General features: G+C 36.8%; 5 protein-coding genes and 1 long non-coding RNA gene across 9 annotated transcripts in view; 4 read left to right on the top strand and 2 right to left on the bottom strand.

The window, feature by feature from the left end:
- LOC128233824 (uncharacterized) overlaps positions 1-3,184 on the top strand; it is a 9,651-nt gene extending 6,467 nt beyond the window's left edge. The window contains exons 8-11 of the mRNA XM_052947682.1: positions 207-488; positions 1,121-1,255; positions 2,033-2,139; positions 2,631-3,184. Of these exons, the coding sequence (XP_052803642.1) occupies positions 207-488; positions 1,121-1,255; positions 2,033-2,139; positions 2,631-2,807 (701 nt within the window). The 3' untranslated portion in view covers positions 2,808-3,184. The remainder of the gene's footprint in view (positions 1-206; positions 489-1,120; positions 1,256-2,032; positions 2,140-2,630) is intronic.
- A 3,438-nt stretch (positions 3,185-6,622) lies between these two features.
- Positions 6,623-7,582, top strand: LOC128233823 (uncharacterized). Its single transcript, XR_008260787.1, has 3 exons — positions 6,623-6,748; positions 6,985-7,277; positions 7,481-7,582. It is a non-coding gene; the product is annotated as an uncharacterized LOC128233823 (long non-coding RNA).
- Positions 7,583-7,584: 2 nt separating this feature from the next.
- LOC128233822 (uncharacterized) lies at positions 7,585-12,022 on the top strand. 2 transcript variants are annotated; one of them, XR_008260786.1, is made up of 6 exons: positions 7,585-7,786; positions 7,896-8,198; positions 8,417-8,730; positions 9,333-9,611; positions 11,059-11,165; positions 11,663-12,022. XR_008260786.1 is itself a non-coding variant. In XM_052947681.1 (4 exons), the coding sequence occupies exons 1-4, from the start codon at positions 7,693-7,695 to the stop codon at positions 9,351-9,353; spliced, it is 732 nt and encodes a 243-aa protein (XP_052803641.1). In that variant the 5' UTR covers positions 7,585-7,692; the 3' UTR covers positions 9,354-9,683. The 2 variants fall into 2 exon arrangements, 1 of the variants encoding a protein (XP_052803641.1); XM_052947681.1 differs by lacking the exons at positions 11,059-11,165; positions 11,663-12,022 and having other exon boundaries at positions 9,333-9,683.
- A 15,665-nt stretch (positions 12,023-27,687) lies between these two features.
- Positions 27,688-40,169, top strand: LOC128233821 (uncharacterized). The gene is made up of 9 exons (XM_052947680.1): positions 27,688-27,773; positions 28,650-28,923; positions 29,155-29,349; positions 29,623-29,663; positions 31,233-31,251; positions 31,525-31,680; positions 32,178-32,300; positions 32,910-33,097; positions 33,666-40,169. Exons 2-9 carry the CDS (start codon positions 28,665-28,667, stop codon positions 38,550-38,552), a joined length of 5,868 nt encoding a protein of 1,955 aa, XP_052803640.1. The 5' UTR covers positions 27,688-27,773; positions 28,650-28,664; the 3' UTR covers positions 38,553-40,169.
- A 2,099-nt stretch (positions 40,170-42,268) lies between these two features.
- Positions 42,269-53,767, bottom strand: LOC128233820 (acyl-CoA dehydrogenase family member 11-like). Of its 2 annotated transcripts, none has more exons than XM_052947678.1 (15): positions 53,663-53,767; positions 53,267-53,540; positions 51,908-52,140; positions 51,393-51,492; positions 50,982-51,105; positions 50,323-50,465; positions 49,863-50,012; positions 49,166-49,260; positions 48,182-48,281; positions 47,519-47,659; positions 47,086-47,178; positions 46,188-46,346; positions 45,708-45,822; positions 44,254-44,320; positions 42,269-43,702 (listed from the first exon to the last, which is right to left on the bottom strand). In XM_052947678.1, exons 2-15 carry the CDS (start codon positions 53,531-53,533, stop codon positions 43,576-43,578), a joined length of 1,914 nt encoding a protein of 637 aa, XP_052803638.1. In that variant the 5' UTR covers positions 53,534-53,540; positions 53,663-53,767; the 3' UTR covers positions 42,269-43,575. The 2 variants fall into 2 exon arrangements, with proteins under 2 accessions (XP_052803638.1, XP_052803639.1); XM_052947679.1 differs by having other exon boundaries at positions 53,677-53,743.
- Positions 53,768-60,199: 6,432 nt separating this feature from the next.
- Positions 60,200-65,743, bottom strand: LOC128233819 (uncharacterized). 2 transcript variants are annotated; one of them, XM_052947675.1, is made up of 4 exons: positions 65,590-65,743; positions 62,925-63,008; positions 61,338-61,487; positions 60,200-60,473 (listed from the first exon to the last, which is right to left on the bottom strand). In XM_052947675.1, exons 2-4 carry the CDS (start codon positions 62,989-62,991, stop codon positions 60,217-60,219), a joined length of 474 nt encoding a protein of 157 aa, XP_052803635.1. In that variant the 5' UTR covers positions 62,992-63,008; positions 65,590-65,743; the 3' UTR covers positions 60,200-60,216. The 2 variants fall into 2 exon arrangements, with proteins under 2 accessions (XP_052803635.1, XP_052803637.1); XM_052947677.1 differs by lacking the exon at positions 65,590-65,743 and adding an exon at positions 65,200-65,360.
- Positions 65,744-72,089: the final 6,346 nt, after the last annotated feature.

The raw sequence follows: 72,089 nt of genomic DNA, 5'->3' as shown, positions 1-72,089 counted from the left end.
ACAGCAAATGTTATATTTCTGCAGAAGCACTAGTTATAATCCTAGAGTGGTATACGCCGGTCCTATACCCAGTATCGGAAACAATTGTAGTTTAATGACTAATATAATTTACTGTTCGTCTTTATAGAATGTTAAGATTTGTTTTCTCCAAACTCGGTATTTATTCTTCTTTGTTACTTTCTAACAATTTCTACACTACATTTCAGGTTGTCCGACTCTGTATTTGAACGCGACATCACCTGTTGATTTACATCCAAAAATGAAATTGATCGTCAAATGTTTTGTTGATGACTGCCATGTAACAGGGCAATGGACGTTTCGATGGGAAGATGAAAATAAGACTGAAATAACGTCTTGTAAACAAACAAAGGAATGCCTGTTTACACTGAATTATACGGGAGATGAAGAGATGATATACATTTGTATCGCATGGAAATCAGACGAGCTTCTGAGCCTTTCATTGACAGTTTTAAACACAATAACAGAAGGTTCGTATATAATTATTGATATATACATTTTAAATGGCACCACACCAAAGCATCGCATCAATAGTTCTATAGCAAATGGCACTTCAATTAAAATCTGAGCTGTACAATTTATCCTTTACTTTCTGTTACTTTTTCTATTTTTTATTAAATTTTAACATTCTTTCTGATTGTTAGAGAAAGACAATTCTTTGATATTAGTGGTAAAATCTACACAGTAGACTACTGAAACATCGGTTATTGTAATTGTTTATATCCAAATACGAGACAGTTGGAAACTAAATGTATCTTTTATGTATCGAATGCCAAGACAGTGAGATGTTTTACAGTCTTCTTCCCTCCGCAGATAACATCAAGGTCCAAGAAATAAATATGACAACTGCAATAACTGTGTTAAGTAAGATTGTCTTTAGTAAACACTGCATATGCAAATTTGAATGAAGTTTACCTAATTTGATCGTTGATATTTTCTTGATGGTGTATTATAAACATACACAATGTATTGTACCTTTTCAAGGTACGGTAGTTGGTATTACTTTTAATCCATGAAATTGCAATAAATACAATTATTCATGAACAAAACAATACAAATACAAAATCGTTCTTGCCAAGATGGAGTACTTGTCTAATTGCAGATGTAACAACCAACCCTGCACAAGATGTTACCCAACAATGGTATACGCCGGTCATTTACGCCGTGTCGGGAACAATTGTAGGTTTAACACTAGCAACGCTTACCGGACTTCTATGTTGGCGATGCAAACATCATGGTAATTGTGCAGGTTCTTTAATTGAACATTAGACTTTGAAAACAATATTAAATCGATGCATATTTTTTCCTCGGTCATTGGTCACAATAATTTATTAAGAAATACCATCTAATTAATTCATCAAAACAAAAGGTAAGGCATTTGTGATCGTCTGTTTCCCGATGACAATGTTTCACTCAGTAAATCTTAAGTGAACTCGTTTTCACTTATCTGTGACAGATAGGCATGCCAATTCAAGTCACCTCAAGTGTCCTCTTACAAATTTATATATAATTTGATTATATAAGTCTATCTAGGGACATATATGTATACTACCTCACTGCTGAAATGAGCACAACTTGTCTCTGCATTCGAACAACCTTAAATGAAGGGAAGAAAAAACTGTTTAAACGATATTGCAAAATAGATTTTCACTTTATTGATAATACAAAGCTACGGAAACTTGTTCAGCACACAATACTTTTTCTGTAATCTCTTAATGGCATGAGGATCGAGGTGCAAAAATGCACAAACGTACACACACCTAACATGAATATAACGTTGATGTTGTTCAGTGAATCTTGGACCGATCATTAATGTATTTAGAAAAAAATGAGCTCCACATATTTGGTAAAAAATGGTAACATCGCTTAATTAAGCTTATCGTGTCCACTAAAAAGGAAATGCATGAATTATTGACGTTCACCAAAATTGAATTAACATTATGATGAGTGACAAAATGACGTCAAGTCTCTCGGAGTTTACAAACTTCTTTTTCTTTTCAATTCTTTGACACAGTTTATGAAACGCTTCTACGTCGAAGAAGAACTGCAGGCAAAGAGCGAAGTGCACATGTGTACGATGATGTTCAGTCTAATGTAGAGACAACTGCGCTTCACAATCTAGTAAGAGTTCTGTAAAGTATAACCATCAGAACAGCCTGTCTTCTTGACTAAGAACACTATATCGTTCTACCTCAGGGTTTTCGATTCAATTTCATATCGATGTTGCTATTCGTGTAATATTACGTTATTAAAAACGCTTAAATGATTGAACTTGCAATTGATTCTTGTATATAGCATGTATTGAAATCAATTTGACCTTGACCATGAATGACGTTTTACCATTGGTGTGGAGCGTTCACATGATCAGGGTGAGGTACACTCTATACACTTTTCTTAGGTGAAACCTTTACTGGCTTCATACAACACTTATATCATGATATCGTGTGGTTAGAAGCCACTGAAGCATGCATGCGATTGTGAGAGGTATTGTACATCCTCAGTAACCATCAGCGTAACTATTATATATATGGCAATTTTCTAAGATAAGACGATTTTGATTGTGCCATGTAATGATTTTTATTTATTAAAAACAGCTTTATTTATATTTAAAGAGAGGAGTGTCTGCACGAGCCATCGAGAACAAAGACGCACCACCACAATTGGATATGGAAGGTGACCAAGCCCGTTCAAACGAGACTGTCAGTCACTACGACTATGTGGATACCCCATCCGCTGACAGAGACCGTCGAACAGACGCACCAAATGAAAATTATATCCATGCTATATAACCGATTAAGCAACTTATCAAAATAATATTTATGGATACGGATTTGTGTGATTTGAAAATAATATAACCTTTATAATTTCGCTGATCGTTTCAAAGCCGTAATTTGATAATTTATTGTTAGTAAATGTATTGATATTGTTTTACGTTGGTATTCTGTTATGCACTTTTTGCTTGTTATACATTTAACACGTGTGCATTTATTTTTAGATAGCAATAAAAGGTGCAAATTATTTATAAATCATTCTCAATTTCTGATTTGCTGCGTATTATTCAAACTATCTCCTTTATCTATCATCCCAATCATATGTTAACGTCAATTGTATTTATAGTATTTACCGAATCGCGTTTTAGCTTTTTACTCCAGGCGCTCAAATTTGAGCAAATTTCCCCAGTCATTTTGATAACTTGTGTTCCATAGAGTGGATTAGTGTCTAGTATGATTGAATCGTAACTTGGAGGAGTAACAACTGTTACTCCGTCTGTATTCATTCAATGAGATTGTTTGTATCTTGTCGTTGAGAACTTAAAGTTTGCTTTAAGTTTATATTTTGTTTAATTGCTTTATTGTTTTTAAGTTGGTGTAAGCTTTAACGGCATGACGGTTAAGGGTGAAATGTTTTGACAAGTTTAATGTTAAAATCTTGTAAACCGGTTTATCCCCATTCCAAAAATTACTCATCTGCTATTCATTGAATTTTTTTTTATAACAAAGATGGGTAGTTGTAAATCCCTGTAACTATGAAATATGTGTTTATGCAAGTTGTGCACATTGTTGATTATTTCGTCAGACGTTGATCCTTTTACCTTTGACTGCTTTTGTCCATGTTGTTCACGTTTGTATTCAAATGGTGTAAATGATTAGCTTGATTACTAGATTCGATATCGCAACTACCGACCTGAAGCAAATTGACCACTATGAATATTATAACAAACATGTTATGAGTGTTTGTTTCCTTTTTGTATAACTATTAACAAGTATAACTATTAACTTTGTAAATTTTTTTTGTTTTTTCTTTGATGATCATTAGATAAGAACCAAATGTAATATAATATCGTGTTAAGACTATTCGTTGTTTTATTGTGTATAAAATAACACTGTTTTTGTTGGTGTTTGCAATTATCTTACGAAAAGTATGAGTTATAAAAAAAATTAATACATGATTTTTTGTCAAACTGATCATTATAGCATAACTATTTTCTGAAAATCGAAGGAAGGTCATATGTTGTGGGTACATTTTATTGAGTTCTTTACTGTTAGTAATGCAATTAAAAACATTCAAACATATTTATTGTCCGACATTATTGACTCAACTTGATCATTATGCTTTATGCATGAATATATAAACGCTGATTACGGCGCGCATATCAGTTTCCGGAGCGAGTCGTGGATTCTGTCACTTTCATTTGGCGATGGTTGAGTCAATCCAATCAATGCGTTTTTAAATGCAATCATTATTGTATGATTACATGTGGCTAAACGAATTCGTTCGATCGCCGGTATACTAAGCATACACACGCACGCACACACGAACAAACACACGCACGCACATACAAACGGCGGAACTAACTAAGTATGTTCACAATTAACTGGAAATGTTATGTTGGTTTGGAAGTACATTTACATATCAGCCATATCATTAATAATAAGAACACCTTTATACAATTTAGTTGACTATGATAAAATTACTCGTAAGAAAACATGATAAACGTGTATTAGAAGTAGGTCAATACAATAAAATACTCAGCTTGTTACCAAATGCAATTAGCTGTTGTTGTTTTTAGCACGTGTTTAATCATAATGACAGGTACGAAATGGTCTGAAAATGCATTCAGCTAAACACACAACTGTGACGTTATGCTAAAATAGGTCGGGTGGATCAGAACAATGTGATCAAGTAATATACAGCTTAGTTATATGTATATGTTTAAACTAAACTAACTAAGGTAATGTGGCAAGCCTTATAGATCCAAGCAAGGGCACAACTATTACTTTTAAGTTCATTGTCAGAGGGTCTGGTTTTAGTTTTTTTTTCCAGTTGCAAAAAATATTCATATCGACTGTCTGTCAATGGGAACTTGTATTATTAATATGAAAGTAACGTGAAACGTATTGTTGAACAGAAAATATGAATAGACAGAGAGTCCAGCACTTCAGCTGAACAATTGTGAATCGAATAGAGAAACAATACTTATCTTCCTCCATGAAGAAATGAAGGACTGTCGGTCTCTTTTTTCTGTAATGTTAATTATCCGTTGTAAAGAAATGTTAAACATGTTCAAACAAACTACAGCAGTCATATTCATCAGGATAAATAATATTTGATGCTCGAGCAATGCTACCAACATGGATAATAAAGGGTGTTCGATTTGCCGTGCGATTAACTGGTACGTAAGTTACATGACAATTGTTCGTTTTTGGTTTAAACTTCAGTAAGTGTTATTACTACAACAATTTGTTTTACTGCTACTTCTTCTGCTACTGAGGTCTGTTCTGCTGGAGCAGGTGCTGCTACTACTATTGCTACTACTGCTACTTCTACAACAATATCTGCTACTACTACAAACAAAATGCCAAAACACGAAAGTGCAAATTTTTTATTGTTCACATTGTATGCTTGAGCAGACTTTTTATGTCACATTCACCATTGACCAATTTCCTGCTAAATACCATCAGTATTTTATTGTACATTTTCTTTTCAATAACTATACCAAAACAACATATCTGGCGTTAATTGATAATACTGAGATCATCCTTGGTGTTTCATGACTTAAAAAGATGATTGACGTGATTTCCATAAAATTATCATATCGCTTTCTATTTGATCAATTAAATAAGATATTAATCTTGATCACTCTGCTATTCATTGATGCACAATATCTTTCATATTTAGCAATTATAATAACAGTCCAGCTTTCTTATTTGACCATTGTATTTTAGCTGCTCATAAAAATTTCCTTTTAATAGCTGAAAACAATCAACTATAGTCCGGTAACGAATCTTTGACATGCATAATATGCTGTTTGTACAATAGTTATGGAATATTAGTGAAATTCTAACCACCTTTGAAGATGATGCGAACCTGTCAATGTTCTAAACCAAGTGTACTACAAAATAAGGCAGACATTTTTCAACTATTGAACACAATATTTTAGTCATCGACGTTAGCAATCGTTAATAAAGTAGCAACGTGATATTCTATTTTAAATATGAGTCAAAATATTCTTTACACTACGACGGTTTAAGGAGTAAACATTTTAATAATACAGACAATGACAACGCGTTATACCTATTAGATTATAACACTCATTGCAAGAAGTGGAATAGCCTATCGGCGTCCAGTAAGTACCACAATTAATTGCTAAGGTTTTTAAATGTAATTCATAATTGAATACAATGCCATATCGTCTGATAGATACTAAATGCAGCAACATCAGAATGAATGACAATTATCTTAGAGTTTTTCGGCAAAGCTCTTATGGATTAAGTTGCAACTAAAACTGATCGCTACTCAAATTGATCCATAAGAATACTTGATTTCAGTTGTACGAGTCAGATACTTTTATCAAGAATGATATGTGTACTCGCAATCTTTTTGCACTTTTTTCATTTGCTACATTTTTTTCAGCTTTGTTCGGGCTGATCTGTGTAGCAAGGAACCACTACGGAACCATATCAGTGGTAGGGCCAGCGTTTTTGAACAGGGAGGTTACTCTGAAAGCAACACCCTTTACCATGGGGATGCGAGGTTGAATGGAATTACTTAATGGAAGGCAGCACATATTTTCAAACAATGAACGGGACAAACGTTAAAAGATATTCGGAGGATGGGTCCTTCTTTTTGAAATGGAAAGCTTCTATTGAATACAACAGATCTGACTTTTACGCCGGATGTTCAACAAACACAACAATAGTATCAAGCTTAATAGCTTTAAATGTGAAAGGTTAATATCGGCGTCCACTCAAACATGTAAACCAATAGTATTGATACACACTAACTGATATGGGTATAAAGAATGTGATTGGTCTTCTCTGTTTGGTATTTGGATTTTATTCTTTAAAGCCTCCTAACATAAATGAGCGTGTTTTTTTTTCAATTTACTATAAGGCTTGTCCATGTTTTTTTAATGAATACAAAGCAAAAACATGGTTTTAATGTGATAATCCCGCTTATTTACAGAAATTGTTGGACAGTGTGGAGCCCTCGTGATTCTAAGCCCGGTTTTCGCGGCGGGGACGTTAAACTAGGATATTTTCCATCTGACTATTCTATACAGCAAATAAACACTACACGAACATGGAAGACAAATATCCAGGACATAGAGCTACGAGAAGGTTCTTACGATGAGGAAATTGTTTCTGAATATTTGTACATATTGACTATATTTAACTTTGAAGACAGAGATGAAGGAACGTATACTTTATATTGTTATTCAGGTGGCCACACGGATTCTGTGCAGCTTCATATTCCAGGTACCTTGCTTTTAATTCACCGAGCATTCTGACTTTTAAATATTGGTTTTGTTTTGATATGTTAGCTCGGAATAAAAAGGAATCGTATAAGTACAAAAAGGATAATGATGTCTCCAGATAATAAATACATGAGCAGCAACGTGATTAACCTTCAGTTTTCATGGGTAATTGTTATTTCAAGTAATATAAATGATTTGTTTCAGAGCCACCGAGTTACCCAATCCTCGGTCCAAAAATCGCTGACTTTAATACAACAAAATGTATTTATGTTTATGAAGATTCCGACATATATTGCCAGACTGAAAATGGAACAGAACCTGTACAAGTGGCGCTTTTACTGGGACAGGATTTATTTGTTCTTGCTGAAAGCGAACAGAACAAAGGGTTTTACCTATTCAGTAACGTTCATCAACACATGGCAGGACTGTCGAAACGGAATGTGACATGTCAGGTTTCTAATGCAGCCATTGAAACACCTTACGAAGTGCAAGACATTCTATGTAACGTAGGTAAGCAAGTAGAATAAACATAATGTATATGATTCGTAATTTTGTGGAGATAAATATTGTTGGATCGTGTATAATATAGGATGTTATAAAATCATTGTTTTAATTCCAGAGAAAGGTAGCCAACCCGATCTAACAGTTCCTGAATATCTTGATGGTGCAAACTCTTCAACAACATGTGAGGTGCGGAATGCTTTCCCAGCTCCGGTAATAGATATACATATTGGCAATGTTTTGCTATCTGATGTTCAACAAACTGATTTATTTAATGGATCTTCTCATACTTATACAAGCACAGCTAAGGTGACAAAGACTCACAAACTGTGGAATGGAAAAGAAATGTGTTGCACAAGGAAAAGTATTGACGACTTTGGAATAGCAGATCATTCCATATGCAAAAACATCAGTATCAAATGTAAGTTTCACTAGCGTATTTATTGTATAAAATGTGCGTACTTGATGACGTTAAAACTGGAAATTGAGATAAGGCCTAACACACTTGATATACCTATCCTTCTCGTGGTAAATGTTTGTAGCATGGGAAGATACATAATTTATTATTTGTTATTTTCTTAGCGTTTCTGAAGTGTAAACAAAAAAGTTATATAAAGGTTTTTCGTGTTCTGCTTTCAGATCCGCCTTCGGACATTTCGATGTCGGTGAGCAAAAAACCCGAATATAGCGACAGTGTTTCTGCCTATTTCATGAACCTTTCTTGTGAAACGAATGAATCAAATCCGCCTTGCGTCATTGAATGGGCAAGCAACAGAGATGATTTAAGATATATAAGTGGCAATTGGACTTATGGTGAACATGGGAGTTACAGTTTTGTTTCCAATGTAATTTACAAAGTGACTAAAGACATGGTTGGGGGAATCATTACATGTTCCACTAGATGCAATCATTTTTCATCTCATTTAACTGAAATTATGTTGTATCCGTTTCAGGTACGTACTCGATCTTATTTATGTTGTCGACGTTCGGCCACACTATCGATTAAACCGAGACTCCTATCTCCGTACTAATGATGCATTTGTTTTTGAAAACTCTGTCTTCGAATGTATTTTTATATTACACTAATTGGTATACATAGCATTTTACCCATTTACCTAACAGGAAGTAGTAGATATCTTATTAAGTGTAATTATTGGTTATTTAACATTGTTCTGTACAATACGGATATATATATATATAAATTTGGACAGTACACAGCTTGGAAAGTCATATTGGACGAGCCGCTAGGCGAGTCTTATATGATTTCCAAGCTGTATTCGAGTCCAAGTATATTCCGTTTTGTACAAAACAATGTTAAATGATCTATAATTTCATTTAACCATGACTGCTAGTTTCATGATATTTCTTCTTACAAAGATATACTTCTTTCGGAATGTACTTATATATTGTTGTATCTTTCATTAGAGGTACATGTGTACTCACTTCTTATATGAATTTAATTAAATACATCTTAAATGAATGATTACTTTTTTTTCCACACTAGGTATTTATGTTACGTTTTTACTTTCTTAACAATTTCCACAATACATTTCAGGTGATCCAACTCTGTATTTGAACATGACATCACCTGTTGAATTATATCCGAAGATTACATGACCGTTAAATGTCGTGTTTATGACTAATGCTAAAGGGAAATGGACGCTTCGCTGGGAAGCAGAAAATAACACTGAAATAAAGACTTGTAAAAACACAGAGGAATGCCTGTTAACACTGAATTATACGGGAGATGGCGAAAATACATACGTTTGCAGGGCATGGAATTTAGAGGAGTTTATGAGAAATTCATTGACAGTTTTTAACTCAGTGACACAGGGTTTGTATAAAACAATTTAAATATCCATTTTAAATGATACTTAAACCAGCAATCAATCAATCAGTCACCAATGTAAACTGACCGGTTTCTTTCCTTATTTTGTATTTTATTCTTTGATATTTTTAGCATTCGGTTTGATTGAGAGAGACAGTTGTACGGTATTAGTGGTAAGATCCATACAGTTAACGTATGTAGCCTCGGATTTATCGATTTATTTTTCCTAATACGAGACATTTGATAATAAAATGTCTCTTACGAATGAAAAGATATTGAGATGTTTAACGTTGCCACTGCAATGATAACGTGAAGGTTCATGAGAGGATCACTGATTTTATTGCGTTAATAAAATTGTCTGAAGCAAACTGCAACACTGCATATGCTAATTTGAATGAAGTTAACCTTATCTGAATGTTGGTATTTCTCTCATTGTGTGCATGAAACAGGCAAATATTATTTAATTGCAGAAGCAACAACCAACCCTGCACTAGTTGTGTCCAAAATGTTGCATATATCGGTCCTTTACGCCGTATCGGGAACAGTTACATTTTTACTTGTAGCAACGTTTACCGTGCTTCTATGTAGGCGATGCAAAACTCATGGTAATTGTGCAAATACTTTAAATTGAAAATGAGAACTAAGTATGTTCTATCTATGCATAACTTGATTACTGATCACAATTTAAATTATCTGTTGACACATCCAAATATTCTGCTTCAAACTCAAGGTACGTTTATTACACTGTTGACAATGTTTACTCAGTTAACCAAAGGTATATTCATGTAAACGTATCTGTGACAGAAGACGTGCCTTTGGTAATCAAGTGCCACTTTGAAAAACTAAAATTTTGATCATGTTAGTATATCAGGGACGTTAATCGTGTGGACCTCACTGATAAAATCAGCACAACTTATCTATGCATACGAAAAATCATATTTGAAGCTTGAGACAGTACAACGAGAATATATATTTCGGGTTCATCAGAATTCACAAGAACGAATGGAATCGAAACATTGCAAAACCAGTGTCAGTAAATCGATAATTTAATGGAAGCAGCAGAAACATGTTCAGCACCTAAAACATATACTGTTAAATTTTGAAGTGCATAAGGATCGAAAGTAAATATATCACTGCACATACATATACCTTACATAAATATAACGTTAATGTATATCGATGAATCTTGGATCGATTATGAATGAAATAAGAAATGAGATAGAATTTACATATGTTTTAATATCAAACTTGAATATTGGTGGCATCGGTTAATTTCGTATATCTTGTCCACCAAAGAAATACATGAATAGTTGACGTTCAAATGAGTGCAATTGCATCGCAATAATTAAAAAACGTCATCGTGTCTTTCCGAATTTTACATTTTTTTTTTGTTTTTAATCCGAAGAAGTCTGTTACATCATGATTAATGACAATATTGATATATTTGACACAGCTTATGAAACGCTTATACGCCTAAGGAGACCTGCAGTAAGAAAGCGAAGTACACATGTGTACGATGATGTTCATTCTAATATTGAGACAACTGCGCTTCACAATCTGGTAAGTTTTCTATTATTATCATCAATTTTAAAATATGCCATACCAAACAATCATATATTGTTTCACCTCATTTTTTTCGAACGTGTTAGATTACGTTCGAAAAAACAACAGTTAAATTCTTGAAATTTCAATTAATTGATGAAGAGCGGTGAGGAACACTCCATACTCTGTTTGTAGATGGAACCTTCAGAGGTTTCATATGACTCGAGATCAAGGCAGTTTTATACAACCCTTGTGGCATCGTGTTGTAAGAAGCCTCTGAGAGTAGCATGTGCTTGTGCACGGTATTCTATATCCTCAGCTACAATCAGCGTATTACTCGTATATATGGCAAATTGATAAGGAGTTTATGTTTTATACTAATATATTAAACACCTAAAATACTTGATAATCGGATTTCTAAAATTACTAAACAAGAATAACTTAATTTGAAAGTAATGTTTGTTTTGTTTAATGAATATAATATTTATTAAATTAAGCACTATTTACCTTTGAAGACAAGAGTCTCTGCAAGTGCAATCGAGAACAAAGACGCACCACCACTATGTGATATGGAAGGAAACCCAGTCCGTTCAAACGAGTGTGTAAACTCTTACGACTATGTGGATACCCCTACCGCCCAAAGTAACCGTCGGACAAACGTACCGGAAGCGAATTATATACATCCTATATAACCGAATTAGTTACTGATCAAAATATTTACGATGAAGATGGATTTGTGTGATTTTTTAAATCATATAATCATCATAGTTTCGCTAACCGTTTCAATGCAGTACATTCAACGTTTTTTGATTAGACAATGTATTGGTATTGGTATTAAGTGAGTGTTTTTAATATGTACTTCTTGTTTGTAATATATTGACCTATTATATATTTGATAACAACTAAAAAGTGCGTTGAAATCATTTGTTAATTATTCGCTATTTTCGAATCGTTGCGTATCATTTATTCTATACTATAGACGAGGGCATTGGTGTCTAGTCTGGTTGAATCGTACCTATGAGCAGTAAGCAGATTGCCGATCCCATTATAGGGCATTTTGTGTATCTTCGGAACCAAGAGTGATAGGAGCTTGGTTCTGGTATTGAAATTTACGTCTCACCATACAATACGTCACGCGCACGTCGGTGCATCGCTGGCGTTATTACGTCACAGTTTTCATTCGCCTATAACGTTATTTTATACACTAAAATGCAGCACAAAATGCCCTAAAATGGGGTCGGCAATCTCGAAGATATCTCAGCATCCCTACACGTGATCAGGCTGGGACCAATTTTACCTTGTAGGGGACGCTAAACCCTTCAAGATGCACCCCTTGGGGTGTGCGGGATGATAGTTTTTGACTGGTTTCAACAGCGTCAAAGTTGCGCAAATTCGCGACATTTCGTACACAAAACGCGCTCCCATATAGCTACTAAGGGGGAGCTAATCTCGAAGGTATCTTCGGAACCAAGAGTGATAGGAGCTTGGTTCTGGTATTGAAATTTACGTCTCACCATACCCTACGTCACGCGCACGTCGGTGCATCGCTGGCGTTATTACGTCACAGTTTTCATTCGCCTATAACGTTATTTTATACACTAAAATGCAGCACAAAATGCCCTAAAATGGGGTCGGCAATCTCGAAGATATCTCAGCATCCCTACACGTGATCAGGCTGGGACCTAATTTTTACCATTGTAGGGGACGCTAAACCCTTCAAGATGCACCCCTTGGGGTGTGCGGGATGATAGTTTTTGACTGGTTTCAACAGCGTCAAAGTTTGCGCAAATTCGCGACATTTCGTACACAAAACGCGCTCCCATATAGCTACTAAGGGGGAGCTAATCTCGAAGGTATCTTCGGAACCAAGAGTGATAGGAGCTTGGTTCTGGTATTGAAATTTACTGTCTCACCATACCCTACGTCACGCGCACGTCGGTGCATCGCTGGCGTTATTACGTCACAGTTTCATTCGCCTATAACGTTATTTTATACACTAAAATGCAGCACAAAATGCCCTAAAATGGGGTCGGCAATCTCGAAGATATCTCAGCATCCCTACATGTGATCAGGCTGGGACCAATTTTACCTTGTAGGGGACGCTAAACCCTTCAAGATGCACCACTTGGGGTGTGCGGGATGATAGTTTTTGACTGGTTTCAACAGCGTCAAAGTTTGCGCAAATTCGCGACATTTCGTACACAAAACGCGCTCCCATATAGCTACTAAGGGGGAGCTAATCTCGAAGGTATCTTCGGAACCAAGAGTGATAGGAGCTTGGTTCTGGTATTGAAATTTACGTCACACCATACCCTACGTCACGCGCACGTCGTTGCATCGCTGGCGTTATTACGTCACAGTTTTCATTCGCCTATAACGTTATTTTATACACTAAAATGCAGCACAAAATGCCCTAAAATGGGGTAATCTCGCTAAACCCTTCAAGATGCACCCCTTGGGGTGTGCGGGATGATAGTTTTTGACTGGTTTCAACAGCGTCAAAGTTTGAGCAAATTCGCGACATTTCGTACACAAAACGCGCTCCCATATAGCTACTAAGGGGGAGCTAATCTCGAAGGTATCTTCGGAACCAAAAGTGATAGGAGCTTGGTTCTGGTATTGAAATTTACGTCTCACCATACCCTACGTCACGCGCACGTCGGTGCACTGCTGGCGTTATTACGTCACAGTTTCCATTCGCCTATAACGTTATTTTATACACTAAAATGCAGCACAAAATGCCGTAAAATGGGGTCGGCAATCTCGAAGATATCTCAGCATCCCTACACGTGATCAGGCTGGGACCAATTTTTCCCATGTAGGGGACGCTAAACCCTTCAAGATGCACCCCTTGGGGTGTGCGGGATGATAGTTTTTGACTGGTTTCAACAGCGTCAAAGTACGCGCAAATTCGCGACATTTCGTACACAAAACGCGCTCCCATATAGCTACTAAGGGGGAGCTAATCTCGAAGGTATCTTCGGAACCAAGAGTGATAGGAGCTTGGTTCTGGTATTGAAATTTACGTCTCACCATACCCTACGTCACGCGCACGTCGGTGCATCGCTGGCGTTATTACGTCACGGTTTTCATTCGCCTATAACGTTATTTTATACACTAAAATGCAGCACAAAATGCCTAAAATGGGGTCGGCAATCTCGAAGATATCTCAGCATCCCTACACGTGATCAGGCTGGGACCAATTTTACCTTGTAGGGGACGCTAAACCCTTCAAGATGCACCCCTTGGGGTGTGCGGGATGATAGTTTTTGACTGGTTTCAACAGCGTCAAAGTTTGCGCAAATTCGCGACATTTCGTACACAAAACGCGCTCCCATATAGCTACTAAGGGGGAGCTAATCTCGAAGGTATCTTCGGAACCAAGAGTGATAGGAGCTTGGTTCTGGTATTGAAATTTACGTCTCACCATACCCTACGTCACGCGCACGTCGGTGCATCGCTGGCGTTATTACGTCACAGTTTTCATTCGCCTATAACGTTATTTTATACACTAAAATGCAGCACAAAATGCCCTAAAATGGGGTCGGCAATCTCGAAGATATCTCAGCATCCCTACACGTGATCAGGCTGGGACCAATTTTACCTTGTAGGGGACGCTAAACCCTTCAAGATGCACCCCTTGGGGTGTGCGGGATGATAGATTTTGACTGGTTTCAACAGCGTCAAAGTATGCGCAAATTCGCGACATTTCGTACACAAAACGCGCTCCCATATAGCTACTAAGGGGGAGCTAATCTCGAAGGTATCTTCGGAACCAAGAGTGATAGGAGCTTGGTTCTGGTATTGAAATTTACGTCTCACCATACCCTACGTCACGCGCACGTCGGTGCATCGCTGGCGTTATTACGTCACAGTTTTCATTCGCCTATAACGTTATTTTATACACTAAAATGCAGCACAAAATGCCCTAAAATGGGGTCGGCAATCTCGAAGATATCTCAGCATCCCTACACGTGATCAGGCTGGGACCAATTTTACCTTGTAGGGGACGCTAAACCCTTCAAGATGCACCCCTTGGGGTGTGCGGGATGATAGTTTTTGACTGGTTTCAACAGCGTCAAAGTTTGCGCAAATTCGCGACATTTCGTACACAAAACGCGCTCCCATATAGCTACTAAGGGGGAGCTAATCTCGAAGGTATCTTCGGAACCAAGAGTGATAGGAGCTTGGTTCTGGTATTGAAATTTACGTCTCACCATACCCTACGTCACGCGCACGTCGGTGCATCGCTGGCGTTATTACGTCACAGTTTCCATTCGCCTATAACGTTATTTTATACACTAAAATGCAGCACAAAATGCCCTAAAATGGGGTCGGCAATCTCGAAGATATCTCAGCATCCCTACACGTGATCAGGCTGGGACCAATTTTACCTTGTAGGGGACGCTAAACCCTTCAAGATGCACCCCTTGGGGTGTGCGGGATGATAGTTTTTGACTGGTTTCAACAGCGTCAAAGTTTGCGCAAATTCGCGACATTTCGTACACAAAACGCGCTCCCATATAGCTACTAAGGGGGAGCTAATCTCGAAGGTATCTTCGGAACCAAGAGTGATAGGAGCTTGGTTCTGGTATTGAAATTTACGTCTCACCATACCCTACGTCACGCGCACGTCGGTGCATCGCTGGCGTTATTACGTCACAGTTTTCATTCGCCTATTAACGTTATTTTATACACTAAAATGCAGCACAAAATGCCCTAAAATGGGGTCGGCAATCTCGAAGATATCTCAGCATCCCTACACGTGATCAGGCTGGGACTAATTTTACCTTGTAGGGGACGCTAAACCCTTCAAGATGCACCCCTTGGGGTGTGCGGGATGATAGTTTTTGACTGGTTTCAACAGCGTCAAAGTTTGCGCAAATTCGCGACATTTCGTACACAAAACGCGCTCCCATATAGCTACTAAGGGGGAGCTAATCTCGAAGGTATCTTCGGAACCAAGAGTGATAGGAGCTTGGTTCTGGTATTGAAATTTACGTCTCACCATACCCTACGTCACGCGCACGTCGGTGCATCGCTGGCGTTATTACGTCACAGTTTCATTCGCCTATAACGTTATTTTATACACTAAAATGCAGCACAAAATGCCCTAAAATGGGGTCGGCAATCTCGAAGATATCTCAGCATCCCTACACGTGATCAGGCTGGGACCAATTTTTCCATGTAGGGGACGCTAAACCCTTCAAGATGCACCCCTTGGGGTGTGCGGGATGATAGTTTTTGACTGGTTTCAACAGCGTCAAAGTTACGCGCAAATTCGCGACATTTCGTACACAAAACGCGCTCCCATATAGCTACTAAGGGGGAGCTAATCTCGAAGGTATCTTCGGAACCAAGAGTGATAGGAGCTTGGTTCTGGTATTGAAATTTACGTCTCACCATACCCTACGTCACGCGCACGTCGGTGCACTGCTGGCGTTATTACGTCACAGTTTCCATTCGCCTATAACGTTATTTTATACACTAAAATGCAGCACAAAATGCCGTAAAATGGGGTTGGCAATCTCGAAGATATCTCAGCATCCCTACACGTGATCAGGCTGGGACCAATTTTACCATTGTAGGGGACGCTAAACCCTTCAAGATGCACCCCTTGGGGTGTGCGGGATGATAGTTTTTGACTGGTTTCAACAGCGTCAAAGTTACGCGCAAATTCGCGACATTTCGTACACAAAACGCGCTCCCATATAGCTACTAAGGGGGAGCTAATCTCGAAGGTATCTTCGGAACCAAGAGTGATAGGAGCTTGGTTCTGGTATTGAAATTTACGTCTCACCATACCCTACGTCACGCGCACGTCGGTGCATCGCTGGCGTTATTACGTCACAGTTTCATTCGCCTATAACGTTATTTTATACACTAAAATGCAGCACAAAATGCCCGTAAAATGGGGTCGGCAATCTCGAAGATATCTCAGCATCCCTACACGTGATCAGGCTGGGACCAATTTTACCATTGTAGGGGACGCTAAACCCTTCAAGATGCACCCCTTGGGGTGTGCGGGATGATAGTTTTTGACTGGTTTCAACAGCGTCAAAGTATGCGCAAATTCGCGACATTTCGTACACAAAACGCGCTCCCATATAGCTACTAAGGGGGAGCTAATCTCGAAGGTATCTTCGGAACCAAGAGTGATAGGAGCTTGGTTCTGGTATTGAAATTTACGTCTCACCATACCCTACGTCACGCGCACGTCGGTGCATCGCTGGCGTTATTACGTGACAGTTTCCATTCGCCTATAACGTTATTTTATACACTAAAATGCAGCACAAAATGCCCTAAAATGGGGTTGGCAATCTCGAAGATATCTCAGCATCCCTACACGTGATCAGGCTGGGACCAATTTTCCATTGTAGGGGACGCTAAAACCCTTCAAGATGCACCCCTTGGGGTGTGCGGGATGATAGTTTTTGACTGGTTTCAACAGCGTCAAAGTACGCGCAAATTCGCGACATTTCGTACACAAAACGCGCTCCCATATAGCTACTAAGGGGGAGCTAATCTCGAAGGTATCTTCGGAACCAAGAGTGATAGGAGCTTGGTTCTGGTATTGAAATTTACGTCTCACCATACCCTACGTCACGCGCACGTCGGTGCATCGCTGGCGTTATTACGTGACAGTTTCCATTCGCCTATAACGTTATTTTATACACTAAAAATGCAGCACAAAATGCCGTAAAATGGGGTTGGCAATCTCGAAGATATCTCAGCATCCCTACACGTGATCAGGCTGGGACCAATTTTACCATTGTAGGGGACGCTAAACCCTTCAAGATGCACCCCTTGGGGTGTGCGGGATGATAGTTTTTGACTGGTTTCAACAGCGTCAAAGTATTGCGCAAATTCGCGACATTTCGTACACAAAACGCGCTCCCATATAGCTACTAAGGGGGAGCTAATCTCGAAGGTATCTTCGGAACCAAGAGTGATAGGAGCTTGGTTCTGGTATTGAAATTTACGTCTCACCATACCCTACGTCACGCGCACGTCGGTGCATCGCTGGCGTTATTACGTCACAGTTTTCATTCGCCTATAACGTTATTTTATACACTAAAATGCAGCACAAAATGCCCTAAAATGGGGTCGGCAATCTCGAAGATATCTCAGCATCCCTACACGTGATCAGGCTGGGACCAATTTTACCTTGTAGGGGACGCTAAACCCTTCAAGATGCACCCCTTGGGGTGTGCGGGATGATAGTTTTTGACTGGTTTCAACAGCGTCAAAGTTTGCGCAAATTCGCGACATTTCGTACACAAAACGCGCTCCCATATAGCTACTAAGGGGGAGCTAATCTCGAAGGTATCTTCGGAACCAAGAGTGATAGGAGCTTGGTTCTGGTATTGAAATTTACGTCTCACCATACCCTACGTCACGCGCACGTCGGTGCATCGCTGGCGTTATTACGTCACAGTTTTCCATTCGCCTATAACGTTATTTTATACACTAAAATGCAGCACAAAATGCCCTAAAATGGGGTCGGCAATCTCGAAGATATCTCAGCATCCCTACACGTGATCAGGCTGGGACCAATTTTACCTTGTAGGGGACGCTAAACCCTTCAAGATGCACCCCTTGGGGTGTGCGGGATGATAGTTTTTGACTGGTTTCAACAGCGTCAAAGTATTGCGCAAATTCGCGACATTTCGTACACAAAACGCGCTCCCATATAGCTACTAAGGGGGAGCTAATCTCGAAGGTATCTTCGGAACCAAGAGTGATAGGAGCTTGGTTCTGGTATTGAAATTTACGTCTCACCATACCCTACGTCACGCGCACGTCGGTGCATCGCTGGCGTTATTACGTCACAGTTTCATTCGCCTATAACGTTATTTTATACACTAAAATGCAGCACAAAATGCCCTAAAATGGGGTCGGCAATCTCGAAGATATCTCAGCATCCCTACACTGTGATCAGGCTGGGACCAATTTTTACCTTGTAGGGGACGCTAAACCCTTCAAGATGCACCCCTTGGGGTGTGCGGGATGATAGTTTTTGACTGGTTTCAACAGCGTCAAAGTATTGCGCAAATTCGCGACATTTCGTACACAAAACGCGCTCCCATATAGCTACTAAGGGGGAGCTAATCTCGAAGGTATCTTCGGAACCAAGAGTGATAGGAGCTTGGTTCTGGTATTGAAATTTACGTCTCACCATACCCTACGTCACGCGCACGTCGGTGCATCGCTGGCGTTATTACGTCACAGTTTTCATTCGCCTATAACGTTATTTTATACACTAAAATGCAGCACAAAATGCCCTAAAATGGGGTTCGGCAATCTCGAAGATATCTCAGCATCCCTACACGTGATCAGGCTGGGACCAATTTTTACCATTGTAGGGGACGCTAAACCCTTCAAGATGCACCCTTGGGGTGTGCGGGATGATAGTTTTTGACTGGTTTCAACAGCGTCAAAGTTGCGCAAATTCGCGACATTTCGTACACAAAACGCGCTCCCATATAGCTACTAAGGGGGAGCTAATCTCGAAGGTATCTTCGGAACCAAGAGTGATAGGAGCTTGGTTCTGGTATTGAAATTTACGTCTCACCATACCCTACGTCACGCGCACGTCGGTGCATCGCTGGCGTTATTACGTCACAGTTTTCATTCGCCTATAACGTTATTTTATACACTAAAATGCAGCACAAAATGCCCTAAAATGGGGTCGGCAATCTCGAAGATATCTCAGCATCCCTACACGTGATCAGGCTGGGACTAATTTTACCTTGTAGGGGACGCTAAACCCTTCAAGATGCACCCCTTGGGGTGTGCGGGATGATAGTTTTTGACTGGTTTCAACAGCGTCAAAGTTTGCGCAAATTCGCGACATTTCGTACACAAAACGCGCTCCCATATAGCTACTAAGGGGGAGCTAATCTCGAAGGTATCTTCGGAACCAAGAGTGATAGGAGCTTGGTTCTGGTATTGAAATTTACGTCTCACCATACCCTACGTCACGCGCACGTCGGTGCATCGCTGGCGTTATTACGTCACAGTTTTCATTCGCCTATAACGTTATTTTATACACTAAAATGCAGCACAAAATGCCCTAAAATGGGGTCGGCAATCTCGAAGATATCTCAGCATCCCTACACGTGATCAGGCTGGGACCAATTTTACCTTGTAGGGGACGCTAAACCCTTCAAGATGCACCCTTGGGGTGTGCGGGATGATAGTTTTTGACTGGTTTCAACAGCGTCAAAGTTTGCGCAAATTCGCGACATTTCGTACACAAAACGCGCTCCCATATAGCTACTAAGGGGGAGCTAATCTCGAAGGTATCTTCGGAACCAAGAGTGATAGGAGCTTGGTTCTGGTATTGAAATTTACGTCTCACCATACCCTACGTCACGCGCACGTCGGTGCATCGCTGGCGTTATTACGTCACAGTTTTCATTCGCCTATAACGTTATTTTATACACTAAAATGCAGCACAAAATGCCCTAAAATGGGGTCGGCAATCTCGAAGATATCTCAGCATCCCTACACGTGATCAGGCTGGGACCAATTTTACCTTGTAGGGGACGCTAAACCCTTCAAGATGCACCCCTTGGGGTGTGCGGGATGATAGTTTTGACTGGTTTCAACAGCGTCAAAGTTTGCGCAAATTCGCGACATTTCGTACACAAAACGCGCTCCCATATAGCTACTAAGGGGGAGCTAATCTCGAAGGTATCTTCGGAACCAAGAGTGATAGGAGCTTGGTTCTGGTATTGAAATTTACGTCTCACCATACCCTACGTCACGCGCACGTCGGTGCATCGCTGGCGTTATTACGTGACCGTTTTCCATTCGCCTATAACGTTATTTTATACACTAAAATGCAGCACAAAATGCCCGTAAAATGGGGTTCGGCAATCTCGAAGATATCTCAGCATCCCTACACGTGATCAGGCTGGGACCAATTTTTCCATGTAGGGGACGCTAAACCCTTCAAGATGCACCCCTTGGGGTGTGCGGGATGATAGTTTTTGACTGGTTTCAACAGCGTCAAAGTACGCGCAAATTCGCGACATTTCGTACACAAAACGCGCTCCCATATAGCTACTAAGGGGGAGCTAATCTCGAAGGTATCTTCGGAACCAAGAGTGATAGGAGCTTGGTTCTGGTATTGAAATTTACGTCTCACCATACCCTACGTCACGCGCACGTCGGTGCATCGCTGGCGTTATTACGTGACCGTTTCCATTCGCCTATAACGTTATTTTATACACTAAAATGCAGCACAAAATGCCGTAAAATGGGGTTGGCAATCTCGAAGATATCTCAGCATCCCTACACGTGATCAGGCTGGGACCAATTTTTCCATGTAGGGGACGCTAAACCCTTCAAGATGCACCCCTTGGGGTGTGCGGGATGATAGTTTTTGACTGGTTTCAACAGCGTCAAAGTTACGCGCAAATTCGCGACATTTCGTACACAAAACGCGCTCCCATATAGCTACTAAGGGGGAGCTAATCTCGAAGGTATCTTCGGAACCAAGAGTGATAGGAGCTTGGTTCTGGTATTGAAATTTACGTCTCACCATACCCTACGTCACGCGCACGTCGGTGCATCGCTGGCGTTATTACGTCACAGTTTCATTCGCCTATAACGTTATTTTATACACTAAAATGCAGCACAAAATGCCGTAAAATGGGGTCGGCAATCTCGAAGATATCTCAGCATCCCTACACGTGATCAGGCTGGGACCAATTTTACCATTGTAGGGGACGCTAAACCCTTCAAGATGCACCCCTTGGGTGTGCGGGATGATAGTTTTTGACTGGTTTCAACAGCGTCAAAGTTACGCGCAAATTCGCGACATTTCGTACACAAAACGCGCTCCCATATAGCTACTAAGGGGGAGCTAATCTCGAAGGTATCTTCGGAACCAAGAGTGATAGGAGCTTGGTTCTGGTATTGAAATTTACGTCTCACCATACCCTACGTCACGCGCACGTCGGTGCATCGCTGGCGTTATTACGTCACGGTTTTCATTCGCCTATAACGTTATTTTATACACTAAAATGCAGCACAAAATGCCCGTAAAATGGGGTCGGCAATCTCGAAGATATCTCAGCATCCCTACACGTGATCAGGCTGGGACCAATTTTACCATGTAGGGGACGCTAAACCCTTCAAGATGCACCCCTTGGGGTGTGCGGGATGATAGTTTTTGACTGGTTTCAACAGCGTCAAAGTTACGCGCAAATTCGCGACATTTCGTACACAAAACGCGCTCCCATATAGCTACTAAGGGGGAGCTAATCTCGAAGGTATCTTCGGAACCAAGAGTGATAGGAGCTTGGTTCTGGTATTGAAATTTACGTCTCACCATACCCTACGTCACGCGCACGTCGGTGCATCGCTGGCGTTATTACGTCACAGTTTCATTCGCCTATAACGTTATTTTATACACTAAAATGCAGCACAAAATGCCGTAAAATGGGGTTGGCAATCTCGAAGATATCTCAGCATCCCTACACGTGATCAGGCTGGGACCAATTTTTCCATGTAGGGGACGCTAAACCCTTCAAGATGCACCCCTTGGGGTGTGCGGGATGATAGTTTTTGACTGGTTTCAACAGCGTCAAAGTACGCGCAAATTCGCGACATTTCGTACACAAAACGCGCTCCCATATAGCTACTAAGGGGGAGCTAATCTCGAAGGTATCTTCGGAACCAAGAGTGATAGGAGCTTGGTTCTGGTATTGAAATTTACGTCTCACCATACCCTACGTCACGCGCACGTCGGTGCATCGCTGGCGTTATTACGTGACCGTTTCCATTCGCCTATAACGTTATTTTATACACTAAAATGCAGCACAAAATGCCGTAAAATGGGGTTGGCAATCTCGAAGATATCTCAGCATCCTACACGTGATCAGGCTGGGACCAATTTTTCCATGTAGGGGACGCTAAACCCTTCAAGATGCACCCCTTGGGGTGTGCGGGATGATAGTTTTTGACTGGTTTCAACAGCGTCAAAGTTACGCGCAAATTCGCGACATTTCGTACACAAAACGCGCTCCCATATAGCTACTAAGGGGGAGCTAATCTCGAAGGTATCTTCGGAACCAAGAGTGATAGGAGCTTGGTTCTGGTATTGAAATTTACGTCTCACCATACCCTACGTCACGCGCACGTCGGTGCATCGCTGGCGTTATTACGTCACAGTTTTCATTCGCCTATAACGTTATTTTATACACTAAAATGCAGCACAAAATGCCGTAAAATGGGGTCGGCAATCTCGAAGATATCTCAGCATCCCTACACGTGATCAGGCTGGGACCAATTTTACCTTGTAGGGGACGCTAAACCCTTCAAGATGCACCCCTTGGGGTGTGCGGGATGATAGTTTTTGACTGGTTTCAACAGCGTCAAATTACGCGCAAATTCGCGACATTTCGTACACAAAACGCGCTCCCATATAGCTACTAAGGGGGAGCTAATCTCGAAGGTATCTTCGGAACCAAGAGTGATAGGAGCTTGGTTCTGGTATTGAAATTTACGTCTCACCATACCCTACGTCACGCGCACGTCGGTGCATCGCTGGCGTTATCGGGCATTTTATACACTAAAATGCAGCACAAAATGCCGTAAAATGGGGTTGGCAATCTCGAAGATATCTCAGCATCCCTACACGTGATCAGGCTGGGACCAATTTTTCCATGTAGGGGACGCTAAACCCTTCAAGATGCACCCCTTGGGGTGTGCGGGATGATAGTTTTTGACTGGTTTCAACAGCGTCAAAGTACGCGCAAATTCGCGACATTTCGTACACAAAACGCGCTCCCATATAGCTACTAAGGGGGAGCTAATCTCGAAGGTATCTTCGGAACCAAGAGTGATAGGAGCTTGGTTCTGGTATTGAAATTTACGTCTCACCATACCCTACGTCACGCGCACGTCGGTGCATCGCTGGCGTTATTACGTGACCGTTTCCATTCGCCTATAACGTTATTTTATACACTAAAATGCAGCACAAAATGCCGTAAAATGGGGTTGGCAATCTCGAAGATATCTCAGCATCCCTACACGTGATCAGGCTGGGACCAATTTTTACCATGTAGGGGACGCTAAACCCTTCAAGATGCACCCCTTGGGGTGTGCGGGATGATAGTTTTTGACTGGTTTCAACAGCGTCAAAGTTACGCGCAAATTCGCGACATTTCGTACACAAAACGCGCTCCCATATAGCTACTAAGGGGGAGCTAATCTCGAAGGTATCTTCGGAACCAAGAGTGATAGGAGCTTGGTTCTGGTATTGAAATTTACGTCTCACCATACCCTACGTCACGCGCACGTCGGTGCATCGCTGGCGTTATTACGTGACCGTTTCATTAGCCTATAACGTTATTTTATACACTAAAATGCAGCACAAAATGCCGTAAAATGGGGTTGGCAATCTCGAAGATATCTCAGCATCCCTACACGTGATCAGGCTGGGACCAATTTTCCATGTAGGGGACGCTAAACCCTTCAAGATGCACCCCTTGGGGTGTGCGGGATGATAGTTTTTGACTGGTTTCAACAGCGTCAAAGTTTGCGCAAATTCGCGACATTTCGTACACAAAACGCGCTCCCATATAGCTACTAAGGGGGAGCTAATCTCGAAGGTATCTTCGGAACCAAGAGTGATAGGAGCTTGGTTCTGGTATTGAAATTTACGTCTCACCATACCCTACGTCACGCGCACGTCGGTGCATCGCTGGCGTTATTACGTCACAGTTTTCATTCGCCTATAACGTTATTTATACACTAAAATGCAGCACAAAATGCCCTAAAATGGGGTCGGCAATCTCGAAGATATCTCAGCATCCCTACACGTGATCAGGCTGGGACCAATTTTACCTTGTAGGGGACGCTAAACCCTTCAAGATGCACCCCTTGGGGTGTGCGGGATGATAGTTTTTGACTGGTTTCAACAGCGTCAAAGTTTGCGCAAATTCGCGACATTTCGTACACAAAACGCGCTCCCATATAGCTACTAAGGGGGAGCTAATCTCGAAGGTATCTTCGGAACCAAGAGTGATAGGAGCTTGGTTCTGGTATTGAAATTTACGTCTCACCATACCCTACGTCACGCGCACGTCGGTGCATCGCTGGCGTTATTACGTCACAGTTTCATTCGCCTATAACGTTATTTTATACACTAAAATGCAGCACAAAATGCCCTAAAATGGGGTCGGCAATCTCGAAGATATCTCAGCATCCCTACACGTGATCAGGCTGGGACCAATTTTACCTTGTAGGGGACGCTAAACCCTTCAAGATGCACCCCTTGGGGTGTGCGGGATGATAGTTTTTGACTGGTTTCAACAGCGTCAAATTTGCGCAAATTCGCGACATTTCGTACACAAAACGCGCTCCCATATAGCTACTAAGGGGGAGCTAATCTCGAAGGTATCTTCGGAACCAAGAGTGATAGGAGCTTGGTTCTGGTATTGAAATTTACGTCTCACCATACCCTACGTCACGCGCACGTCGGTGCATCGCTGGCGTTATTACGTCACAGTTTTCATTCGCCTATAACGTTATTTTATACACTAAAATGCAGCACAAAATGCCCTAAAATGGGGTCGGCAATCTCGAAGATATCTCAGCATCCCTACACGTGATCAGGCTGGGACCAATTTTACCTTGTAGGGGACGCTAAACCCTTCAAGATGCACCCCTTGGGGTGTGCGGGATGATAGTTTTTGACTGGTTTCAACAGCGTCAAAGTTGCGCAAATTCGCGACATTTCGTACACAAAACGCGCTCCCATATAGCTACTAAGGGGGAGCTAATCTCGAAGGTATCTTCGGAACCAAGAGTGATAGGAGCTTGGTTCTGGTATTGAAATTTACGTCTCACCATACCCTACGTCACGCGCACGTCGGTGCATCGCTGGCGTTATTACGTCACAGTTTTCATTCGCCTATAACGTTATTTTATACACTAAAATGCAGCACAAAATGCCCTAAAATGGGGTCGGCAATCTCGAAGATATCTCAGCATCCCTACACGTGATCAGGCTGGGACCAATTTTACCTTGTAGGGGACGCTAAACCCTTCAAGATGCACCCCTGGGGTGTGCGGGATGATAGTTTTTGACTGGTTTCAACAGCGTCAAAGTTTGCGCAAATTCGCGACATTTCGTACACAAACGCGCTCCCATATAGCTACTAAGGGGAGCTAATCTCGAAGGTATCTTCGGAACCAAAAGTGATAGGAGCTTGGTTCTGGTATTGAAATTTACGTCTCACCATACCTACGTCACGCGCACGTCGTTGCATCGCTGGCGTTATTACGTCACAGTTTTCACTCGCCTATAACGTTATTTTATACACTAAAATGCAGCACAAAATGCCCTAAAATGGGGTCGGCAATCTCGAAGACATCTCAGCATCCCTACACGTGATCAGGCTGGGACCAATTTTACCTTGTAGGGGACGCTAAACCCTTCAGATGCACCCTTGGGGTGTGCGGGATGATAGTTTTTGACTGGTTTCACAGCGTCAAAGTTTGCGCAAATTCGCGACATTTCGTACACAAAACGCGCTCCCATATAGCTACTAAGGGGAGCTAATCTCGAAGGTATCTTCGGAACCAAGAGTGATAGGAGCGATTGAATATTATTTCACGAGTAACTCGTTTATAGGATTGAGTCGTCAGTGTTTTTTTTTTATTATGACTTTCGGATACAACAAGCACACATTTATCAAGCGTTGGGTAATATTGGTAAAGTAAAAAATATAATTATGATATAGATTACGTCACAATGGCAAACACGTAACATACTATAGCGACAAACAAACATTTGACCCTTTTTAAATCTGCTTTTCAAATAACATGTGATTAAGAACCATTTATCGTATCTTGGTAACCGTGAATCGGTACAAAAAAAAACCCCGAAGCTCCCTGGCCACTCCGTATGATGCCGTCTCACCATTTATTGCAATTTAGTATCAGCTATCAGTAAAACGTTACTCTTCCTTGTAGGCACGTCTCTATGGTTCATAATTTTTGTCCGCCTTTCTACAGTTCATATAGCTAAATATGATTCAAATCAATATTTTAATTTTGCGAAACAAGCCCAGTATTCGTATTCTTGATAAGCTTTCGGTCCCGAATACATGGCAGGCATTTTAAAGAGTCTTTCATTGGTTTATTGGCACTCTGCATGTGAAGTTGTCATAACTGCTCATCGATCAAAGTTGTTATTTTAAGAAGAAGAATTATAGATGTGAAAACAAAATGCCTGCAGCTGGAAAGATTTACAAAATCCAATTGCACGGACAGGTCCTACATTTTAATAGTGTTTTGTAGCCTTAAACAGTGAAAGCGAAAGTACAAACGGCCAAAATGTACTGCGATTTGTTAAAATAATGTATCATGTTTTTAAAACATGACTTTAAAAACTAAGTTAAGATGTATAATATAATTTAATATAAATAAATATTTAGAAGTATGCAATGAAATGAATAAAAATTTAGCTCGTTTCTTTTTCTGATTTCGAAACCATCTAATTTAAATATTCACCTCTTCTACGGGTTTCTTTCGTTTATGATGGCGATTTTGTTTTCCTTACATTGCGTATGATTTTCGGCTTATACTTCAACATTTGATCAGGTAATTATATTCTATATCATGTAAAAAAATATATGGAACCTAATGGCAATGACATTTACCATATAGTTTCACAATCAAGCGTGTGTTTTCGAAATTCGAAAACGAAATAGGTCAACTTTCACATTCGCTTTTCGAAATGCGTGTGTTGCCCTGTATGTTAGTTAATTTAAGGTTAGTGAGTATTGTACAGAAGTTCTTGATACATTGAATTTTATATTAAGCGTCACGTTCGATATCTGTTCTTGTGGGTTGCATTTTTATTGTGTTATGTCATGAAACATTTTGGAAAATCAAAATGGCCTTCGGCATCATGGAGTCTTGCGCTCCGCGTCACGTGACTTCAAATTCTGAAATCGAGGCTGTGCTGTGATGTGTACTTTTCTCATATTTCCGTTATATAAAATGCCATCCATTTTAAACATTTTTTTTTCATAATATTTTTGCTTGTCAGTGCGTTTATGACATAAATAATCAGCAAAAAAAATAAAAATTATTATATTTAATGTGTGTAGGTTTTGAGAAAATAAAACTGAAAGTGAAAGTAGGTGGAACTTGAAAGTGAAACTGAAACAATTTTCATTAAGGATGATATTATATACAACTATGTCCTTTCATTAACTTAAGGTGTTATTTATATTAAAAGGACCTTGATGGTATTATCTAGAAGTAAATAATGTAGATTTGATTGATTCAGTAAATAAAAGTGATAAAACCTTTCAGTATTTAATCATTTATGCTGGCATATTGTAGCTGTGTATATTTTTATATTAATGACTGAATTTTGTGTTTATTTTCAGAAATTTAATAATTTTATTTCATTTCATCAGTCATGATTCCATCAAATGAGATATTGATGCTTATTTGTTTTATGTTTAGAATCCAAAGTCAACAATGTCGATTGAAGAAGGCCGAATTACGAGTCGTGCCACCCCAACGAGCAAGGGGGAAAAGACTCGCTACATTCGGCCTGTAGAAAGACAGAGAATGCGCCCATGGTTGATTGAGGCCTTGGAGAAGGATGATGTTCCCGGACTTACTTGGCAAACTAGAAACCAGGGCATCTTCAGAATCTCTTGGAAACATGCTGCCAACCAATGTTTCCATATGCAAAATGACACAAACCTGTTTGAAAGATGGGCAATACATACAGGTGTGAAATACTTAATGAAGAATATGTTAACTTTTACTAGATCCACAAGATTGTAATATATTCATTAACTTAAAAGAAATCATAATTCTGTCTGAATTGAATCTTAACTTTTCCAGTCAGTAGTCAGTTTTATTTGGTCAACCAAGTGTAAATACTGTTTATGTTACAAAGAAAAATGATTAAAGGGCTTGTAGGGTAATAAAATTTATTTATAGATTTAATATGTTACAGGTCGTCATGATGACAGTGATCATAAACGCTGGAAGGCAAACTTCAGATGTGCACTCAACAGTTTACCTGATGTGATGGAGCTAAAAGATCATGGGGTGAAGAAAGGGAGTAATGCCTTCAAAGTGTATAAGTTTCTTGATGAGAAAGAAACAAAGGCCAACCGTGAAAACAAGGCTCTGGCTAAGATTAAGAAAGGTACATGTACTAGTAAATGTTAGAATGTGACCTTATTATAGCTTTGAAGAAAAGACTAAATATCTTTCTGCAATTATTTTGAAAGAATGACTTAGTCATATTTAAGTGTGGCATGTTTTATTGCATTTAATATTAAATAATGGAGGAGTTCTATGAAAATAGTAAATGTGCTTAATTTTCCCAGTATTATTAAATATCTTGAAAGTTTATTTTAATACAATTTTGTTTGTATTTTTACTTAAAAGTTGAATATGATCATTTTCTTAATTCCAGAAACAACGTTCACTTCTGTGCCGGACAGACACACATATTTGGTAAATATTGTATATGATTAATTTATTTATGATACTCAAAGATATTTTTATTGCTCCTCTTGGAAAGTAAAAATGTCTACTGATATCATCCTGCATTGGAAATATCAATTTTGTACAAAGCATACATTTTAAAGTATTTTTAGATGCAAGTACGAAAAAATGTATTCACATATAGTTTGCTTTGAAAACCTCTTAACTTTTTCATTACACATTATTTTATGTCATGATTTATCACATTCTTATGATACACTGTCAGGTCATACTGTAATGCACTTGCAGAACAAAATATGTCATTGGAAAAATATGTTTTCGAGACAATTAAAAAATGTGCTTAATTCTATCAGCTTGATGACTTCCAGAAAATAAGAGAATAGAATAAATAATTAATTTCTTCCTTCCAAAATAGTAATATTTCTTTGCCTTTGATAATTACTACAAATTAATTGATCACTTGTTGTAAGTTTCCTTTTGGCATTTCACCCTCATGGAGTTGCTTCTTTGCATTCAGTTTCACTCACATACTGTGGTTTCACTTACTTTGTCATTATTGCCTGATGTAAAATTTCTAAAAAAAAAAAAAAAATTTTTTTTTCTTATAAATTCTGGGGGATTTTTATCTCCCGCCGGGATACCGGGGGATGGATCGAAATTCTGGGGGATTTTTTCCCCAGCCAGGGGATATGGCATGTATGACAAAGTATTCATCATATAAATTACCCTTGGCCATGAATACAGTTTCAAGTGTTTCATTGTAATTATTTTCTAGTTAAGTTTTGATGATGGAATTTCCTGAATTTTATAACTATATTCAAAATAGTATCATTATTCACATTTTTTTTTGTTTTTAAACAAATGAAATGAAGATGTTTCTTTGTACTTTAATAAAAGTGCTTTTCTGACTTGAGACTGTTAGTATACATGGCTCCTGGTAATTGCATAAAATACTTTTTCCAACCTCAACATCATTCAATCACATATAGTTTTTACTCTACCTGAATGAAAAAATAATACTTATCCCCAAATGTTCAGTTATCTCTGGAATTTTCATTCTACTATTAGGATTTCAGGTGCTTGACCGTTCATTTAATTAATTATTTTTGAGTTATTAACTAAAGTACATTTTTTAGTTAAACATATTTATTTGGGTAAATTCACATATGAACAACAAGTACAATAAAGAATAAGGGATAGGAAAACAAGTTTGGCAAACATTTTTTTCTTCTTGTATAACTTTCTTAAAAATATTAAGCAATGGTGTGTTTCAAGTTCAACGTATACATATGATAAGAGAGCACATATTGATAAATTGTAATCAGTATATAATTTTAAAACAAGCCATGCCTGTATTTGCCGAAAAAAGTGGAGAAAGGAGTCAAATATTTGCTATATTTGGAGCTAGGGTGTCTTTCCCAAAGTGAAAGGAACCCCCCCCCCTCCCCTGACATAATTAGGCTAACATTGTTCAGCAATACAGTTTATATGTAAAATTTAAACCTATATTACAAATATGTGGTATTGCAATTGTAATATTTATTAACATTATGTAATTTTAATTATTTTCTATTTCAGAAGTCCAGTGAGTCAGGAGGTAAGTAAAGTGTTCAAGGTGTTCAAACATCTCACAAGTTCTGCTTTAAATTCTGCTATAATCTTGGATTATGATGATATAACTATGAATTATAAATACATGTGTGACTAGTTTTTGAAATGTTTGTATTCTTTTAAAATCAAATTAACAATAAGTACATTCTACCTTTAAACAAAAAACTCTCTAAGCAGGTAAGGATCTGAAGTCAGCTAAATAACATCTTTCTCAGCATACAGCTTGTTTGTGTGTAAATGAAAATTACCATGTTTTTAGACGAAGCATCCAGTGCTGTGGGTGGTATCCCGAACCTTTCCTGCCTTGTGCCAGCCTCGTCTGATGAGATGTTGGTTGATGCAGGCGGAGACGATGATGCGGGAAGTCTTGATCACCTTCAGGAAATACTTACTGCTGCAACAGCATCGCTTGCTGGTGAGTTAAGCTCAATTGTGAAGACACCAATAGTATGATATGAATCAGTCTTGAAACCGTTTTCAGAGTAGAAACTAGAAACCAGAAAAGAGTATGTTTCCTTGTTGGGCTTGAACCAAAGACCTCTTGGGTGAGAGGGGAACACTTTAACCATAAGACCACTCTCACCCTAAGAGCTGGTGAATTCAATAGTTCTCCACTTATGTTAATCTTACTACTGTGAATTAGTTGATTTTTGTGGTGATCTTAGCGCTAAAATTGAAATGCTAAATTTGCAATCAGTAATAGTATTTTTAATACAAAGCTTACAATGGTGCAAATAGAATGCCTTAGTCTTTAAATAATTTATAGGATATATTCTAATGCAGTTTTTTAAGTCTTAATTTGACAATTAAACACATACCACTATGTATTCTAGAACCAATAAATGTAATCATACTAAAAAACAACAAATATAATCCACACATTTATTTATCTATATTTTCACTATATTACAGAGGGCATAGATGCCTCTGCCCTGGAGCAAATCTCCATCGAACAGCTGAGCCGCATGGGCGAGGTTTCGAAGATGAAGCTTGACATTCGAGACTCCGAACAGAGTGAACCATCTGAGCCAATGTGTAAGTGTGATGTCATATAGCTCTAGAATTTGAGATACAGTTCAATAACTTTCTTTTGAAACATTTTACAATTTAACAAAGAAAAAGTCCAGTCAAATTAACTTTAGTTAATAATCTCTAGATGCCTTAAAAGAATAACAGCTTATGAAATATCATCTTTTATCAATAGTATGTATGATATCTGTCTTCAATTTATAGCCATAGTGTCTTTGATATGTCTGTCCCATCTAAGATCCACACATTATCAATTATCCTAACCTATCATATACATTTCCTGCCGACATGTTACTGTGCAGCAGGTGTCAATAGGTGTTTACCTCCTGTGTTCAGCTATTCCAGGACTAAACATATATGGCGTTAATCCACTCTTATTCCTTCAGATGTGTACCTGCGCAGCTGGTGTCAGCAGGTTTTTCCCTCCTGTTATTAACTATTCCAACAATATATCTGTATGTCTTATATCACCTATAAGTCAATATTTCTTGTAGACGTGTACCTGTGCAGCTGGTGTCAGCAGGGTTTTTGGTTCTGTTATAAACTATTCCAACAATATATCTGTATGTCATATACATGTATCACCTTTTATCTATATTTCAATATTTTTTGCAGATGTATACCTGTGCAGCTGGTGTAAGAAGGTGTTTCCCTCTCGTGTTGAGCTATTTCAACATTTCCTGGTTGAGCACCAGGAGCGGCTCCTTGCAAGGGAGGAGTACCATCAGGAGGGTTCCAATCTTCAGCGTGAGATTGAAGACCTCGAGAAAAAGGTGTTTAACTTCACAAGGGAAAAATTCAAGGTATGAAAACCATTAATGAAGTTTTTGGGATTACACAGTGTTTGTCTAGTCTTTTATTATTTTTAAAACGTCTTAGTTATAGACTGATATAAAGTTTTTGTGAATGTTGTCTAACTGTGCCCTGTCTTATCAAATTTGGGTGGGACTTAACATATATTTGCCAATTTAACAATTGACGGAGAACAAAATAAGTTTTTGGACTAGTTCCAAGTGCAATCATTGAAATAAGACTTCTAGGTGAACAAGACCAAATTCAAACATTAGTGTTTGGAATAAAACTAATTACCTTGGCAGAAAGAAAAAAAAATACAGTGCAGGGCTTGTGGCTTTTGCTTACCTGATGTCCACTGAAAGAGGATCATTTGACAGTGATATATATTGGTATTGGTTCTACAATGCATTGATTACTTCTAAGTTGGCTGGATTTTTTTTATAACAGGCTGTGTGTAAAACTTCAGACTCTTTTATGGTGTCAAATTCATTAAAAAGTGTGAGGTGATGCTGATATTATAATTAAGCATGTATTTCTTACTATATCTAATGTAAATCGGTCTTTCTGGTATTGCAGTCCAAGGACTCTGGCGAGGTGATAGAAGATGGGCAGGTGGTAGACATAAGTACGACCCACATTATGACCAGCCAGGACGTCTACATAGAGGACCAGGCCCTCGACCTGACTGTCACCCCAGCCCATGTCCCCACTGTCATCAGGCAAGAAGTTGCCCTTGACCTGTCATCTGGGGCCATTGGCAAAAAGCATAAGTTCATTGTAACTGCCAGTCCCAGTAAGGGACAAACAAAAGTGATTGCGAAAAAACGAAGGTCTGGAGCTCTTGATATGGACTATATAAAAAAGTTTGATGAATTTGGAATGGTCGGAAAGGCTCAGACGAAGAGACAGCTATCACTGGTGACCAAGAAGAAGGAGGAAAAAGAGAAGATGAAGAAATCAGAAGGAGGGAAAAAAGATGTGGATCCTGCTTCTCAACATTCGATGGAAGATATAGCTCATGCTGAGATACTGATAAGTCTTAAAAGTGCCGCAAATGAGGATGAAGAAACTGATGATGCTGAGGAAGATGCTGGAGATACGGACGAGGATAGTGAGAAAGGGGAAAAGACACAAGCTGCAAAAGGAGTTAAAAGGGCTAGAGCTGACGATGATGATGAGGAGGACGAAGATGAAGATGATGCGGCTAAAGCTTTCAGATGTGGTATTTGTTCCAATACATTTTCTGATGCAGCTACACTGTATGCCCATGTTACAGAGCACAAGAATGAATATAAATGTGGAATATGTAACGAAGTCTATGATGATAAAGACAACTATGTTCAACATCTTGTGACTCATGTTCCTTCAGCTGAACTATTGCAGGAGGCAAATAAAAGCCCACCCAAAGAACACAAATGTAACTTTTGTGAAAAAGCATTTCCATCTGCTAAAAAACTTGAGAAACACAAAACTGAACATTATACAATCATAGCCATGAAGACTAAAGGTGACAAAGTAGCTATGGTTGTTCATCCAAAACAAGGCAATGATGAGGCAGACACAAGAGTGGCGTTAATTCACCAAAAACAAGCTAATGATGTGCCGGAAACAAAAACAAATCCTGCAGGAGAAATCGAAAAAGAAGCAGTAGTAAAAAAAAAGTCTGTACCTGTTGACGGTAACCAAGATGTCTACATTGTATATTCTTCTGAGGGTGGGGATAAAGTGTGTGAGGTAGTAACAGCACCAAGTGAAACTTCAAGTGAACATGAAGGAATGGAGGTAGAGAAAAATGCTGATACTGATTCGGTTGATGGAATGCAAGCAAAGATCGAGCTCAGTAAGGCTGGATCTAAAGAGATCAATGAAGGTACAAATCGGAAGGCTGTTAAAGAAGAAAAGTCTCAAGAGCAAACCAAGGGTAATGTTTGCAAAGATGGACAAAATGGTGAATCTCAGCTACCGGCTTTTTCGGAGATTGTGAAAGATGTAGATGAGTTCTTCATTAAAGAAACGAAACCTCAATTGAAGAAGGATGTTAAGGAGGAACCTGTTGGGGAAGATCCAGAAGATGAAATAGAAAGCAAAGGTGAGGAGACTAGAAATGAGGAAGAGTTGATGGAAATAATAATAACAAATCGAGAAGAAACCGTTGAAGAGATTTCTGAATATGAATTCAAATGCATTATTTGTAAAGAAGAACATGACACCCAACAAAAGCTTAATGAACATATGAAACTGCATTCAATATTTGAGCTGGCAAATGCAAAAGGCTCAATAGAAGGAAAAGAGAAAACCAGCACTGAAGGGGAGAAGAAGTCAAAGGTGTTCATATGCAAATTGTGTGGATCAAACTTCAATCAGTTCACAGATTTGAAGAAACATGTAGCAAGTCACTTAGAGAAGTCAAAGAAGAGGGAAGTCAAAGAGGGAGGTCTGAAAGAAACTGTACCAAGAGCTAAAAGAGGAAGACCACCAATTCGAAAAGTTCCAGGAATGAAAGAAGGAAATGAAACAGGACGTACTGCAACTTCAAAGCAAAAAGCTAAGACAGATCAAGCAATTAGTGAGAAGCTACAAGGTGGTACTAGCATTCTAGCTGCTGCTCTCAAGAAAGGGCCAAAGTTTCAACTATCTCCTGCCCTATTTGAGAAAAATAAAGGAGCTGTAGAAAAGGTTGATGAAAGGGGTGATGCTAAGCCAAAAATATCCGAAATTAAGAAAAAACTTGAAGCTCCTCCAAAACCTGCTATAGTTTCTGATACAAGTGAACCTGAGAAAGAATCATTTGTTGAGACAAAATCCTCCAATAGTACAGAGATAGTGACTGAGCAGAATGAAGTTAAAGTCAATGATTTAAAGGAAAAGAAAGAAGATGAAAGTTTTGCATCAAAGTTGCTCGTTCAAGGGGTAACTTCATACCTTCAAAACAAAGATGGCACAATCACTCAGGAGCAGAAAATTGAATTTGTCCCTACACCAATAGCTAGTATGCCTATGCCAGCTGTTGTTACTCAAAACATAAGTAGTATCACAGCAACTAACCCACCAGCCAAATCTCCACAAGCTGCTAATATTCCAGTCATTAACCCAGCAGTTATTTCAAACCTTGTAACTATGGGTAATATCACAAGTATTGGGAACCAGGCAATAAACATTGCAGGAAAGGTTGCTCCGGTCAATCAACTTGGTCCAGTTAGAATTATGACAGCAAGTGATATTAAAAATGCAGCACCACAGCAAGTTATCTTCTTGAAACAAGGAACCCCGCTTCCGGTGCAACTAGCCACCCAGTTGAGTGCTTTACAACAGAGCGTTATGACCGCCCCACAGATGCCAACCTTGCAGCAAGTAAGCCTTCCTGTTACTCATTTTGGCGGACTTCAGCCAACTGCAATCTCAATTCCTCAGCTGACCCAAGTCCAGCAGACAACGATATCCATTCCCCAGCAGACAGCTGTTCCTGCAACTGTTATGCAGTCAGCTGTTCCAAAAACTGGTGCTACAAAGCCAGTATGGACACAATATGGATGGAAATCTCAAAAATCTCAGGCTGGTACTGCACCAACAGTGAAGCAAATGATATCCGCTCAGAAGTCTGCTGCAATGAAAACAGGCCAAGGTCACAAAACACCAACTGTTCTTCCAGTATCATTTGTAAAATCTCTTGGCACTGCTACAGGCAATATCACCATAGCTAGTGTGGCACCTGTTTCATCTCCCAAACCCGCAGTAACGATCCCACCCAAAATTACAATCCCATTGTCAGCTTTGCAGGTGCTCCCAGCTGCTTCTGTGGCAACAAATGAAACTACAGCCTCTACAACAGTTAATCCAGTAATTGCTGAACACACTGATGCAAACTCAAAGGTGAATCCCCAGGTACAAAGTAACCTTCTGAACATGGTACTGGCAAGAATGGGACAGGCTGGATCAAACGTTTCTGTTATTACTACAGCAGCTACTTCTGTGGCTGCTTCTATCAGTTCAACAGGTCCTACAATTACTGCTGTAAGCTCAGAGGCTTTTAAAACAGCTGTTGGTGGGAAGTCATTGTTGACGGCTTCTGTGTTGGCAGGTTCTTCTGACGGTAAAGCTACTGGGCAGTTCACAAAGGAGGAGTTGCTTCAGCAAGCGAAATCACTGCAGTTAAAAGACGGTCTGTTTCTGTTCTGTAGTAGGTGTAAGCAAGCCTTGACATCACTGGAAGAAATGTCGGCTCATGTTTGCAATGCAAACAAGGTCACAAGTCAAACTCCCAGTCCATTGAGTGGAATCAACCTAACCAATGTTCCCTCGACCACTTCTGAACCAGCCCAGAAGGTGCAGAAAACATTGACAACAGATGATGTTGCAGCGGCAAGAAATTCAGCCCCCTTGAAGTCTGGAATGACTGGTACAGCTGTAGCTGCAAGTAGTCTTCTTACAAGTCAGCAGAGCAATGTTGGATATGGAAAGAATAGCAGATGTCAGCATTGTGTTGGTGATCCAGTCTCTGTAGGGTTTCATCAACTGATTGCTCACAATAACGAGTGCAAGATCTGTTATGCCAGATTGAAGAAAGTGGAAGTCTATCAGCATGCAAATATCCATTGTATGAACGTCATGAGGAATTGTATTCAGTGCTTAACATGTAAGGACATTTTTGTAGCCATGGACTTGTATAATGATCACAAAGACCACTGTGACAAAAATGCTGAGTATACAACAGTAAATCACCCACTTGTTAAGTGTCAGGGGTGCTCTCTTCATTTGAAGAGCACAAATATTGTACTGTGGCATGTGAAGAAGTCTCATATTCAGCGTGTGTGGTATTCGTGCAGCATTTGCGACAAGACTTTCCAATTCTGGAAAGATGTAAAATCATCCGTCATGGAACACATGCAGCTTGAAAATGGTGGCAATCCACCTGATATTAGCTTCTGTCACTTTTGTAACCTTGTGTTTAAGGACACCACAGATAGGGTAGCCCATGAAAAAACCCAGGAACATACGAAGAATTATTTCATGAAAGTTAAAAATCTCGGAACTGTAATTGTGTCTGGAAAGTCCCAAGGTATCGTATTTCCAACATCTGCAGACGAGCATCTTAGAATAGCTGATAAGCCTGAAGCCATGAATGAAATTGTTGATGACATTTGTTGCAGGGAATGTAGTTTGCGCTTTAAGTCCTTGTTTCAGCTGAGACAACATAGGGTAATAAGACATGGGGAGGTCATGAAGGGTCGTCCCAAACTTCCTCCGGTTTTGAACACATGTGAAGCATGTAGAAAGACTTTTTTAGTGCCATATAGGTTGAAAAAACACCAGGAGGTGTGTCACAAATATATTCAGAGTAAATTTGGTGGTGCTAGCACAAACAATAAACAATCGGGAGTTGAAATTGTGACCAGTAAGACAAGTGCCACAGAAGTTTGTGATGATGAGGAAAGAGTGGAAACACAAGATATTGAAAACAGCTAAACATTTGAATGATTTTTAAGAGAATTTATAGGTACTGTATTGATATTGTAAATAGTAAAGACTGAAAACTTTTTTGAAAGTTTATCAAAATTTATTGCTGTAATAGTTGCATTGAACATACATAAACGGGTACTAGTAAAATATTTCAAATTTAACATAATATACAACAGTGTACCTGTATTACTGCAGGTTTTCAATTGGAATATTATAACAGCTTTAAATAGTGCTTCAACATTGATGCTTTAAGGCTATGTATTAGTATACATATGAAGTGCTGTAAATACTGATTTTTGTGTCACCTGTGTAACAGGGTAGACCCATGGGGATCATGTTGTCCATCCTCATCTGTGTCAGTGACTTTGCTCTTAAAGAACCCATTTTGACTTAGACATTTTTTCTTCAATCATGGCAAAACTTGGTAGCGATGCTTATTGGCATAATATCTCAACTGAGTTTGATTACCAGTCAGATTGCCATTGACAAAATGATTGGCATATTACCGATAGGCGACACACCTGATTCATGACATTCTAGATTAGCCTCTTGATGGGTGTATATTACATACAGAGCAGGCATGTGGAAATGTATTCAACTTATCTTGGAATGTAGTAGTTCATATTCATTTGTTTGTCTTCATTAACCAGAACTTAACCATTGCATAAACCATTTATTGGGAAACTACTATATGACTTTATTCTAACTGTAACATTGCTTTTATTGTGGTTTGTTGTCTTTTTATGTTTTAACTTAATGTATTTGTTAGTTATATTCTCGTATGAAACTTAATCACTGTTGTGTGTAATAAACATTAGAGATAATTTTTTAGAAGTGCTTACCCGGTACTGTTATAAAGACTTAAAAGTGTGCAGAAAAATAAGTGCTCAAAACATTTTTAGTGAATATTTAAGTATGTTTCTTTGAATTGTTACCATGATAAAATATTACTGATTGCCTGACTCCAAGTTGATGGTTATGTAAACAAAAATACTGGCACTGTCCTACGTCATTTTTCAAAACCGTTGCCCCAATCCATTTATGGCTTGTATATACTCATATATTTTAGCATCAACATATTAAATATAATGCAATGTCATGACATTTTTGTATAAAAATTTTGCAATGCCGACATTGTGATCATACTAAGTTATAGTGAAAATATATTTGTGTTAAATTTGGGGCTTCCTCAATTGCAAGTTACCATCTATTGTGCACTGATTAAAAAAATAAACTTTTATGAACATAGTACATAGTTTATATGTAAAATGTGCCCATTGCTTGTAGAAAATGCGTAATGTAGACTGATGCGCTTCACAGCTAATCAGATGTATCGATTTTCCAAAGCGTGTAAAAATTGATCAATGTCAAAAAAATGTCATTTTCCAATTTAAATATGTATCTAGATTAAAATACATTTAACACTGTAGGAGGGCCTTTCATCTTCATTACTTGTTAATGTTTTAATTGTTAAGCCTGGACTAACTCAACATTTTAGTTAGATTGTTGTCTCATATGATCATAAAATGTATACCAAATCTTTGCAGCTATATGTATATTTGTTATTGTATGATTAAAATATATGTATGTTATGTCAATGCATGTAAAATAATACATAAACTACTCCCAATAATTCAGTTCTTGTTTCTGGATGGAAAGACTACAGAAGAATAGTTACAACTGAAAAAGCTTTCAGCTTTTTTCTGTTTGAATATTTTTGTGCTACTGTTTAAAATATTGCCAAAGAAATATTGAAATAGACAGATACACTCATAAACATGATAGCATTGGTAATCTGAAACCCAATAAAACAAGTCAATAGTGTTTAATAAGTATTTCGCAAAACTAGAAGAGTAAGTCTATGTCAACACTATTGTGTGTATATGACAGTAGATATATTCAGGATAGCCCATGTACATTAAGACTTTTCCAATGGCGCCCTTGTGGTAACACAGTATTGGATAAAGAAATTAAAACAATTTTTAACAGAGTCTCAAATAAAAAAAGAATGCACTCTGCATGTAATTGTTCTATAAATGCAGTTGTACTATATGTACACTGGGAATTTGAAAACCACTGACTCAAATTAATTGAAATTATTCAGGTTTATTTAAGCGACTTCTTACCAAGTTTCATTAAAAATTAGAAAGTGGAGCCAATCATCTTCCAGGGCTCTCGTGAGGGGGCGAAGTGGTCGCCTAAAATTCCCAGACTTCGCCCATTTGTATCATCAAAGCGACATTGACTTCGCCGAAAATTTTAGCACATTGTAAATCTGTCAATCAGCGAGTATTTGGCCAATGTCCCATTAGTCAAAACATCACAATAAGCCATTCATACAAATTGTTAATCTCCTAATCCGATAATTGGGCCGTGTCATCCAATTACCAAAGCATCGCCAGTAGGCGGAGCTATTGAAAGTTAACCAATCAGAATGTACATTCAGAAGATCCTGATCAAATGATGTAAGTTCGTTAAAATGAGATAGAATTGGAGACATAATTATGAAAATCGTGTCAAGCATTAATTTAAGTTAAGTAATTGATATATGTATTGAACAAACAATGCAAGACAAATAAACGTTGTTGCTTTTGAAGCAGACGGTCATAGCCATCTCGGGCCATTGGCAAGTAGGCGCTAAGAAAATCAATAACATGACGTATCACCAAATATTTGATTGGTTTTAGTGAAATGTTCATGTAAAAAATTATTTGTAAACACAAAATAATATTTATTTTTTTGCTTTATGTAGAGTTTACTTACAGTAATTTTCTCCTGTCACAGTAACGATGTCAAAAAAAATCGGCGAGATCGCCATTTTGTCAGAACAATTTTCCGAGTTAATTTTTCAACTTCCCATTATGTATTGGTAAATTTTTCATCAAGGACACTGATTTAAATGTTATTTGGTTCTTAAATCTCAGCATATTTAAAATTATTTAGCCAGAGACAAGTAAATAACAGCACAGCTGAATGTGACATTCGTACCCTATCCCGAACGTACCAAAACAAGATTCGTCCCCCTACTTTATTGACAGTTCATTTATGAGGTCATTATGATTATTTCAAATCCTTAGATGTATTTTTTTGGTTCATTTTAGATGCTATTTGGAGATAAACTATGTGACATTGACAAATACACTTTTGCTGAGCCAAAAATGATACATTATGTTATGAACATTTTATATAGTTATAGCAATCAATTTGAATGTGAATATAAACTGAGGTGTGTGGTATGACATAGTTTTTGTAGCAGGTGTTATGAAAAGTATCACTTCTCCCTAAAGTCTCCCCACTTCTCCCTAAATTGACTGAAGGGAGAAGTCACTTCTCCCAAAATTTTCAGCCTAGTGAGAGCCCTGATCTTCAGTGGTCACAGTACAAGACTACAACAGCAGCCTTTTGGAGAGAATGTAGATGATTATTTAGGTTGTTTGCCCTGTCAAACAAGGGACATAACTCGACAATTAAAATACCCAGAGTTATGGACCTTGATATGCTTGTTTATAATGTCTCTGTTAACATGTACAACTACAACTCACACACCAAGTTTCATTTGAATATCTTCAATGTTTTTGGGTTATGGCTATAAAGGTTAAAAGATACTTGACAACATTACACTATGGCCATCACAATACCTTGTGACTGGTATAGACTGGTTTTCTGTGAAAACACAGACTGGGGCATATTGAATCTACAAATCTAAGTTTATGTCTGTTTATTTGATTCTGCAATACAAATTAATACTTGGCATATTTTAACATAATCATTCAATAATCATTCAATTTAATTTGATAATGGGCACCAGATATGTACTAAAACAAGGTAGTAACAATAATAATACATGTACATGCAAATTATATTCATTGACAGTCTTTGTCAACAATATAATAATACTTGATTAAGTTATCCGACAATAATATTCTTGCATATCGGACATGTGTTTCTGGTCATGTGACCGGTGCTGGAAAAACTCATCTTACACCCAATGTAAGATGAGTCACGGGCAACAACGCGCCACTTCTTATTTCTTTCATTGTATGGTTTATGAAAAGTATATTCAATAAAGCGCAATCAAATATATAAGTATGCAAAACGTTTGATTAAAACTGACAATAAATAATAGTAAAAACGTGATTTTTAGAGGAACTATTTGACGTCAATAGTGATTTAGAATTACTGGGCTTTATGACGTCAATAAACAAAGTTACACGTGCTTTTTGGTGAAATGTACAAAAGTGCGTTTGCTACGTCAATTTTTCTACAAATTCATAATTTTAGGTATGCAAGAAAAAATATCAATCATATTTCCGGTCCGGATCGAAAAACCGACCGTCGGCAAGCCTCGTTACCGGCTTAGGCACGTGCCCTCGGGACGGATTTTTCTATTCGTACCGGAAACACATGATAGATACTTATAATCTGAATATCTTCAGCATACCTGTATGAAATAAAACGCAAGCGCATGAAAAACTGACGAAAATATTTAGCATACCCCGTATATGTAATTAGACTTTTAGGCAATACAAATACATAATATATCACAGTCAATGTGTATAGGATTTTATTTACATCCTTAAGAATTTTATGAATATATTTATATCTGTTCTACATTTTCACTAGTGAAAATCCCATTACCCAATAAATGACAAAACGTTTAGGCTAAAACTCTGAAGTTCAGTTAAAATCCAGATTAACCTAATAAATGAGAAACAAGTGCACCAAAAGTGAATACAAACACTTGTCTTGTTTATGTTGTTCAGTTAAACAAGAGGCATAACCCAATCTGAATTATAACCAGAGTTGTTGGTCTTGCTAAAAAATTATCACTGGTGACATTTTTACCCAAATTTATATGCATATTAATTACACATATTTATACACATATTAATTCGAATATATATTGAACAGTTTTAAATCAGTAAATTAGGTTCTGACTAAAGTTTTTGCATGACATCAACACAAAGGTGACTAGACCTCATCTTATTTTCTTAATGGATCAGCCATTGCTTATTTATTTCTTGGTCATTTATTTTAGCCTGTTTCTGTCTGTATATCCATCAAACACAAGGTCAAAATCCAAGCTGCTGGTCTTGTTGCCATAGTGACCACTGTTGTCATTGGTTACCATGAGAGTGAGGTCCTTCTCACACCATCTAGGAAAGGGAAACAATAAGCACTTTGTTAACATAGTTAAGTGATAAATCTAGAATTTAATATTAAGTATTTAAGTCCAAGTTGGATTTCTTTGTAAAACCTGCGGCAAGTTGCTTAAAAACTTTCCAGCGAAATCAGACTTCTCCTGCATAATGATAAGTAAGCAGAGAGCACCATGTAGAGGAATCTATCAATTGATTTAGGTCATTGCTTAGGTAAGGAGTGCTCAAGCTATGCAGTAGGTACTATGAGGTACTCTGCATTCACAACTTGCCTTAGCAATACTATCTATTACAAGATGTCATGAAAAATTTGAATACCAGAGTTCAAAACCTGGAAAATAATGAACAATTTTTTTTATATTTCTATACCTTGCAATAATGGTTAAAGTAAAACATTCTTCTTATATTCATATTCATTTCCATACATTATTACTCCTAATACTTAACCAAGAAAGCATACAGTAGGTTATATGTTTTGAAAGTCTGAGCTGTTCTTGAATAGGAATGAAAAATACATGACATTAGAGGTTCATGTTAAGTAGATGTACCTTTTTGCTGTATAGATGTCCTGCGCTGATCCCAGATCACTTGCAGCATGATCCACTAGCAACGCTCCTGTAAAAGGCATAATGAGGTTGACAAAAAAAAACAAGCAAAGTCCCTGTAACAAAGAGCCTTACAAGCCAGCAGTCATGTTTGTTTTGCTTTTTTTTCTATTAGGTAAATACTAAAGACACATGAATGATTAACATATACGTACATAGGTATGTCCTGGTTTCTGAAAGCAGTTTAAAATCTTTGCTTGCCAGACAAGACTTGTTTTGGGCATTTCTCTACGACTTTTGTGGCCACACCAACTGTTTGTTCATCAGGTTTTTGCCAAGAAAAAGTTGTAGCAAGCGGGCTTTTGTTAAAAAAGGAAGCGTGCGAAGATAAGAACAATCTTTCCCATAAAATATTATTTTAAATGATAGTCCAAGGTAAAATTTGATTATAACTTTATTATTCCCTCCAATTGCATTTATCAATGTTTTTTTCTACCAAGGCAATTTAGGGGACTTCAGATAGCAATGATTCCTGACAGCTGTTTTTTTGATGGGCCCATGAAACGGAAAATAGACTTGGCCGCATTTTTTAATGGAATACCAATAACTCCAGGGATTCTAATTGTTTTCTTCATACATGGCTGGGATTTTGCAAAATATTGCAGTATTTATAACTTTGGTTTTAAGTTGTAACAAGAGCACCAAATGTCATACGCCCAATCTAATTCTACGACACCAAGTTTGGTGATAAATGGCTGTATGTTGAGCAAAATTTAGAGAGCAGACGCTGTAAATACAATTTTTGCCAATTCAAGGGTCATAACTCTGGAGAAACTGAGGCAACATTACTGGTTGTTGATCCTGACCATGATATTCTGTCCATACACATTCTGGTGATGATTGGACAAAGGGTTCTAAAACTGATCACACAAGATTGATTTGAGGTAAATTATATAAATAAAGTGTGATAACTCTTGAATGACTTGATTGGTATGAATGGTTATCGAACTTGTCCGAGATATAATGTCCATACACATTCTGACTAAATTTGGTGATGATTGGACCAAGGTTCCAAAAGAAATTGATCGGACAAGACAGATTTGCGGTAAATTTTATAATAAAAGGGTGATTACAGTGACATAAGTGATATGGCTTGTAATCAATTTGTTCAAGATATTATACCAATACACTTTCTGATCAAATTGGGTGATGTTTAGACAAAGGCTTCTTAAGTTATTGGGGGTACAACAAACTGGAAGCCATCCATCCTTGTGACACAGGTAAAGCTATAATATGACTCAATTTTTTTTAAAACAAATGTATAAAAAGTAGTAGCGATTGGTTTGCATTTTCTAAAAGATAAGTGTGGTAAATCCAACAAACAAAACACAAGTTTGGTGTATCCAATAGGTAGAAAACGAACAAATTTGGGGAACTTATAATTTGCTCAAACTTACCAGTATAGGTTCGACACAGACTGAAGGCAAGGTCTCGCGCAGCTAACTCCAGCACATCCTGATTGGTGGCATTCTTCTGCACAAACTGGACAATTGCCTGGCTCGCATTCACCACCTTAGTAATCGGTAAAATAAACACCCCAGCTGTTTCACCATCAGTTCATTTTAAAATTTGATAAATTATGTTTTTCACAAATCTATTGTACATAAATCCAATAAGGATAAGTCAATTTTCAAATGTTTGACTTACTGTATAAAGATTGAAACTTATTTTAGGGGCATTCAATGGACGAATTCTCTGGTAAAACTAGAAGTTTCATGAATCCCATACAGAAAAATACAAAAAATATCAGTAAATGATTTTTTTTTCAATGATGAACAATTACAGATTAAATTGTTTCACGAAAGAAAAAAAAACAAATCTATATATATCTAAATATACAATTTCTTCTGAAAAAAAAAATCATTAAAAAAGTTCACCTTCTCAGCAGACTTTTCCAAGTGTGGGTTGCTGACATGGCTCATTCTGGAGGCCACATCCTGCACAAAGGCAGTCAAGACTTCACCCCTCGACTTGGCAATAGCTCGAAGTACATCAAGGGACAGAATGTTTGTCGTGCCTTCCCAGATTGACAAAACCTAGCATGAATTAATGCAAAAAATTATACACCGGATTATTGTTTGTTTCATTGAGATATCGATTATGGTGAAATATAATCAATAGCTCATTGAAATAATCAATTTTTCTTTATGCTTTATACTGTTAAAAAAGGAAAATTCATCCTATGAAATCCAAAAGCGGGCCAAATCAGTATAAATTGTTAATGTCACGTCATTTCGGAAATGACTTAATTGATATTTTGCCTCAGTTGTGTGGGCTCTGACATTTGAAAAAAAAGGGCCAAAAATTTAAATCTTTGAATAAAATTATTCCAAGATATCAATTATAACTCACTAATAATTTTCCATAAACCACCAAAAAGCAATTATAGTCTGACTAAATGCATACTGGGCTCAAAAATGAAATGCTTACCATTAGGATTTTCTCTTTCTAAACTTCATTGAAATTGAATTAATTTACTTCCTTCTATCAATAAACACCAAATAGCTGTTGGCAGGTACTCAATAGAACAGAATTTTGAAAATCCAGGCCATAAATAATTCCATTTTCAACAGAGTTACTAATGCTTTAGGCAAAATAAAGCATTTTCTGTTATTTTTTAAAATAAATATTAAAAAACCCAGCTCTTATTTGTTTTGTTAACATTTCACACATCATTAATTTGTTTAATCTCTGACCCTAATAAAATGAGAATGAGTCCCTTTAAGTATAAATATATTTAAGTAATAAAAGATTTAGTGAGTGCAATCTTGCAACCTGTGCATCCCTTAGGATGGATGGTAGTCCAGTGTCCTCTATGTAACCCTGGCCTCCAAAGCTCTCCAGGCCTTCTGTAGCAACTGTCAGGGCCTGAAGAATAGTGGAAATTTGTAGTGTCAGAGGTATTCAGCAAAGACCCATACATACCTTATCCCTAGGAATTTTGCAATCCCTTAGTCTCCCAGTGAGGACATTAACATCTCGCAGGATTTAAAAAAAATAAATATATGTATTTGTGTGTGACTGTGAGTGTGTGTGCGTGTGTGGGATTGAAAAAAAATCCTTTAGAAAGCTAGCCTTCCAGAAATATGGTAAGTATAGCCACATTCTAGTGTAACATTGTGCCAATGAGCCTGATTTGGAAAAGGTTGTAATACTAAATTAATATTTTCTAGCAAAATAAACAAGCTTCCTTAATAAAAAATACTACCTGTTTGCCGCTATACAGTTTAGACAAGGGCACAAGCAGCCGTATGAGGTTTTCATCTTGGTCATCGGCAATACCACAGTCCTCCCTCCCCAGCAGTCGTGTGTTCTCCAGGCACAAAATTAGGGCACCTCTAGCTTCAACCTATTAGGGAAAAAGGGTTGAATACAAGTTCTGACAATTGTTTATCAACACTATTCACAATAAAATTTTTTTTCTTTTTTTGCTACATGTACATCTGTTGTGTAGGAAACTGTTCTGTTTTACTCTTTTTCTTTGTGTTAAGACATTTCCATCAATTAAGCTCAAATTTTGCTGGCCGTCTTCATAAATAAAACTAATTAAATAGAGACAAGATAACTTTGACATATTTAAACTTATATGCAATTTTCAGGGATGGTTAAACTCAGGATGAATTCTGAAATCAGTATTGAGGGCTTTCAGTCTTAGACGATCATATAATAGTAAGGAGAACCTTAAAATGGATATAAAACAGCTTTAGAAACAATTTTAACAAGGGCCTTACCCCACTAAGGGCCAGACTCCTTCATACTCAAACTTAAATTCAGGAGTTTGATTTTTGGTCTTTTATCATCTCTGAATATTGTTCAATTCCGGAAAGGGGATTATTCACAACAAAAGCAGTAATAGACAAAACTATCACACCTCCATACTGGCTAAGGTCCTAACATGGAGGGGATAGTTCTTCAGTGTGCGTCCAAAGGCCTTCCTTCTTGTACTGTAGTCCCGGGCAAGGTTCACCATTCTGAAATTAAACATAAGGGTATGTTACAGATTCAGAAAAGTGCTTGTATGTTGCAAATCCGAGGATTGAACCCAGGATCCCTTGCTTGCATATCAAGTGTTTCACCAACTGAGCTAACCTGCCAGGATAACTCACATACTCTCTGACCTTTGTGAGTCAGTACCTCGACACATATACTGTTGGTTGCTTAAAATTCAATTTGTCCATTCTCGTGGCTGTTCCTGTTAAGACTCTTTTCAAAACGATTCATTTTAACGAGACAAAATGAAATAAAACATTGCAAGTTAATGTTAATGCAAATCCAATTTTCTTGGCTTATCAAAAGTCTTTACACAAGAGTTATTAAAGCCAGAGTAATGGACCTTACTACACACATGATCACTGTCATTGCTGACATGTGTACAATGCTTTATGGGAATTATATTTAATAGTTTTCCCTCAACACAAAAATCCACAACAATGCTGCCAACAACACTAATGCTGATAACAACAACAATGCTGCCAACAACAATGCTGCCAACAACAACAATGCTGCCAACAACAACAATGCTGCCAACAACAATGCTGCCAACAACAACAATGCTGCCAACAACAACAATGCAGCCAACAACAACAATGCTGCCAACAACAATGCTGCCAACAACAACAATGCTGCCAACAACAACAATGCAGCCAACAACAACAATGCTGCCATCAACAACAATGCTGCCAACAACATTGCTGCCAACAACAATGCTGACAACAACAATGATAACAACACCACCATCAAAGCTATGATAATATCTCCACTTTCTGTCTTTAAAAACCAGACCAGCTAAAAATGATCTTCAATACCGTAAACTTGTTACTACACCATGTGAAGCATGCACACACACTAGACATACCTTCTCATACTTGAGGCTGCAGCCAAGGAGTTGTGCATTCTTGTGATTTTCAGCATATTGCTAATGGCCGGTACCCCTCTACCTTCATCCGATGTCTGCAACATTAAATTGTGTTTCTCTTGAGTACATTGTAAGGGCATGAAGATTTACCTGCGCATGCTAGAGACGGCCATTAAAGCAGTGTGGATTCTGGAGATTTTCAGCATATTGCTGATTGCAGGTATGCCCCTTCCTTCATCACACATCTGCAAGTTTAAATACACATTATATGGTAAAGCCATCCTTTAATACATCTTTGTTTGCAGGTGCCTGATCTAAGCTATTCTCGATGGCTAGGTAGGTAGGAATTTTAAGACCTAAAAATAAATGAGAACAGCAAATCATAAAAACGGTTTGCAGCTTATCGAGAACCAAAATAGGAGTTTTTTTGAGCTGGTTGGTCTGACACAGACAAACAAACAGCCTAACTGGTCTTTCTAGGAGGGGTTTCTTTCATTTAAAAAAAATTTGGTTAAAGTGTAAAACTTTAGTCAGTAAAGGTAGTCATTATGACAAAAATGGTCAGTTTATTTATTTCCAATGGTCAATAATGTGCAATTAAAATATATGTAGAGACATGAAGGCAGTATTTAAAGAAAAGAGTTAATCTTTTAAGCCTTTAATATTGTCCACAGGTCCACAGACATGGCCCTCTTACCATCCAGGCTACAGCGCCATCTAGCAGAAGTTCAGCAGTAGGAAGCTGCCTGGTACCCAGCTTGTTCTTCAACTTCACTATTTCTATACCATTTAGGGAACCATCCTCCTTATGTACCTCCATATAAAAGAGTGATAAGCCTTTTGTACCCTGCCAAATGAAGCAAAACATTTCATAATACACAGTATTGAGTTATTATAGGAATTCATTAAAGTATTATAAACCCTGCTAAGCATGTAAGTATATGCACATCTCAAAAATGTAAAACAACTAAGATGTAAATCAACATATTGTCTCTGGCAACTTCTGTATCAAGTTTCATTTGAATATCTTCAACGTTTGTTTTTATTTTGGCCAGGGTAAAGGTGGTTGCACTTGATGCTGCAGTGATGATGACATTGCTCAGATTTTTTTCTTTGAAGAACAGACAAACTAATAAATATTTTTTTTATTTTTCCACCTGCACTGTCTGTCCATGTTTGTCAACAACCCTGGCCAAGGTGAAGGTCATATCAGCGTCTGTTGCTGAGGAGAACCACTTGTAGCCGTACAGACGGTATGAACCATCAGCTTGCTCTACTGCCACTGTCTCTGTGCCATTTGCTGTGGGAAATATATTATCTAGAATTATTATTATCTCATTTTAGTCAACTTTACTTACATGTACTGGTTTCTTCCTTTGAGTTTACATTGGTAAAGTTTGTAGAAAATATTTTAGGTCAGTTATAACCATAGCCGATTGATTTTTTGACTGATAAACCTTGAAATACTTTCTTAATAATGCATTTATGGAAATATTAATTACTGATTACAATATTATAGCCGTGTATTTAATAGCAGAAAGCGCAAAAATATTAAATGATTGATGAATGCTAAAAGATTTAACGTGGTCTACTATAGTCTCATAAAGGTAGATATACTGTGTTTTATGCTCATTTCTTTAAAATAAAAGTCGCTATCCTTCATAAGAACCATTGTTTTTTTTACATTTATTCATCCTTTTTGGAATATTAAAACACTGCTATTAATTGTGGTAATTCATATTTGGGAGTAAGATTGCATCTTTAAGTGATATTGTATTTTATCCCTTTATGAACGTGAGTTTCAATGGCTGTTTACCAACATCTGATCCTCCTCGTTTTTCTGTCATCCACTGTCCAGACGTCCAGAACTTCTGTGGGTCACGAGATGTCAGCCGCATAAACGCTTGTTCCTGAAGACTCGGCATGGCTTCACCAAGACTCTACAACAAAATTAATGGCTGTCTGAATTAAATATACTTTTCAAGAGATTTCAACTTTCTGGATATGCAATAGCAACCCTTATGGCAAAATTAATCATTGACCTGATTAACACAAAAATGTGTTGTTTAAAAGCAGAAGCAATGTTTCAGTTTCAAATTCAAAATGATGCATTGTCCACAATATCAGAAATTTAAAGCAAAGAATACACATGGCAAACTGGAAGAATGTTGCTCATTTACCTATACTTTGTAAACATCCGAGACACATCAGACTGTGTCTGTATTACCTCAATGATTTTAGCAGCTCCATCAGTCATTGCTAGAGGACAGGAGTATAGTCCCGATGATGGACAGTTCAGATAGAGCTTTGCCATTCCGTACACACGACTAAAACATGTGAATATTTAAGTGTAGATACTTTGTTGAATACCCTGTACAATTTGTGCATGGCAGGGTAGGGCAGGGTTCCCACTGGTGATTGTCACTGGCACCACATGCAACAATTTTACATATGAGTAGAGATTGAAAATTGTTCTAAAATCATAATTGATTAATGGAAATAATCAGTCAAACCATTTTGATTAATTTTGACTATTACATAGAAAATAAAAGTTAATACATATTTTTTAAATAATTGTATTAACATTAGAGCAAAATCTTATGTTGTATTTTTAATATTTTGGAGTATCTTTCAAAAGTTCGATTTACAGTGATATTCCATATTTTTCTATATATATACTAGAATATAGCCAGATAGTGATTACAGATTCCGAGATTATACAATTGATTATTGTTGACCAACCTCCATTCAGCAAATTCTCTTTCATAAGCAATAGCAATAAGCCCCTCCTCCGCGGAGATGTCATGCATTTTCCTCCATGCAGGTCCTGTAACAAGCTGATCTATTCGGCATCCCCAGGCCGAGTACTGCTCCAAGTATGGCTCCTGGATTTCACATTCTCGACCAAGCTGGTAAATCTCGCCTGCCACTCTGTCTCCAAACTTGATAAGGTCTGGTTGAATGGCTTTGAATACCTAAAATTTCATGAGAGAGTCTTTTTATTGTGGATTACAATATAATTTAGTCTATATACTAATAAGTAACTTTTTTAGCAGACAATACTTATAACGATACAGATATATTCTAGACACATGTAAAGTGTATTCAGCCACTTCCTTAATCTGGGCAAATATTAAATTTTATCATAATTACATATGTATCTGAAAACTAATTGGTAAATGTACAATTGTACAAAGTTTTAAGTACATTTGCTGATTATTAGACCCCACTCTATATCTATATTTCCCATGTGTGACTAATATGTATTGATTAAGCAACCAGGAGTATTCAAATGACTTTCAAGTCTTTCAAGAGAAGTCTGACAAAAATTGATTAACATAGAAAAAATCATTATTTTTGGCATTTTTTATTAATGATTATTTCATTTGTAATAATTATGTCTGAAGGCCTAAAATAGCGCAATGCAGCCCATATTACAGATATTTTATGTTTAGTAGTTTTATTATATTATGTGTGTTGTGTATTTTTTTTATAAAGGTGTCAGATTATTTAGACACCTTCCTGAAAAGCAGAACAAATAATAATTAACACGTTTTAAGATTAAGAATGAGTATAGAGTAACAATATATTGTATAACAAAAAACAAGGCATGATATTGATAACTTGTCTTGTGTGCTTTCACAAGCAAATTGATATATAAGAAAGCATTGGGAAAATTAGTCCTGGCTTCCATGACTCAGTTATTGTTGTTTAAATATAAATATTTTGGGCAATACAGTCTTGAGTAAAGGCCCACCAACATGACAACAGTATGTTACAAAATGGTTGATTTTTATGTGTAGTTAAAACTTATTATTTAAGGCACAGATTGCTTTTAAAAGTTATTAAAACCTTTCATTTTAGAAAATAAAGTATTGATCTAACTCAATATTTTAAAAGATGATACTTAATTATAATGAATAAAAGGGTACATCTTAATTCCGACATGAGACTGTTGTTTTTCGCAATGCCAGTGTGGCTGTATCTACGTGTAAGTCACCCGAGGCACATTATAAAAGAAAGGGAGTGTAAGAAGCTTGGACAGAGAAAAAAATGATTTTTTTTATATCCCGAACAGACCACAAAGCAAAGAGAATTTACCTTCTCAGGGACATGTCTTTTCAAATATGACTGAAGCAGTGGGTCCTCCAGGTATTGGTTTCCCAATTGAGGTTCCTCTTGAATAAATGCCCCATGTCGTGCACAAGCAAAAGGGAACTCTTGTTCCCTCAACACATTGTTGATTTGAGGAATATGTTGTTGGCAAAGATAAGACTGAGCATAATAATTTCGATGGCATGCTTGTTTTGATATGCAGCATTGGTGGAGTTGTCTAAGATTGCCTAGTAGTGTCCTGCATGAAAGCATGTTTAATCTGAAAGTGAATATACAATACAATACAATATACATAAAACTACATTGACTGCGGCAAAAGCAACAATTGGATACAAGCAAAATACATTCATTTGAAAGAAATTAATATAAAAATGAACTGACATTTAGATATTGACCTTGTTTATCAAAATAAACATAAGAATTATTCCAAGTCACGGAATGTAAACAAACTTTGACCACTTGATATTCATGGTAAAATTTGCAATAAGGGGAGTAACTCAACTAATGTTTGGTGGCACACAACATTTTAGTATTTTCCGAATACGTGCAAAGCGGTAACTTTCCCATTCGGGTTACACACGACACCTGTCACTTTCAGAAGGCGCGTGTTAATATGCATTTAAGTAACACATATTCCAAAATTATGTTGGAGGGGATGGAGTTGATTCAGGGATTCTTATTATGTTATTTGATATAGAAATATAGAAAAAAGCTCTTTGTGGAAAATCTATTCCACAAATATAATACAAATGTGAAGTAAAAAAAACATTCACTTTACAAATATACATGTACATCGGTCAGAAATTGAAAGCACTAATGTGTCATGATTTCAGGATAAATCCTGAAATGTCTTACCTCTGTTGTGTACATGGTGTTCGCAATTATATGAATGTCAGTCGAAGATTTTTCAGATTTTTGTGGCTCAATTCTTTGTTGACGCATTTTGACCAAAGCGTTTAAACACGAGTTTCGTGGAGCAGATTTTTGGCGGTCTACATCATTTTTCATTGTCTTTTAAAGCTACACTCTCACAGATTGACCGTTTTGGAGCCAATTTGGCGTAGATGTCTGAGAACCAGTGATATAAGACTGCTAACAAAAGATCCAGATAGTTCGATCATTTATGATTGTGCCGAAAAACTGATTTTTCTTAAAGCGTTAGTGACGCTTTTAGCCACAAAACTTCATTTTTCTTTAACTTCAAAATATTAAAAACTGCTATCTGATATTTTATATATTAACGCAAAATTGTGTGCATTCCAGGACAAAAAAATATTGCTGTGCACTATGTGCATGCGCTGGGTATTTTTTTAATTGACAGCTAAGGATGTGGCTGTTTAAAGATGAACTCTTAATCCCAAATAAGATGTAACACAATTAATGCAATTGTTTTAATTTACTGAAAAGGATGGAACCATATCGAAAATAATGGCCCTTATGAAGGATACTGTGTTTAAGTTGAAAGAAAGGTGAAGAAAACATGGTATTTTTACCTCATGAGACGATAGTTGATCACTGTTAATAGTTTAGCACTCACCAGTACCATTTGTGTGCGCTTTCTGCTATTGAAACATGGTTACATCTTTTCATAGCCATTAATATTTTCCATCAATGCAGTATTTAGTAAGTAGTTAAAGGTTTATATCTCAAAATTTATGTTTGTTATGCATGTGTATGCATTAATTTTAAATACGAGTGTCACTTTAAGCAATCAAACAAAAATTCAGTGTCAAAATGTGCGCTGCTTTGGTAGTTTCTCATTCCAAAGCGAAAATAGATCAGAATGGCGTAAATCAAACGATGCCTTCTTCGAGTTTCAAGTTTATCTCTATTTACTCTCAACACAAAATTATGACACATAGTATCTACTATTACTGCAGAATAAGAAGGGGATCGCCAAGTTCGAATTAGAATAAGAGACGTGAATAACAAACCAAAGTGAGTTATAAGGACATTCGTTCAATGTCAAAGCTGAATTTTGAACACTAGTTTGACATCGCTGTTGTTGCGTTGTTGGTTTAGTTCTTACAACAACCTGTGGAATGGGTTAGATTCATAAGATCTCAAATGGAGTTACATGTTTATTCATTCATACCCAAGCATCAAGTGAAATACAATACTACAGGCATAGCTATATATGAAACATAGTATTCAGTATGAATAACTACAATAGAGAAATATGCTGTAGTATATAAAGAATTGTGTCCCTTAGATATATTAAGATTAAGAATGCAACATTTCTCTTCTTTTAAAACAAATTAGTAAATTTATGAAGAACACATTTAATCTAAAGTAATTTGGTCAACACCCTAGCGTTATCATTATTTTCAGCTGAGCAGAAAATCTTCTTGACAGATTAATTGTTCCAGCAGGGTGTATCTGGAAATTAATGAGAATTTCTTCTAACTAAATGTTAACAGTTCAGATAAGGACACTTGAATCCTCCCAGAAATGTCATCTGAAAGTGTATTGTTTTCATACCGCAGATAGCTGTTGATATATCCAATTAACATTGTAGAAATATTGTCCACAAATATCACTTTCACACGGTTACAGGATATAAGCGATTATGAATTTCCTTCACAGCACAGAATATTGAAGAAAAGTTTTACATTTGAAATATATTGAAGTATCACAAATATATATACAACATAACACAAAACACATCATAAATCAGTTCAAAGATCCAACCTTTGAGGTACTTTGACCTGTCTTCCTGATCTAGTGACGTACATGTTAGAATTTTGATCAGTATTACCAGCAAGATAAGTTGGTGCTGATGGTTGTTGTTGTTGCGACTGAGTGTTATCATGAGAAAAGTTTCGCTCTGATTTATTTTGTATGTTTCTGTCACTGTCATTTTGTGATTGATCAGTTCGACGAATGTCGTTGCCATTGCATGGATGTGTATCTATGATTTGAAATGGTTTTTCATTTGTCTTCAACAAATGACTTCTGTTTCGTCTATAGACACCACCATCATTAGTTTCAACAATGTATGATCTGTCATGCACTTGTTTCCTAACAATTGCCTGTTTCCAGCGTTTACCTTGTTTGATTCTAATTGTTTCTCCTTGTGACAATTGTGTGAGTGGCTTGGCAGATTTATCAAACCATGTCTTTGATTTGATTTTTGATTTTGACATTTTGCTTTTGACATTTTGCTTTTGATTTCTTGCCTATTTTGAACTTTCGGCTCAAGGTGTTTGCGTGTTACTGGTAAAATAGACCTAGTCTCCCTACTCATTAGTAATTGTACTGGTGATTTGCCACATGAAAGCGGTGCATTTCTGTATTCGAGAACTGCAAGATACGGATCTTTGTTATCTTGTAGAGATTTTGTGAAAATCTTTTTGATTGTTTGAATACATCTTTCAGCAACACCGTTGCCTTGTGAGTGTAACGGCGATGACGTAACATGTTCAAAATCCCATTCTCTAGCAAATTTGTCAAATTCCTGACTACAATATTGTCCTGCATTGTCACTAATGACTTTTGAGGGTATTCCATGTGTAGCAAAATAGCCCTTCAATTTGTGAATAACCGTGTCAGTTCTCATATTTCTGAGTAACCCGCATTCAAAATATCTGCTATACAGATCAACTACAACAATGTAGTTATTGTCATTCCAGTGAAAAATATCAGTAGCCACAACTTCCCATGGCCTGCTGGGAATCTGATTAGGAATCATTGGTTCCTTGACATTGGAGTTTCTGTGTTCAAGACATATGGGACAATTGAGTACTTTGTTCTTTATGTCTTTGGTCATATTGGGCCAAAACATTACACTTCTTGCACGCTGAGTACATTTCTCTATGCCTAAGTGTGAATCATGAACTTTGTCAAGCATCATATGTCTCAAATCTTTGGGAATTATGACATTGTTTCCTTTTAACAAAAAAATCGTCAATGACTGTTAGTTCGTCTCTGAAATTCCAATATTGTAAAATACTATTTGGACAGTTCTGTCTCTTATCAGGCCAACCTGTTAATATTGTGTGTTTCAGAGTCTGCATCTCTTGATCAGTCTGAATTTTGCTTTTGATCAGGGTCATTTTCTGATCACTCATAGCAATGTTTTCCATGACAGAATGTACATGAACATCTATGTCTTTACATACATCAATCTGTTCATCTTGCAAATAGTTGCGACTTAGTGTATCAGCTACTGGAATGTCCTTTCCAGGTACATGAACAATTTCATAATCGTATTTCTGTAATTGCAAAATCATCTTTTGCAATCTTGGCGGAGCAACATGCAAACTTTTGCGTGTTATACTCACAAGTGGCTTGTGATCACTTTGGACTACAACATGTCGTCCATATGTCATTTGATGAAACTTGGTCATGCCATACAATACAACATAGAGCTCTTTTGTAATCTGGGCATAGTTTCTTTCTGCAGACGTCAATGCTTTCGAAGCAAAGAAAACTGGATTGTCGTTTTGAAGCAAAACACAACCAAGTCCATTTTGTGATGCGTCTACTTGCAGCACAACTTCAATATTTGGATCAAAGTACGAGAGTACCTGTCCTAGGTTTTGAGTTATTACCCTTTTTATTTTGTTCAAGGCAATTTCATGTTCCGGGTCCCACCGGAAAATACTGTCTTTCTTCAGCAACTGTCGTAACAGACTAGTCATTTCTGCAAGATTTGGTGCAAATCGTTGCAGATAATTCACCATTCCTAATATAGTCTCTAGCTCAGACTTTGACTTAGGAGACGGCATTTCCTGGACAGCTCTTACCTTTGAAGGATCAATTTTCAGTCCATCTGACGTCAGTAAATGTCCAAAGAAAGGTATTTCTGACTTACCAATCTCGGTTTTGTCAGCATTGAGTTTGAGACCTTTTTGTTGACATCTTTCCATAAGTTTGTCCAAGTTTCTGTCATGTTCTTGTTTGTCTTTGCCATAACAAACAATATCGTCAACAATGACCTTGACGCCATTCAAACCTTCAAGACAAGACTCCATTTTCTGGACGAAGACGTCTTGAGCACACTTTACACCATAGGGAAGTCTCAGATACCTATATCTGCCAAATGGAGTATTGAAAACTGTCAGAAATGATGATTTCTTGTTCAGTTTAACAGACCAATAACCGGTTCTCGCGTCAAATTTGGAAAATACGGTTGCACCTGTCAAGTCAGGCAAAATATCATCTATTGATCTAGATGGATTGTGTGGTCTCACTATTGCCTCATTCAGGTCTTTAGGGTCTAGGCATACCCTTAAAGAACCTGTAACATGTAGTTCACGGCTACCATACTGGGTATCCAACAACAGCCACAAGTGTAACAGCACGACGCCCCAAGATTTGCATGTTTACCTCGGAACTGAAAACCACCGACCCTAGCAACATGGACATCAAAATTGAATCAATATTTATACAATAAAGAATTCGTCTTTGTTTCATGTTAAACCAACATTTATACAATAAAGACATTTTCTATGTTTTATATGTTTTATGTTGAACCCATATTTATATAATAAAGAACTGTTCTTGGTCAGTTGTATTTGTTCCATGTTAAACCAATATTTATACAATAAAGACTTCGTCTCGCGGGTGATATTTTGTTTTATGTTGAACCCATGTTTATAAAATATACAGACCTCGTATCGTGCCTTTCATTTTGCTTTATGTTGACCCATATTTATACAATATACAGACCTCGTATCGTGCCTTTCATTTTGCTTTATGTTGACCTATATTTATACAATATAAAGACCTCGTATCGTGCCTTTCATTTTGCTTTATGTTGACCCATATTTATACAATATACAGACCGCGTATCGTGCCTTTCATTTTGCTTTATGTTGACCCATATTTATACAATATACAGACCGCGTATCGTGCCATTCATTTTGCTTTATGTTGACCCATATTTATACAATATACAGACCGCGTATCGTGCCTTTCATTTTGCTTTATGTTGACCCATATTTATACAATATACATACCTCGTATCGTGCCTTTCATTTTGCTTTATGTTGACCCATATTTATACAATATACAGACCTCGTATCGTGCCTTTCATTTTGCTTTATGTTGACCCATATTTATACAATATACAGACCTCGTATCGTGCCTTTCATTTTGCTTTATGTTGACCCATATTTATACAATATACAGACCGCGTATCGTGCCTTTCATTTTGCTTTATGTTGACCCATATTTAGGGTATACAAAGACCTGTCCTTGGTTTTATTCTGTTTTACGGGTTTAGCATTTGTTGCGTGTAAGAAAGAAAGGTCAAACTAATAATGTTTTTTTTTCTTCAGTTTAATAATCATTTGCAATTATTCATAATGCATTTCATATTATTTGTATCAAAACACAAATTAAAAAATAAATGAAAATGAACACAAAACACTAGAAACTTTATATTATGACAATGCAATCGTTATATTACAATGTGTCTTTGAACTTATTCAACATACACGTCACACTAGACATTTTCCCTTAAAGATGCGCTCTTACTCACAGATAAGATTTACCACAATAAATAATATTGTTTTAATATTCCAAAAAGGATGAACAAATGTCAAAAACAATTGTTTTTATGAAGGATACCGAGTTAAATTTAAAAGAAATGAGCATAAAACACGGTATTTCAACCTTATGAGACTATAGTAAACCACAGTAAATATTTTAGCATTCACTAATCATTTAATATTTTTGAGCTTTCTGCTATTAAATACACGGTTGCAATCTTGTTATCAGTAATTAATAATTTCCATAAATGCATTATTTACTAAGTAGTTAAAGGTTTATCAGTCAAAATTGATGTTTGTTATACATGTTTATGTATTGATTTTGAATAAGAGTGTCACTTTAAAAAAGAATACATCGTTTGATAGTGATGACGGGGTATATTTCTTTAATTAAAACTATTTTATATACTGTCATTTTCGAATTCAACAAAATGTGAATTACAACAATCTCAAATACAGCGAAACTGAACACATAATCAACCACGAGTTGGTTTTGAAGGAAGATGCCGCACCCTTGGGAGATTTGGTTGTCGGGTCTAGAAGCCATGATTCCACGTTAAGCGAGTTACACAGTTCAGTGCGACACTTCTGTTCACACGCTGGGTAAATCCCTTCCATCGCGCAGCAGTTTGCCCCGGTACACAATTCCTGGGGTGGATAACATGAGCGGTAGACAGAACGCACTTGGGTCCTTTCTGAAAATATGATTTAAAAGTTAAAAAGTAAGTACCGCCAGCTGGAACAGTATTCAATATTATTCTTACCCCTATATTCAGATATGCCTCAGTGATTCCATTCACTCTATTGGCAAGTTATTTTTACAGTCTAATCAAAACAGTCAGATTCTACTTTTAAACTGAAGTTAGATCGAAGTTGGTAATTGAATAAGGCAATATCGTACTTATCATTGCCCTTAGGCACCCCTCATTGATACCATTGGTCAGTTATTTATATAGAGTCCAATCAAAACACTTGGATTCTAATCTTAAAATTGAGTAAAATCTGGTAGTTATGGAATACACATAACATCAAAAGTTATTCAAAACCGTAAATACTTTCACACTCTATTTGAAAAGCGCATTTTCTCAAAGAAGATAACATGTATGTGGATTAAAAACATGCGTCAAGACTCCAAAGAAAATTAATCGACAGCAAAAACTGTACTTGTGAACAACTTGTTGTTTTTTAACAATTACTCAAGTACATCATTTTGCTCTAAAATTTGTTTCTTTAAAATATTATCAACCTTTTAAATCATGCAAATCTTTTATGTGATAAAATGATTTGAGATCGAGATCGAGACTTGACTAGTTTTTTGATGATATTTTGGCCTGATGTTTTTTACTTTCAAAATATTAACATGTACACCAAATTTCCTTACGAATGCACCTTTTCTAAAGTCCATCATATTTGACGGACATTCTCACTAATCTGACTCAGACTGGTCCTAGATGGACAAGATCTCTCTTATTTCGTCCTAGTAAGATATTATGTGAATTTCAAAATATAATTTATTAAAATTTTAATTGACACTTATTTGAATTGCTTTGAAAACTAGCCTAGGTTGAAGACCGCTTTTGTGTAGCACTGGTTGGGCGTCTGGCAAGGAAGAAGAGACTTTGATGCCGCCTTGGAGTCGTTTGCGCATACGTAATCGACCCTAGGATCACTGGATATGGTGTAGGAACACGAGTAACAGTCGAACGCTTCTGAAACATGATTATCATTCATGGGAAAAGTTTCTTTGTTCATAGCGGTATGGAAAGAATGATCAAGTATTTGACAGTTCACTAATATTTATTTTTGCAAGAACATAGAAGTGGAGAATGTCATTTTACACACATTATATAGACACACTTATCATATGAGACAGATATTTTTAATGCTACAAAAGCATATTATATCACGCCTCCAAAATAAATGACACAACACCATTGGTCCAGGACTGGTCACGCGGTGACCCCATATTTTGCCATATTGGGACACCAAATGGCGTCTATTTTCCGATTCCGATCAATGATGCGTTGAATAAATGAAATATGTAAACGGTTTATGTTACGGGGTTAGGTATGGTTTCATGCGCCCCGTATATCCCATATAGGGTCACCTACTAACTGGCCCGTGACTTATGATATTCTGTTAACACCCAGTTAAATACCCGAGTTTTAGCCGGTACTATTGCTAATTCCTCGATGAAAAAGTACCAAATTTGTCAAAAAAAAAATTGAGTGACTGTTTGGTAATGTTATTGAAGACTATATGTAGAAAGTGTTTTTAATTACTTGTGTTCAAAAAATAATGCACATTTTTGCAAGTATTATATCAATAGAGGTAAGAATGCACTGTTTCACCACTTCCCACGTCATACGGGTTTGTATACATTTTCAAACCATTTGGTGTAGTTGCAAAAGAAATGTCATATTTTTATAAGTAATTTTCTCATTTTACTTACAGGATGTAACTTATGATACAGGATGCATTTAATACACTTTATTACACGGTGACTTCATAGAATCAACCATAAGACCCAACCGAATTACCAGCAAAATCCACAAAGAATATGTCTGCTTACCCTTTAAAACTATATTCTTTGTTAATATGTTATGGGAATTAGACTTTAATCATTCTGGTACACTTTTCTGATTTAGGGATTATTTCATTTCCAGAAAGAAACATATATATCATATATGTCGAGTCAGTTGTGAAAATTTTAGATGATTATCTTAACTTAAAACTTTCTGAGTTTGGCATAAAACCACTTTTTGCTCTTATAATGGCCAACTACTGTTGTTTTGTATAACAACTTGAATTGCATATAAACAAAGAAAGATATATAGGAAGTATTTATTTAGAATTTAAGTTTTATTTAGAATTAACAGATGATATTGATACAGATAATATTTGATGAAATATTTTATTGCTAGGCAACCAACATATTTCCTGTATTTCAAGCTTTCTCAAGTCCAAGCAATATTCCACATCCATTACCAAGAAAAAGACATTAACAATATGAAGGTGATATGTTAACCATTATTTAAATACATTAACAGGATACACTAGCTTAAACTTTCATAATACATTTAAATTCACTACAGTTTTTGGCGCCAAAAAGGACAATAGTTCTAGAAACATCAAGATTGTGAAACCTGCGTGAACGACGAAGAGACAGAAACAGAAGACCACAGCGAGGACGAAGGAGGCTTTCTGGTCCATGTTTATGTGATCTGATACTGAAATCATAAAAATAAGAGAGTGCCTTATTAATGTGTGTATAATAAGATCGCTTTTCGAATATTAATTGAAACAACTGAACTTTTCAACCAATGAAATTGCATATAAGCAATAATCAAGTATAGGCGTTTCAACTTTAGTACGCCCACCCACTGCCACTCATCCGATACACACACCACGTGTTATTAAAAATGTGTCAGCAAATGAGGTTGTATTCTTAGTCAGTTAGATGACCTGAAGTAAAATCTTAATAATTAAGAAGGCTTCGTTTGCTACGCTTATTCGCTCATTCTTAAACATTAAAGATGCACTCTTACTCCCAAATATGATTTATAACAATAAATACAATTGTTTTAATATACCCAAAAAGATGAATACATGTAAAAACAATGGTTCTTATGAAGGATACCGAGTCTAATTTGAAAGAAAGGCGCGGAAAACACGGTATTTCTACCTAATGAAATGAAAGTAGATCACAGTAAATCTTTTAGCATTCACCGATCATTTCATATTTTTGAGTTTTAGCTATCAAATACACAGAAACAATCTTGTTATTATTAATTGATATTTCCATAAATGCATTATGTAGTAAATAGTTAAAAGTTTATCACTCAAAATATACATTTGTTATAAATGTGTATGCTTTGATATTGAATAATAGTGTCAATTTAAAGCTGCACTCTCACAGATATACCATTTTTACAACTTTTTATATTTTTTTCTACCAATGATATAAGACAGCTGACAAAAATCAGATCGTAGATTTTCATATTTCCGTTCGAATTTAAATGTTTTATGGTTTAAACCGTTACTAACGGTTTAAGAAAAATGCATAAAACATCATTTTTTGAACTTAAAAATAAAAATCAGCGATCTTTTTTTCAGCCGTTTTTTTCAGATTTTTGTCAGCCGTCTGCGGTCGGCAGTCTTATATAACTGGTTTCCATGGATTTTCGCAAAAATTGGCTCGTCCCAAGACAAAAAATCAAAAAAATCTGTGAGAGTGCAGCTTTAATTAAGAATCACGTCCAATGGCTATAAGCTCATCCATGCTCTATCTTAAAATTGTGCTATGAAGCAGAGAAAGAATAAATTTCACTATACTGTTGTCTCTAAATACATGGTATTATATGATGATAATACAATCAGCGGTGAGATTAGAGAGAATAGATTGGATTATTTTACTAAGATATTTGCGAGAAAATTATAATTTACCAGTAATACTAGAAACATAATTTCTTATATTTAAGCTGCACTCTCAAAGATGAAGCGGTTTCACAACTCTTTTTTTGAATGAGCCGTTTTAACGTAAATATCTGAGAACCAATGATATAAGACTGCTGACGAAGGATCAGATCGTAGTTTTTAACATTTACCTTTGAAAATTATCTTTTTATCCCGAAAAACTCATTTTTTAACGTTAATAACGCTTTTAGCCTCTAAACTACAAATTTCGAACGTTAATATTAAAAATTGCGAAAAGATATTTTGTAACCAGTCTTATATTATAGGTTTCCAGATATATACGCAAAAATTGTTTAGTCCAAGGCGTAAAATATAAAAAAAGTTGTCAAAACGGTCAACCGAGAATTCAGCTTTAGCGGGACTCGTTTACGTTTGCAAATGTCAAACACCGAACAAAATAAGTTTTCATTCAAAATGTGAGCAAAATACTTTTCTTCAATGATGATCCATTAAAAGTACAAATTAGAGCTTAGGTGTTATTAAGTATTTTGAAATGAGACAGAAAATCCCATATTTGGCAAAACGCTCCAGTAACGCTAGTGAAAATGATTTGAATGACTTAAGCCTCGGAATAACAGAATTCTGTAGAGTATTTTCTAGTCGCTGTTAGGTGTGTTGTTCATAAAAGTAGTAAAATAACTCAATTTGAATTTTTTTTCAAATGTTGCTAAATAAATCTAAAAACTAGTCACTTTAAGTACAAGTATTCATTTGCATTTCTTGATAACGATAGTATGTAGTTCAATAATGCAGGCGAATAAAAACAATTACATTACATCACATTATACAAGTTTGTATTTCATATCTATATTACGATTTGAATATATGTACAAAGCGTTACATTTCGAAAAACGGTAGTAAATTTATAGAAAATGAACAAGAGCGCATTGGACTACACAACACTATGTACATCAAGAAATAAATTAAAGTAATTTAAACACTTACCTTTTGTTTTAACTGTAGGGAGTTAATTTAAGATATACTTCACACACGCCTGCTCATAACACAAGCGATTGATCAGAACACTACTAGTTCTACTAGATGATTTTATTCTTAAAAAAGCACGTTAAATCGTGATGTTTAACGCATACTTAATTTTGTTTACTCCTCCGCACGTTGTACATGTATATAGTATTTCCACACAATCATGACTAACTTAAGTATGATCTATAAACAATGACCATAGGGCGTATCAATATCTTTCTACTTATCATGCCTTTACATTGTTTGTCAAGACACGCATTCACAAAGCACATGGTCATACATGGCCTTAATGTTTATTAAACCCAAAAAATTCACATTAAAACATTCGATAGTTTATAAAATGTAACTTACCTTTTAAATTCAGCTGCTGTTATCAGAGTATCGTATAGTTTAAATCAAAATACCCAGAATGTTATCATCCGATTACAAAGTACTGATAAAAAAGCATGTAACACAAATATGGTTGTCAAACGATATGATATGCAAATTGAACATGTAGCCCTAGGCGATGCTACATTGTTACGCATCCTACTAAATATAGACATTAACAACAATTAACATATTAGCATGCATTGTTTCAAGTTTAACAACAGTAATTGTAAAGATAAACTATTTTTACAACGTTTAGAGATAAGCGTAGGATTCAACATGTATTTGAGTTGCCGTGCAATGTATATTGAACTATGTTCCTCAAACATTGGAGGAGGGAAATATTTTTTATAGAATAAAATGTTGCAGTAACAATGACATTATGCAAATTGAATCCAAGAACACCGACTAAATGGTCTCTGTACATTTGGGCTGGCAGCATTAGAAGATATTATAGGCTGTTTAGGTGACATTTAGATCGATTGTCGAATTATAACTTAGCTAAGCAAATATTCAATGTGACGGACTAGTCAGCTTTTATCACAATTAACCTCAATTAATACAATTGTTTTAATAAACCAAAAAGGATGATAGATGTTGAAAACAATGTTTTATGAAGGATACCAATTTTAAGTTGAAAGAAAGGTGCAGAACATCCGATAAGACGATATCAGATCACAGTTAATATTTTAGCACTCACCAATCATTTAGTATTATTGCGTTTGCAGCTATTAAATATACGGTTACTATCTTTTGATCATTTTTAGAGCTTCGTCACTCAAAAGTAATGTATGTTTATACATGTGTATGCGTTGATTTTGTACAAGAGTGTCACTTTAAAAAGAAAGTGTAGGAAAACAATGCTATTATTCCGATTAAAAGCATGACCACAGACAATGATCTCAGGGTGCATTTGGGATGGTAGCATTAAAAGTCATCACAGATTGTTAAATGAAACATAGCGCAATCTACACCGCTTATGGAGCCCTGCCTTTAGTCTTTTACCAGGGTTTGATTGAGAGTTTAGTTTCTTATAACACTTCGACAAACCTTTTCACAAAACGGCTGTCTGGCGCAGCACTATAAATACAATATTTTGGAAACAGGTTTGTCGAAGTTTTTGATGAATCAATCTCCTTATCAAACTCCGATAATAAAGCGAAGGCGAGGCTCTTGAAGCGCCATAGACTGCACTTTGTTTCACTTAAAATGATGTTGTAGAAGAAGTTATCTTTGTGTTAAGTCTTCCCTTTAAGCAAAATGTTGTCTACGACGTAGCATATATAACGTAATTAAATGCCTAGTTTAATCCTTCTATAAGTGACCCCCACCCCCCCCCCCCCCCAAAAAAAAAAAATAAATAAAAAAATAAATAAATAAATAAATAATAATAATTAAAAAAATAAATAATAATAATAAAAATAAAAATAAATAAATGAATAAAAATAAAAAATAACAGCTGTGTATTGAACACAACCTCTGTAAATTAATCGTATTCTAAATGCCTTGTGCCGTCTAATCAGATCCCTGATCTGGGTATCCGGCTGTGCAGTATTGGAGGTTTTATTATAGAAAACGACCCTAAATGGCCCTGAGCTAATAATCAAATATACAGGAAATTGGCACCTACTGTGACATCAGTGCAATTAGCACTGAGATGCACAGCAGGGGATTTTCATGCCAAACATTCCTTAAACTAATCCTTTAATGAGAATACAGCGTCATCAATATGGACAGTCGCAAGAAATGAGACAAAATATTACCAACGTATGTATATTTGTTATTTACGCCAAATGGATCTTCACAACAGTGAATTATGAGGAAAAATGTTTTGCGACAAAGAAATCCACAGACTATGCTTTTGCCAGGTCATTAATGCTAAAAGAAATACAGATGAAATATAAGGATACCAAGCATTAAACGCTATCTAACCATTGTACAGAGTTGTTAAAAATAGCACTGACGTTTGACAATGGTCGACAGATAAACCATAGACTTTGCCGAGTTGTCAGTCGTTTGCTCAGCTAAGTCAATCTTAATCTTTTGTTTTGTTTTGAATGTCATAGATACTGAAATTGTCCCAAAAGTCAAGTATGAAATTAGTAACATTAACAAGTGATTAATAATGATTGCTTACAAAACCAATGATTGGAGATCTCACAATATATCAGTGAACGCGCAGTCTCAATTGTATAGCTTTTACGGGGAATCAAATCACTGACCCTGTTCCGTCTGTTAGTTAGGGTAACTCATTTACCATCATAAATTTGTTTGTATGGCATATATTTTTTTTCTTCATAATTATACTTGTATATGAGCTATTGTGGCACGTTCATTTTGAAATCATGAACAGCCTTTAGATAACCATATAAAGGTTCGAACTGTTGCTGTTGACGTTATTACGACATATAATATATTTTGTTTATTTTTGACGCAGATTCAAATCTAGAATTTCGATTTTTTTTCTAATATTCCACAACATTATTTTATTACGGCTGCTCTAGTTCACATCGATACAGTAGAACTGAAATATTACGAACAGCGAATAGCTACTGTTTTAATGCGCCCATTTGTAAACCAGGCGGCGTACATAATGATGTCCACTTAAAGTATGTATTTCATATTTGCAACCTTACGACAAATGCCATATATATCAAATCTCAAATGGGGTTGTTCCTCACTCTTGCTTTCCATACATCTTGCCGAGTGGAGCATGGAACGATGCTAAAAAGTGCGTGGAATTATCAATTTCAGGTAAGCTATCAAACATAAGGATGCAAAAATGTGTTAGTGCATTTTAGGATATTAACATTGAGAATTTTTATCTATACTGATTAACCATTATATTATTTCTGTGTGGATGACATTTCTAAATACCAACATAATGGCGTCACTAGATCGCGACATGATATATCAAAGAGAGGTGAAAACAACAGCTAAAAATTACTATGATTAAATATGAATTTTATCAATTTGTTTCTAAAAGCTGCACTCTCACAGATTTACCGTTTTTACAACTTTTTTTGTTTGGAATGAACATTTTTTTGCGAAAACATCTGCAAACCAGTGATAAAAGACTGCTGACAAAAGATCAGATCGCAGATTTTCATATTTCCGTTCCAAAATTAATGTGTTATGGCTAAAACCGTTACTTAACGTTTAAGAAAAACGCATAAAACATCAATTTTTGAACTTAGAAATAAAAATCTGCGATCTTATTTTTGTCAGCCGTCTTATATGAATGGAGTACATGAATTTTCGCATTAATTGGCTCGTTCCAAGACAAAAAAAATAAAAAAAAGGTGGCAAAACGTTCTATCTGTGAGAGTACAGATTTAAATAACATAATGTCAATATAAAAATGGTGAACACTTATTGACGGATGGGTTGCTTTAATAAAAATATGAACAAGTATCAAATATTGCTGTCGTAAAATAAACTGACTTGTTTAAAGAAAATTACAAGAGACAGATAAATAAAAGCACAGGGGCTATATGAACAGACGTCCTGAGTCTAAGATTGAGACGAAGTCTTAGTAAACTAAATTCTTATATAGAGTTATTTATGTTATACAAAATGGACGATTGGACACACTTGTTCTATTGAAAGAAGGCAGGGGTTTGTTAATGGTCTTACCAAAGTGTGCATAATGTGATTGCAACAAACAAAACGGGGGTTAATACAAACAAAATTAGCAATTGAAGTATACAGTTTAGTGAGTCTTCAATCCGTTAAATAACTTTTTTATCTTTAAAGTTATGATACCAATGTAAGGTTCCAATCGAAGACATGTGCTTGTTGCCACATATATACAGTTTTCCAAACATAAGGAAAAAGTCCACTTAGCAGGCAAACCAAAGTACGTCCTTCCCCTGTATATTGTGTGCCTTAAAGGGAACTTTCAACAAACAGACGTTAAATAACCACAGTTTTATTATTTGATGGCTACTATATATAATAGCATTTCTTAAAATATTTCTTTTTAATATCACTTACAAATGGACACATACAAAACGAGTGAAATTTATGTTCAATATCATTTGAATTACGACATTGACACTATCTTTGGATCTTGTTAGAGTGTGTATTCTACATCTGAAGACTGCTATTTATGTATGAACATCACTATATCTCAAATAGTATTTAAGGTTATTTTAACATGTTATATAATCTAGCTCATACAATGCCATAACATTGACAAACGATTTAAATTATCAGAAAATCATATTCAGCCGCACGTCAAGCCAATTAGTAGGAGACTCATCAAAAATGATTATTTTAGCCATGAGGTTAGGACAATAAAGCTTGTAGCGAATCTATTGAAAACCTAAAAATATGATTTTGACATGTGAGTATGAAATACTCCAGTATAATACGCCCATTTCATTAACACCGGGGATGAGCAAAAAAGTCACGTGACCACAAATGCAAACGCCAGTAGTATTTTGGCTAGATTGATCGTCAATCAAGGTAAGTTTCTTTTCGATATTTTTGTCATACGCGAAAGTTCGTTCAAATGACATAGCGCAAAAAAGAATGCATTGTTTTGTCTTTCGATCGGTGTATTGGTCACCATTCATGTCTGCATAGTTTCCGAGAACACTTCGATACAAATTGTGTCCATGAATGCAAACGCACGTAGGTAGTGTTAAAATGTCACATATTCAGATAAATTGCCACATTTTTTCAATTGTTTTGACTTTCAGTTGTTCAATAATGGCTTTTATTTGTTTTATGAATATTTTATGCGATGCAGTTTGTACAAACAAATGCATTTTCTGAAGTATTTAAATTTGGCAAACGCACGTTGGCATTTTCATAAGGCAAACGTACGTAGTACCTAAAATGACAAACGCACGTAAGCATTTTATATAATAATAATAATGAGTTATCGTATATGTCGAAAGCTTTTAAAACTTTTTATTCTTTCTATATCCATAACTACTGCTGTAAGATTTTTGAATTTATATTTAATTATTATTATGATCATAATGCTTACGTACGGTCATAATCATAAGTGAAAGTGAAACGCTTTATGTCGTTTTACTTAGCTTGATAAGCCATCTTTTAAGAATTTAATAAGCGTTTGTTTGCACGAGACGTAATTTTTATGAAAATGCTTTTACAGATGATATTCTTTTAACAAACTACAATTTGTGTAATATATTTTGCGAAGTAAATCAAGTGGCGCTTAATAAATGAATGACAGTGTCTGTTTCAGTGATGTCATTTGTTTGCCACGTTTGTGGGAATGCGTGGAAAACAACATGGGGGCTGAAATTGCATGAGCGCCGCCATGACGGTGTAAAAGCTACATGCTGTTAGAAACAGTTATACACCACGGAGAGCTTGACGCGCAATATGTAAGTGTATTCTAGTATTGAACAATGCTTATATTCTTCTTCTTTTATTCTATAATATTCTATAATTAAGCAACCATCTACCAGTCAGAAGCTCAGGCGTTTTTATTAAAGGTTACCAAAATATTGCAATAACAAGTATTTTGATTGCATACTTTTAAAGGCATAATGTATTTATACAGGTGCACCACCCGTAATCCAATAAGCAGTTTCTGTGCCCGAAATGCATGCAGGAGGTCACCACACATACGTACCTGAACAGGCATTGGCGAGGAGAAGATGGCACGACACGTTATACGTGCGACATGTGTGGGATTTCAATGGAGGAGAAATAGACCTGAAGGCTCATATGGACGGCCATACTGGCGAGAAATCATACCAGTGCGTTTCATGGCCGAGAGTGCAAGGTTCATCCCAACCCGAACAATACTGTATTGCGCAGCGGGGTTTACCGTGTTTCCGCAAAACACCCTGCGAGAGGGGTGGGATGAACCTATCTTACACGAGCGGCGATGATCCTGGAAACACCTGGACATCTTTTGTGCGTAGTCAATATAATGCGCGTATAGATTTGTAATAATTCGTGGTTGTCATGGATATTCGTGCAGTGATTCAGATTATGATTATGTTATGATTAAATATTTATAGTTCTAAAAAGAGGACAGCGTTATTCTTGAATGGAGCGCGAACACTTTTTATTGCTCCATTTGAAGCGAGAAATAATCAATTTTGATTTTTAAAATTGCCACGAGACAATGTTTCCATGATGCTACAGACGACAGTCGTCTACAAGGGAGGTAATTGTGTTATGACGATTGAAAAAAATGAATTCCATACGGGTACTTGTTTTATCTTGGCCCTTGCCAAATTTTTAGGTCAAATTATCTGATGTGGAAGAAAGTAGAATCTCAGGCAGATCATAACAAAAGTATTGTTTATTAATTAATCGTTATGTTATTTGATTACTTATCTTTGATTTTCTCTGATTATCTGTGATCGCTTTTATTGTCAATCATTTTATTCAATGTATAAAACTAATCTAAGCTATACAGTTATAGAATAAATGAAGAACTGTTCCATTATAATGTCTTTATTTTTGTAAAACACCACTTATACATACAG

Source organism: Mya arenaria, chromosome 5 (genome assembly GCF_026914265.1).
Source record: "Mya arenaria isolate MELC-2E11 chromosome 5, ASM2691426v1".
NCBI classification, from domain to species: domain Eukaryota; kingdom Metazoa; phylum Mollusca; class Bivalvia; order Myida; family Myidae; genus Mya; species Mya arenaria.
This window is presented reverse-complemented; position numbering and strand designations above follow the sequence as displayed.

Coding starts and splice junctions, on each gene's coding strand:
- LOC128233819 (XM_052947675.1), bottom strand. CDS start 62,991: ATGGACCAGAAAGCCTCCTTCGTCCTCGCTGTGGTCTTCTGTTTCTGT. Junction 61,488..62,924: donor TCTCTTCGTCGTTCACGCAG/GTTTCACAATCT, acceptor ATCATGTTTCAG/AAGCGTTCGACTGTTACTCG. Junction 60,474..61,337: donor AAAAGCGGTCTTCAACCTAG/GCTAGTTTTCAA, acceptor TCATATTTTCAG/AAAGGACCCAAGTGCGTTCT.
- LOC128233821 (XM_052947680.1), top strand. CDS start 28,665: ATGTCGATTGAAGAAGGCCGAATTACGAGTCGTGCCACCCCAACGAGC. Junction 28,924..29,154: donor AAGATGGGCAATACATACAG/GTGTGAAATACT, acceptor AATATGTTACAG/GTCGTCATGATGACAGTGAT. Junction 33,098..33,665: donor TCACAAGGGAAAAATTCAAG/GTATGAAAACCA, acceptor CTGGTATTGCAG/TCCAAGGACTCTGGCGAGGT.
- LOC128233822 (XM_052947681.1), top strand. CDS start 7,693: ATGGCAGGACTGTCGAAACGGAATGTGACATGTCAGGTTTCTAATGCA. Junction 7,787..7,895: donor AGACATTCTATGTAACGTAG/GTAAGCAAGTAG, acceptor TTTTAATTCCAG/AGAAAGGTAGCCAACCCGAT. Junction 8,731..9,332: donor TTATGTTGTATCCGTTTCAG/GTACGTACTCGA, acceptor AATACATTTCAG/GTGATCCAACTCTGTATTTG.
- LOC128233820 (XM_052947678.1), bottom strand. CDS start 53,533: ATGCTTTCATGCAGGACACTACTAGGCAATCTTAGACAACTCCACCAA. Junction 44,321..45,707: donor TCTGTGTCGAACCTATACTG/GTAAGTTTGAGC, acceptor TGCCTTTTACAG/GAGCGTTGCTAGTGGATCAT. Junction 43,703..44,253: donor GACATCTATACAGCAAAAAG/GTACATCTACTT, acceptor TCCCTTTCCTAG/ATGGTGTGAGAAGGACCTCA.